At 32.0% G+C, this 72089-nt stretch overlaps 4 protein-coding genes across 6 annotated transcripts; 2 read left to right on the forward strand and 2 right to left on the reverse strand.

Moving 5' to 3' along the window:
* Positions 1–7866: 7866 nt before the first annotated feature.
* Positions 7867–28042, forward strand: LOC110670282 (uncharacterized). Its single transcript, XM_021832261.2, has 6 exons — positions 7867–8269; positions 9083–9213; positions 22459–22584; positions 22796–22923; positions 27293–27608; positions 27695–28042. Exons 1-5 carry the CDS (start codon positions 8035–8037, stop codon positions 27606–27608), a joined length of 936 nt encoding a protein of 311 aa, XP_021687953.2. The 5' UTR covers positions 7867–8034; the 3' UTR covers positions 27695–28042.
* An 890-nt stretch (positions 28043–28932) lies between these two features.
* On the reverse strand, positions 28933–38717 carry LOC110670273 (protein CYCLOPS). Of its 2 annotated transcripts, none has more exons than XM_058141096.1 (11): positions 38169–38717; positions 37481–37536; positions 37071–37202; positions 36923–36953; positions 36795–36847; positions 36046–36716; positions 35434–35477; positions 35283–35328; positions 34909–34957; positions 29677–29805; positions 28933–29367 (listed from the first exon to the last, which is right to left on the reverse strand). In XM_058141096.1, exons 1-11 carry the CDS (start codon positions 38370–38372, stop codon positions 29244–29246), a joined length of 1539 nt encoding a protein of 512 aa, XP_057997079.1. In that variant the 5' UTR covers positions 38373–38717; the 3' UTR covers positions 28933–29243. The 2 variants fall into 2 exon arrangements, with proteins under 2 accessions (XP_057997079.1, XP_021687939.2); XM_021832247.2 differs by having other exon boundaries at positions 36923–36956.
* Positions 38718–42767: 4050 nt separating this feature from the next.
* Positions 42768–51184, reverse strand: LOC110670275 (ATP-dependent Clp protease proteolytic subunit 4, chloroplastic). Its single transcript, XM_021832253.2, has 3 exons — positions 50639–51184; positions 43395–43898; positions 42768–43186 (listed from the first exon to the last, which is right to left on the reverse strand). The coding sequence occupies exons 1-2, from the start codon at positions 51025–51027 to the stop codon at positions 43415–43417; spliced, it is 873 nt and encodes a 290-aa protein (XP_021687945.2). The 5' UTR covers positions 51028–51184; the 3' UTR covers positions 42768–43186; positions 43395–43414.
* Positions 51185–63128: 11944 nt separating this feature from the next.
* LOC110645666 (SAGA-associated factor 11) lies at positions 63129–65670 on the forward strand. 2 transcript variants are annotated; one of them, XM_058140946.1, is made up of 4 exons: positions 63129–63363; positions 63756–64005; positions 64705–65016; positions 65292–65670. In XM_058140946.1, the coding sequence occupies exons 2-4, from the start codon at positions 63964–63966 to the stop codon at positions 65472–65474; spliced, it is 537 nt and encodes a 178-aa protein (XP_057996929.1). In that variant the 5' UTR covers positions 63129–63363; positions 63756–63963; the 3' UTR covers positions 65475–65670. The 2 variants fall into 2 exon arrangements, with proteins under 2 accessions (XP_057996929.1, XP_057996928.1); XM_058140945.1 differs by having other exon boundaries at positions 63768–64005.
* Positions 65671–72089: the final 6419 nt, after the last annotated feature.

Here is a 72089-nt window from a genome sequence, read left to right on the forward strand (position 1 = left end):
GTACATTTATAAAACTAGTTCATAACAGCTGGTTACTTATTCAAGGTCTAAGCTAGTTTTTAACAAGATCCAAGTTAATTTTTAATTTTCAGCATTTACCTTTCAGTCATTAACCTCTGGATTCAAAATCCAAGTTGATTTTAATTTCCAACATTTACTTTTCTTTCATCAACCTCTAGATTCAAGATCCAAGTTGATTTCAAATTTTCTATTATCAACCTTTGAATTCAAGATCTAAGTTGATTTCAAATTTTTTGTCATCAACTTCTGGATTCAAGATCCAAGTTGATTTCAAATTTTCTGTCATCAACCTCTAGATTCAAAATCTAAGTTGATTTCAAATTTTCTATCATCAACCTCTGGATTAAAGATCCAAGTTGATTTTTAATTTTCAGCATTTACCTTTCAGTTATCAACCTCTGGATTCAAGATCCAAGTTGATTTCAAATTTTCTATCATCAACCTCTGGATTCAAGATCCAAGTTGATTTTAAATTTTTCGTGATTTAAATTTTCTGTCATCAACCTCTGGATTCAAGATCCAAGTTGATTTTAATTTCCAGCATTTACTTTTTACTCATCTACCTCTAGATTCAAGATCCAAGTTGATTTTAATTTTTAGCATGTACGTTTTAGTTATCAACCTCTAGATTTAAGATCCAAGTTACTTTTAAATTTTTCACAATTTAAATTTTCTGTGATCAACCTCTGAATTTTAAGATCCAAGTTGATTCTTAATTTTTAGCATTCACTTTTCAGTTATCAACCTCTGGATTTAAGATCCAAGTTGATTTCAAATTTTCTGTCATCAACCTCTGGATTCAAGATCTAAGTTGATTTTAATTTTCAGCATTTAATTTTTAGTCATCAACCTCTGGATTCAAGATCCAAGTTGATTTTAATTTCTAGCATGTATGTTTTAGTTATCAACCTCTGGATTCAAGATCTTAGTTGCTTTTAAATTTTTTGCAATTTAAATTTTCGGTCATCAACCTTTGGATTCAAGATATAAGTTAATTTTTAATTTATAGCATTCACTTTTCAGTTATCAACCTCTAGATTCAAGATCCATGTTGATTTTAAATTTTCTACCATTAACCTCTGGATTCAATATCCAAGTTGATTTTAAATTTTTTGCGATTTAAATTTTCTGTCATCAACCTCTGGATTCAAGATCCAAGTTGATTTTAATTTTTAGCATTTACTTTTCAGTCATCAACCTATGGATTCAAGATTCAAGTTGATTTTAATTTTCAGCATGTACATTTCAGTTATCAACCTCTGGATTCAAGATCCAAGTTGATTTTAAATTTTTCGCAATTTAAATTTTCTGTTATCAATCTCTGGATTCAAGATCTATGTTGATTTTTAATTTCCAGCATTCACTTTTCTGTTATCAACCTCTGAATTCAAGATCCAAGTTGATTTCAAATTTTCTGTCATTGACATCTGGATCTAAGATCCAAGTTAATTTTTAATTTCCAGCATTTACCTTTCAGTCATCAACCTCTGGATTCAAGATCCAAGTTGATTTTAATTTCCAGCATTCACTTTTAGTTATCAACCTCTGGATTCAAGATCCAAGTTGGTTTTAATTTTCCTGTCATCAACCTCTGGAGTCAAGATCTAAGTTGATTTTAATTCCAGCTGCCCAAAATATGGTTCTAAATCTTTATATGATTCCTATACAAGAGAATTTTATTATCTTTAATAGAAAACATGTAAAGAGGGACAACTGTAGACACCATATTTGGCCGATATTCAGAAGCATAACTCGTGTAATTAAACATATACTTTTAATAAAGATTTCAATCAAGTCGACCTTCCTCGTGGGTGTTTATCAGATCTCAACCAGTTACCTGGCCTCAAGTTGTTTTCTTTGAACTAGTAACCTCCCAGATTAATAATAAATTCCAAGTTTATTCAATCTCATGTATTTCTAACCTCTCCGTCTAATCGACCTATTTGGATTAATCTTCAGACCATTTGATTTTATATTTTATTTTTCAATCTCTTCATGTTCAAATAATGGGATGTTTAGTGATTAGGTATCTCGCTTGAATTGTTCCAAGTATTTAACCAAGTCAATGTTTTAATTGATCTCTAAATAAGTGATCCCAAACTTAACAAATTCAAACCAGGACCCGTTCTCAAATCATTTTTATGTTTTCAAGTTTTAATCGATTTTCGATCATAAGGTTTTTCGATCTCATATCCGTGATCTCTTTAAGCAGTCATATCTTATGATCGTTCAAGCTTATCCGATCAACTGGGAGTGGATTCAGTACTCATCCATACCTAGTTTGATGTTTTCCGATCTCATCAAGAATTGATCACCAAAAAAAAAAAAAAACCTTTAAAGTTCATTTTAAGAAATATACAAGTCATTCAGCAGGAGGGTCTTCCCTAGCCTGCTCTTCAGTTACATTTTCAATGTTCTCTCCCTCCTCTCTCTCTTGCTCTTCTTTGCTCTCGACCTCAACACCTGGGGTGAGCTTTTCCAACCAGGTGAAGTCTTCTTTGGGGTAGCGCTTCAATAGCTCAGCAAGGAGATCGCTATAGGCATTCACGTAAGCACTAGCTTCCTGCGCCATAGCTTCATCCTCCTTGGCCCTCATCTCTCGAGAGAATTGAGCCAGATCGGCAGCTCGGCAGGTACGCGCTTCTTCAAGTTCCCTCTTTAGCTGAGCCGTCTCTTCCTTATAAGACCTTACTTGCCCCTCTAAGTCGACAATTCGATCATTGGCAGCCAAAAGTTGGGTCTTCGCAGCCTCTGCATCCTGAATTGCCTTAAGGAACTCTCTCTTTAAGAAGTGAGCCTTTTCCCTGATCATCTACTGGTTCGCCACCGCCTCCAATCCCAAACTCATTGTCTGGGTCAGTAGATTATCGATGCTCTCCGGGCCCATCCGAGTTTGATCTTCAGAGAGGCAGATCGAAGCACCCAAGACCTTCACTAGGTTGGTATTCCCTCGTACCAAGTGGTTCCTCTTTAATGACAAAAGTAGAACTTGAGCACCTCGAGAGAGTGGTCGGATGGTCGGAGTAGTAGATCCAGAAGTACCACCCTCTGTACCCGAAGAGACCGAAGGTGGAGGAGGGAGCTCTGTTGTTTGAGTGGGAGGCTCCGAAAACTCTAAATATTACTGTAGCTTTATTGCTTTAAAAACTCTTTAAGTTTTCAAGAGACTTTTGGAACAAGTTTCCTAAAGGATCTTATCACCAGAGCTACCAATATAGCGATCCCATATACCCAACACTCGCATGCTATCTCAAGGGTCCATTTTTAGTTCATCGTCAAGGCCTGGTTTTCGCAATCTCTCATAGCTCAAGCTGTCTTGTCACTCTAGTTTTAATAGCTCCAGCTTTGCGAGATATCTGTATTGGCTCTCCTATCACTCCAGTTCTGCACAGGTAAGCGTTTTAGCCTATCATTCTCCAAATATGAATAACCTACGTTAGTGATGTAAGAATTTTTAAAATACCATGTCATGTTAAACTTTTGGGGTTGAATAGTATCGGTTTGTCTAATCCCACAAATATTGTTTTAAGTTTTGCTGCGATGTCCACATCACCTTAAAAGAATTTTATCATTATTTATTTTTAATTTTATTTAGCATAAGAATAAAAGTTCAAGTGATATAAGAGTTACTAGAATTGAGAGCTCTAATCTGGCTAAAGGGGGAAAATAATTAGGGTAAATAAGCATAGCTCAGATAGGTGTAGAAAGGTTTTGGGTGATTAACAGGAGATCGAAAATCAAAACAAGCTCGTACAAATAAGCTATGAGATGGAAAATCGAGCTCAGGCCATATAAGTTATGAGATTAGAAACTGAGACAAGCTCGAACCATAAGTTATGAGATCAGAAATCAAGAGAGCTCGGATAATAAAGAGATCGAGAAATTATGCGTGCAGAGCACTACTTCGACTCTCTAGAAGGGGATCGACTAAGAGTTCAGCTCAACATCTGTGACTTTTTTAAACTCACTTTTCAAAATAGAGGGATCGGGAGAGAGTCCTTTCTTGGATTCCTATAGTTATACATCTTATAAAATCGTCCTGTATAAAATAGGGGAGATCGGGAGAGAGTCCTTTTCTGAAACTCCCACACCTTTCAAAATTCTTCGGTATTAAATTAGAGGGATCGGGAGAGAGTCCTTTCTTGGATTCCCATAGTTATACATTTTGTAAACTTGTTCAGCATCAAATTGTGGAGATCGGGAGAGAGTCTTTTCCTTGATAACCCCGACATTTTTTATTGTTACAAACAAAATTTATCACACATTCTGGTAATTGATTTGTGGGAGAGTCCTTCCAAGAATTCTGAATTTTACATTGGGGCCCGGTGGAGAGTCATTCTCAAGGTTCTCCAATTGATATTATAAAGGGAGAGTCCTCCCTTCAGTTCTGCTTCATCAAACTATTACCATAGTTTCGAAACATTAAATCGTTTAAGATGAAACGATATGGGTAAAGGTTTTACCAGTAATTATGAGAATGATGAGACCTTGCTTCGTTAACTGAGAATTCTCATTAATGAAGAAAACTCTCTAGGTTCTAATTAACACATCCCTTTTGAATTAGAGTCCTAATTGAAAGGAATGAAAATTTACACTCACATTGGTTCTTATATATTCACTACACACACCGCACCCTCAGTTATTTGAATGCCAATGATGAGGTACATAATGTGTTAGCTGAGAGTCCTCCTCACTCGTTATTAATCTTTAGGGACCAAATAACACCTTTTCAGAATTAGAGTCCTAATTCAAGGAAAGAGGAATCTAACAAATACATAACAAATTAAATAAACATAACATTAATTTACTGCAGGGTCATCCCATATACTCGTATTCTTAGGTAACCCAAAATGGTGAAATATTAAACGTTCTTTTTATCAATAACAGGGACCAACATCACAATTCTAACCCCAAAATTATCTATCATTAAACTATAAAGAGCACATCATTAAATCTACTTGCCCTTATTGAGGGACGAGGTAAGGTGTCTAACACCTTCCCCATACGTATACGGATCCCGAGCCTAGAATCTCTATTTTAGAAGTGGTTTTATAAATTTTTATTTTTACTAATTGTTTTCTTTAATTTTCCTAGAGATTAAAGTGGCAACTCCTCACTTTTTCTACTTTAGTGAGAATCGTTCAGCGACCGTAAAACCCTTACGACAAGGAGGAAGAGAGGAGGAACATAGAACTCATTTACTTTATCGGCCGATTATGGCCGTTTCTGCCAGCCATCCTACCAGCTTTGGGTGGTGACGGCTTCCTTGCACAACCAACTTCCATTTTTTATCAACAGCACCTAGAACTAACGTCAAAGGAATGAGATCTGACGAGAGAGAGAGAGAGGACAAAGACAATGGGTGGCAATAGCTTTCTGGTCATTTTTTCAGCAATCTGAGACCACTGTTGAACTCAGAGCGATGAAACATTCGAGATGGGACCAACCACACTCCAATTGAACACCATTTAGAAAAGGCGATCATCGAATAGTTTAGATCACTCGGTGAGATTTTTAAGTTTTTCAATGCTCATAAATTAAATATAATTATATGATGATTATTAATAATTTGTGGGCTTTGTTTAGATGCGATTGGATTGGCAATAGCTCAATAGCACTCTGGACTGAGTTTTTTGGCTGGTCCGAGCCATCAGCGGGCTATCCTAGAAGATGGTTGTGTTTACAGTCATTTTTAGCATTTTCAAACATTCTAGATGCATTCCAGGTAGCAAAATTTGTAAAGGTAGTCCCAAACTTAAATTATGTAATTTTTACTTTGATTAAACTAACTAATTGACCTGTAAAATATTCTTGACTTAGAAAAATTAAGTAAAATAAATTTCATTAATACAAGGATAATATAAAGGATCTCTAGGAATATTCTTATAATTTTTTAAAGTGCTGAAAATAATTATTTGAGCTGTAGAGAAGTTAGGAACTCGAGTTGGAGTTTGGACAATTAGACGGTTTCTTATAGGCCCCAGATGGGCATTATAATTTTTGTTATGGGTCTAAGACCCTATGTTGTTACTTTTGGTTGAGTTTTCTTACAAGATGTTAGGTCTAGTTATAGGGTAGACTCTATCAAAATTTTGACAAGACCTTAAAAATTATTCTTACTTCTTTAATTAAATTAATTGGTTAATTCTATCAGTAAATTAATAGAGGTCATTATGTCTGTATAGGTCATTGGTGTCGGCTAGCCTTTTTTCTCTCCTGCTAGACTAGCAGTAATCGAGTTAACCAATCTGTTAGTTAGATGTTGATTATATATATATATATATATATATATATATATATATATATATATATATATATATATATATATAATAATCAACATCTATATATATATATATATGCTTCATACTAATGCATTTTATAAATATTTAATTGTGCACATAAATAGTTAATATATTAGGAGCATTTTGATTATTACATATTTAATTATTGTTACTTGTTTGTAATTGCTGCCCTGAGAAAAATTTGGAGCTAGGTATGTTATTTATATATGATATATATGGATGTTGATTGGATGGATAGTCGAGGCTCGAGCTAGTCTCGCTGGAACTCGGTCCTTATGGATATGAAAAGTCGGGGTGAGGTATAGCTTTGAGTTGATCTTGCTGGCCCCAACACTTAGATTTAAGCAAAAGTTCAGCTTGAGTTGAGTTCGTTGGCAGGATTTGGATTGACATAGCTGTATAGGAGATCAACTCTTATATTTATACATTGATATAACACACTGGGTGCGTGAGTAGCTCTAAATTAGCTTCCCATGCAAATATTGAGTGAATTATTTGTTATATACATTGGATGTGCACTTCATGGTAGGATTGCACTAGTTATAGATAGTTATATAAATTGTAGTTATAATTAATATATAAACTCTTTGAGTGGAATGCTCATTTCTATTTAAATATTTTTCCTAGGTTACAGGAGGAACAAATTTATTTTCGGGCCTAATCTATATTTTTATCCGTAGGTTGTGGTGTGTCTTAGTTAGTAATTTTTATAGTTTTTATTTATTTATCTATTTATTTAACCATTAGAACTCCATTGTGACACCAATATATTTATGTATTATATTAATTAATGGAGATTAAGTGGTTTGTGTATAATGGATATCAGGATTGAACTGACTCTCCTAGTTTTGGTTTTTTTTATAATCATCAGGTTAGATTGGTCTAAATAAATAGATTGGTCTAAATAAATTTATAATATTTTATTTTATTTTGTCTATTTATTGGCCATTGATTTTGATTCTGGTTATGGACTTAGGAATAGTGAAACTTACTACAGATTTTAAGGGTTTTATGCCGGCTTAGATCTCAGTATCAATCCGATCCATAGAATAGAATCGTGACAATAACAATAACAAAATTATATTTTATAATAGATTAAGAATATTTTTAAATAATTTTAATGATTATAGTAATATATAAATCACCTCGGTGCATAATTTCTAGAGTGAGCGTGGAAATTAAAAATATTATATAATAACCTTATGCAGGATTAATACATTTTATAATAAATCAATTAAAAATTGACACGTAATTATAATAAATAATTATTATTTACAAGCAAAAATTTTGAACATATAGAAAAAAAAATGATATGAAAAAATTAATTATTATGAGATTTACTTATTTATATAATTTTAAATAACTTATTATCTCATATATATTATCCTGTATGAAATTATTACTATATGACACAAGTTTTCGTGGAAGGTGAGAGTTATTACATTGATGTGTGAACTGCCATGGACGATTGGCCCTTGGTGTCACGCGCGGGGCCCACAAGGTCTGGTTTGTAATCTCTGCCCTTTCAAAAATATATTTACCTACTTGCAGAAAAAATTAATAAAAAAAACAGTCTTCACGCGCATACAGGCACAATCACAGTGCCCATTCCGATCACCGGATAAATGGTTCCGGTGGCCGGGCGTTGACTCTAGAAGCCTTTAAAAAATTGGAAGTGGGAATTGTTTTGAGTTTTGATCCTTAGTTAATAATGGATTCTGAGAAAGAAAGAGAAATGGGGATGGAGATGGAGAAAGAAGAAACCCTAGACGATAGGAAGAAGGGTTTTGATTATGTCGTGTTACGATTGATTTTAGCGATTATTTTCGCAATCTTTGCTTTCTTTTCCTTATCCTTATTTATAGGATTCATAGCAGTTTTGGCCGCCCACTTCTCCATTGCCACTCCCATCTCTGTTCCCACTCAGTGCAGGATAGTCTCCAGCAGTAAGTCTCTTTTCTCTCTCTTCTGATTTATTCTTTGTTTAATCGCATTGTTAGGAAGGAAAAATTATTCAAATTTGTGACTTTTTGAATATCATGTTATTGATGCTTTTAATTTAATATGCTGTGCAAATTTCAAGCAATTGATGCGTTTTAGGGAGTTTAGGGTTTGGTAATTGAATTAGTTCTGATTAGCATGACACAAGATACGAAATTTGTGGCCCTTTTTGAAGCTATGAACTGTTACAGCAGTCAGCAGAGGGAAACGAGGAGGAGGAGAGAGAGAGGGAAGCATAGTAAAACTAGGCTCATAGACATCGCACTTTATATAGATACTCTTAATTTCATTAGCCAAAGCCTAAGAAGCTAATTAGGTTACATAGATGCTTTACAACTATTTTCCTTGTTGACAGGAATTACTACTTCTAATAGGAAACTACTTGATAATCGCAAAACTGAATCGAACAACCTTCAAAATGACAATTTCTTATGAGAATAAGAATTTTTCGTAGCGTGTAACCCTAACTTTCTAAATAGAAGAATTAACTAGAAAGTTACATTATATTCCTAAATAGAAAAATTTGCAAGAAAATTTTGAACTTTTTATAGTTAAGAATTATTTCTAAATGAGCCCTAAATCTATTTCCTTCATTCATCACAATAATTAGGAAACAGAAAGTTACTGTAACCATTGTTTCATTGATCTGCAGGTTAATGTATCTGTAGGAATTTTTAAATGATAGGTTTCAGTTGTCTTATTATTGTTATTTTATTTTGAAATTCCAAGCGTAAAGTTATCTGTTTCATTCTTTTTAGGTGTGGATCTCAAATCATCCAAGGTCTGCGAACTTGGATTTTTGAATTATAAAGCCAAATATGTCTTTTATCCTTTTGAAAGAAGTAAATTTCGGTGTCGTTATGATTATTATTGGGCTTCAGTGTTTGAGGTGATATGCTTTATTCTTAAGATCGTGTATTCATTTTCATATTTGTTCTTTCCTTGCACAAATACAGAAAATGCTAGTTCTTTCTGAATTTTTTGATCATTTGAATGAATAGCCCTCTGATATGTGGTCCTTATTTTTTGGATATGAATTTTGAAATGCTGATATTGGGATGATGAAAAATAAGGGTCATTGAAACTAAGGGAAATAATTTTGGTCAATTTGATCTCATATAAATCTATTGGGTGGGAATATAATAACTCGAATGTCTTTATCTTGAAAACTTTATTTTGGTTATACATGAAGTGTGGCTGGTTAGTTTATCAACTTCTTGATCATTGCTATTCTTGCTCATGTTAAAGACACAAATTTCATGGGGAATAGTTGAAGGATATCATCAATTCATCATCCTACCTTCAGCTTATGAATAATAGAAGTATTTGTATTCTAGAGAAATAGCAAAGATTTGCTGGATTCTTTTTCATAGCAATACTTTCTTAATTGGTTTGGACTTCCAACCATGGATTTAAATCGCAGTTGCCATCAGTATTGGAAACAAGCCTGTAACAATGGTAATGTAATGGTAATGGCCTATCGCTACGCAAAGTTTTTTGAAGAAACTATAAAATTTATGAAATGAATATATATATTTAAAGATATAATTAAAACAAATATACACAACTAAATAATAAGCATAAATACATCAAATAAATATGTTAAATCTATCATTCATAGACACCATTAGCATTAATCAATTTAAAACAAAAATAACTAGGTAGATGGTGAAGAATGGACTTTATTACCACTGAAAAGATATCGTTCAATTACTTATATATTTTACTAAAAATAATTTCAAAAATAAATAAAAATTAGAAAAAAAGGTAACCTATAAATCTGGCAAACTAGTGTTTTATACTATAAAATTCATCAACAGCCTAGCATAAACCATAATTTTATTCACTAAATGAGCAAAAACAGCAACAATAAAGACAAATCTCTCTCTCTCTCTCTCTCTCTCTCTCTCTCTCTCTTTCTCTCTCTCTTTATACATCTCAACTCAACTCAACTCAACTAAATTAAGCTTTTATCCAAAAAATTTATTGGGGTCGGTTATATGGATTATCTTTCTCCACTCTAAACGATTTTGGGTTAAATCCTCGGAAACGTGTAATACTTTTAGGTCATGTTGTACTGTTCTCCTCCAAGTCAGTTTAGGTCTACCCATTCTTTTTTTTCTATCCTCTAACCTAATATGCTCTACTTGTCTAACTTGAGCCTTTGTATGTCTACGTTTCACATGACCAAACCAACTCAATCTCCCTTCTCTCACATTCTCCTCAATTGGCACCACTCATACCTTTTCTCTAATGCTCTCATTACGGACTTTATCTAGTTTAGTATAGCCACTCATCCACTTTAACATTTTCATCTCCGCAACTCTTATCTTAGACACATACGACTCATTCATTGCCCAACACTCACTACCATATAATATGGTCGGTCGTATGGCTGTACGATAAAATTTTCCTTTCAACATGCGATCACATAAAACTCCTGTGGCACGTCTCCACTTCAACCATCCGACTTTAATCCTATGACTAATATCCTCCTCACATCCCCCATCTACTTGAAGGATAGAGCCAAGATATTTAAAGTGATTACTTTGGGTAATATCACTCCATCTAAACTAACTCCTTCTCCATCATTAGTTCGACCTTTACTGAACTTGCAATGCATGTATTCTGTCTTCGTTCTACTTAACTTAAAGTCTTTTGACTCTAGAGTATTTTTTTTAAGCTCTAGTTTTCTATTGACTCCTTCTCGCGTCTCATCTATTAGCACTATATCATCCGCAAACATCATACATCAAGGGATACTCTCTTGTATATGTTTCGTCAATTCATCTAGAACTAATGTAAAAAGGTAAGGGCTTACAGCTGAACCTTGGTGTAATCCAACTGAGATAGAAAAATCTCTTATATCCCCTCCCACTATGCTCACAATAATAGTTGCTCCTTCATACATATATTTTAACACTTGTATGTACATAATAGATACTCTCTTTTATTCTAACACTCTCCATAAGACATCTCTTGGAATACCATCATAAGCCTTATCCAAATCAATAAAAATCATATGTAGATCTTTCTTCACATCTCTATATTTCTCCATCAAGCTTTTAATGAGAAAGATCGTTTTCATAGTTGAACGATCGAGCATGAAGCCAAATTGATTGGGAGAGATAGAAGTGTCATGACGTAGTCGATGTTCCACAATTCTCTCCCACAACTTTATAGTATTGCTCATGAGTTTAATTCCTCTATAGTTTGAGTAACTCTGTATGTCTCCCTTATTTTTAAAAATAGATACTAAAATACTCATCCTCTATTCATCAGGCATTTTCTATGAGTTTAGAATATTATTAAACAATTTAGTTAACCATGCCTCTCTTATATCTCCCAAACACTTCCACATTTCAATTGGTATTCCATCGGGTCCATAGGCTTTACCCACTTTCATTCTCTTAAGTACTTCCTTTACTTCTGAAAATCTAATCCTTCTAATATAATTCACATTCTTTTCTATTGCTCTGTAGTCTATATTTACGCTATTACTACTTTGACTATTATTAAAGAGATCATCAAAATAATTTCTTCATCTTTCTTTAATGTTCTTATCTTTCACTAACACTTTTCCTCCTTTATCCTTAATGCACCTAACTTGATTGAGATCTTGACATTTTTTTTCTCTCATCCTTGCTAATCTATAAATATTTTTCTCTCCTTCTTTAGTTTCAAGTTTCTCATATAACTTTTCAAAGGCCTGTGCTCTTGCTTGACTAACTGTTTTTTTTGCCCCTTTCTTTGCTATCTTGTACTGTTTATACGCCTCATTATTATCACATTTAGGTAATTTCTTATACCATTCTTTCTTCCTCTTCACTGCCTTTTGTACTTCTTCATTCCATCACCATCTCTCTTTTGAGGGTGGTCCATATCCTCTAGACTCTCCAAGTACTTTTCTAGCTACTGCTCTAATTTTTGATGCCATCTGTATCCGCATACCATTTGCCTCTATATCCAGCTTTCATGATTCGGACTCGAGAAGCTTATTTTTGAATTTCACTTGCTTTACTCATTTGAACTCCCATCACTTTGTTTGAGTTGTAATATTTCTTCTAGCCTTACTTGAATTGTTCATAAACTTGACATCTAAGACCACTAATGGATGTTGACTTGTTAAAGCCTCTCCCGGAATGACCTTGCAATCCTTGCATAGAGCTCTATTTGTTTTTTTGGTTAAGAGGAAGTCAATCTGGCTTCTATGTTGCCCACTTTTGAAAGTCACTAAATGTTACTCACTTTTTATAAAGTAGATATTTGCTAGTATTAGGTCGTACGCTATAGCAAAATTCATGATGCTTTTCCCCTCCTAATTTCAGCTACTAAAACCAAAACCTCCATGAATATTCTCATAACCTTACCTATCACTTCCTAATTGTCCATTCAAATCTCCACTAATGAAATCATTCTCTTCATTCGGTATGCTTTGCATTAGATTATCTATATCTTCCCAAAATTTTTGTTTACTCTCACTATCTAGTGCTATTTGTGAAGCATAAGTACTAACTACATTTATTGTTTCTCCTTCTAGTACTAGTTTTACTAGTATAATTCTATCTCCTATTCTTTTCACAGCTATTTCGGTATCTTTTAATGTCCTGTCTATGATTATGCCCACTCCGTTCTTGTTCCTCTTCTTTCCGGTAAACCACAGATTGTATCCTGAATTACTCACTTCCTTGCTTTTCTCTCCTACCCATTTAGTCTCCTGAATGCAAGCAATATTCACCATTCTCCTTTTCAAGGTATCCACAAGCTCCATTAATTTTTCTGTAACCTAAACTTACTTGGAGAAGACTAGTACAATATGACCTAGAAGTATTACACATTTCCGAGAATTTAATCCAAAATCGTTTAGAGTGGAAAAAGAGAATCCATATAACCGACTCCAATAAATTTTTGGGATAAAGTCTTAGTTGAGTTGATCCAACATTCCAAGTACCAGCCCTGATTCTCTTTCTATCCTGTTCCTTTCTAATTGATCTTCTTCTATGATACCTTCTATTGTTCTCTATGCCTATATTGTGTTCTATTTCACTATCTGTCTTATGGACTAACTTCTTTACCTACACTCGTCCATGATGTGGGAACCCTTACTCATATAACACCACACTCGGGTGCCGGCATGGCGTGTCGTTTTCGGTGAACGCCCTACACCCTTGCATATTTCTTAGTACACCTGGGCTCCGATGTAGCGCGTCGTAAGTAGAGGACGCCCCAACGTTTATATCATAAGAATTCATATCATGAAGTATGATAAAATTTTATGCTAGTTGTCACTTACCGCAACCCTCCTCCTTTATCTGGGCTTGGGACCGGCTAAGCAGAAACTACTTAGGTGGAGTTTCGCTCTCTCTTTATATATATATATATATATATATATATATTGTTAACCAACAGGTGTTTTTTTGCTTTAAGTTTTTATGAGTATTTTATGACTATTGATAGTACTATCTATTCTGATAAATTAAGTTCAGTTGCATGATGGATTAATTTTTAAAAGATGAAGTTCACAATACAATTGGTGCACTAATTCAAGTTGAAGCTGCCTCTCTCTATCTTAAAGGGAATTGATTGAGTAGAGCTATAGAGACTTAGGTTAAGACTTTTTTGTGATCATATATTTGCGTAATCATGGTGAAGATGACCTTTGAATTTTCTAGATTAGCTTGAGGTTAGAATTAGCGTGTGGTTCATCTTGTGTGTTTGTGATGAAGTATGCTTATTGATGATTGCTTTTTTGTTTGCACACATTTGTGCAAGTGAATTGTGAACTTGTATCCATAGTTATATTCTTTGTGCTTTTAATTTTTTATTTTAATAAAACTATGGACTTTTTGCATTCAATTAGTTGTATTACAAATTGAAAATATTATATAATTATTTGATACACAAGTTTCTTATGTGCCTTGCACCTTAGAGGTTTGCAGCTTTGCATTATACCTAGCTAGCCTCAATCGCTTAAGTCTTCGGTGCCCATAAATGTCGAAGGTGTGCCTCAGGCCCAAGGCACACCAAGCCCAAAGGTTAGTGCCTCTGAACCTCAGAGGCGGGCAATGTTACTAAGGTGTGTGCCTACCAGCAGAGGCATAGGGGGCACAAGGCCTGAAAAAGGCAAGCCTCATAAACATCCACTTCCTGTGAGCCTCCTCATACTTAAAGAGTGGCACCAGTATACTTGCAATCCCAATCTATCAGAATCCAATATCAATGAGCTGGAAAGTCACCGGAATTTTCATCTTCATCACCGGGATCTTGTCGAAATGCCACTTCTGAGGTTGTCTGTTGCTGATATTTCCATTTTCAGGGTTCACACATCATTTTTTCTCTCTCCTCTACCCTTAGCTGTTGTTGCCTTCTGCTATATTTTTCTTTTTTACTGCCTTCTTTTTTTTTTTAATAATTTATTTATTTAATTATTTTACTTAACACTATATTTGGAAGAAGTTTTTGGGGGTAAAGTATGGATTTTTAAACTAATAGGAACATGGGTATCTTGTTTGGGAGCTTTTTTTTTTTATCTTTTTATAAAGGTTAATATTTTTGGAGGTTTCAAAGCCTCCAAACTCCTACTTTTGAACCTCCCAAATTGGTGGGTTGGGTAGATTTTGACACCTTACTTACAATTACTTTACATTATCTTACTTTAAAAAACATTCATACAATGCATCCAAACATACTGTAAGATGTGTGTTATGGAAATTGTTAATTATTATATATGTATTTTTTTTCAAGTTGTTTAGAAAGAAATTACTTCTGAATTTTTTTTCCAAAGACTAAAGGTGAGTATTATTTTCTTAAATATGTTATGAAATTAAGTAATATATATATATATTTTTATAAATTTTTTTTTGCACCTATGCTTCAGGACCCCTTGGTGCCTTGTTGCACCTTTAATAACTATGGTGCCTTAACAAAGCATTGAACTTGTCCTAACCATATCACCATAATATTTTATTCCTTCCATTTTTAGTAGCAAATGGGAAAAAGTTATCCAACTAGCCATTGCGTGGTGCACTTGAGCATACCATTACCTCATTAAGAACATAAAAGTAGCTTAAGCAGTTGCTCAAAAGTTTAAACTGCATGTTGTTGGCAATTAGTTATGTAGAAAGAGATGATTCTCTTAGATTTCAATTAATCTATACATAGGTATATATATACAATTGATTCCTATAATTGTGTTCTACTAATTAGGAAGAAATCCTAAATAATAAATCCTAAATAGGACTAAAGAATACAGAATATACAGAGAAATAATATAGTGATTGACTTTCCATAACACTCCCCCTCAAGTTAGAGCATAGATGTTAATCATGCCCAACTTGTTACAAATGTAGTCAATCCTAGCTCCATTCAGAGCTTTTGTGAAAATATCTCCTAATTGCTCTCCAGTTTTGATGTGTCTTGTTGAGATGATCTGTTGTTGAATCTTTTCACGAATAAAGTGACAATCAATCTCAATATGTTTGGTCCGCTCATGAAACACCGGATTAGAAACAATATGGAGAGCAGCTTGATTATCACACCACAATTTCGCAGGCAGGGAGGTCTTAAAACCTGTCTCATCTAGTAATTGAAGTATCCACATTACCTCACATACTGATTGTGCCATGGCTCTGTATTCGGATTCAGCACTAGATCGAGAAACTACACTCTGCTTCTTGCTTCTCCAAGACACCAAATTTCCTCCAACAAAAACGCAATATCCAGTAGTTGACCTCCTATCAACCTTAGATCCAGCCCAGTCGGCATCTGAAAAACATTCAACATTCAAATGACCATGATTACCATATAGCAAACCTCTCCCTGGAGCGCCCTTCAGATAACACAAGATTTGTTCCAAGGCTTCCCAATGAGCAACAGTTGGGGAAGACATAAACTGACTTACCACACTAACGGCATAAGCAATGTCAAGACGGGTGACTGTAAGGTAGTTCAATTTTCCTACCAATCTCCTGTATCTCTCTGGATCTTCAAACAACTCACTATCCCCTGCTAACAGTTGTAAAGTTGGAGTCATTGGTGCGCTACAAGGCTTAGCACCTAATTTTCCTGTCTCTGTCAATAGATCGAGGACATTTTTTCTTTGAGACAAGAAAATACCCTTCTTACTTCTCATAACTTCGATACCCAAGAAATACTTTAACAATCCCATGTCTTTGGTCTGAAACTGGGTTTGGAGGAAGGTTTTAAGAGATGAAATACTTGCAGAGTCACTCCCAGTGATGACAATGTCATCCACATAGACTATCAGGAGAATTAGACCAGCCTCAGATTGCCTATAAAATATTGAGTGATTACACTTACTCTTTTGCATACCAAATTCCTGTATTGCTTCACTGAATCTCCCAAACCATGTCCTAGGACTTTGTTTCAAGCCATAAAGAGACTTCCGAAGCCTACAAACTTTACCCAACTCCCCCTGAGCAACAAACCCAGGTGGTTGCTCCATATACACCTCCTCCTGAAGATCACCATGAAGGAAAGCATTCTTGATATCCAATTGATGCAGGGGCTAATCATATGTAGCTGCTAAAGAGATAAACAAGCGAATAGAAGTAAGTTTAGCTACAGGAGAAAAAGTGTCAGAGTAATCAACCCCATATGTCTGAGCATATACTTTTGCTACAAGACGTGCTTTTAACCTAGCCACAGAACCATCAGGATTTACCTTTACTGTACTTATCCATTTGCAACCAATAGCTTTCTTACCAGTGGGCAAAGGCAACAGTTCTCATGTACCATTAGCATCTAAAGCCTCCATTTCCTCTTTCATAGCATCACACCAGCCAGGATGAGACAGTGCCTCACCAACAGTATTAGGGATAGGACCAGAGTCTAAAGAAGTAACAAAACACCGAGAAAAAGAAGACAATTGATTATAAGAAACAAAAGAAGAGATAGGGTAAATACATGAACGTTTACCTTTACAAAGAGCAATGGGTAAGTCTAAATCAGAATCATGATCAGTATGAGGTACAGGATCTCCCAACGAAGTAGCTGGTGGAGGATTTGAGTCAGGAATCTCCAATCTCCTGGAATAAACATGAACAACGGGAGGTCGAGTAGGTCTAGAGACAGAAGGAACAGGCTGTGGGAGAGGACTAGACATTGGTTGGACAGTATATATTAAGAGATCATCCTCCTCCCCCTGACTCTCATACACAGATGATTGAGGAAAAAATGGAGTAGACTCAAAAAATGTGACATCTGCAGAAACAAGATAACGATTAAGAGCAGGAGAGAAACAACGGTACCCTTTTTGGGGCCGGGAGTACCCAAGGAAGACACATTTGAGAGGTTTTGGATCCAATTTAGTAACCTGTGGACGAATATCACGCACAACACAGGTACAACAAAAAATACGGGGTTCAATAGGGCACAAAGATTTTGTAGGAAACAAAATAGTATGAGGAATATCTCCATTAAGGACAGAAGACGGCATACGATTGATCAAAAAATATGCCGTAGAAACTGCATCCGCCCAAAAGTGTTTAGGAACTTTTATCTGAAAAAGAAGAGCACGAGTTACCTCAAGAAGATGCCGATTTTTTCTTTCGGCCATGCCATTTTGGGATGGGTATCCACACAGGAAGACTGATGAAGAATGCCATTTTGTGTCATATAAGACTGAAATTGTGCTGAAAAGTATTCTTTGGCATTATCACTTTTTAATATGCGCACAAAAATGTTAAATTGAGTTTTGATTTCATTACAAAAGGCATAAAAGATAGAAAACAATTCAGAACGATTCTTCATTAAATATAACTAGGTAACACGAGAGTAATTATCAACAAAAGTAACAAAATAACGAAATTCAATTTTAGAAGTAACAGAACAAGGATCCCAAACATCAGAATGAACTAACTCAAAAGGGGATGAAGCCCGTTTATTGACTCTAGACGCAAAAGTCAGACGATGATGTTTTGCAAACTGACACGACTCACATTCTAGTACTGATAAAGACTGAAATTGAGGACACAGCTTCTTCATGATAGACAAAGAAGGATGACCCAATCAACAATGAGCTTCAAGAGGTGTTAAGGTATTGGAGCAAATAAGCGATCGCGGTACATGATTTTCTAGAATATAGAAACCACCTGACTCACGTCCTCTACCAATAATCTGCTTCGTCGTAAGATCCTGAAACAAACACTGGTCAAGAAAAAAGGAAACAGAACAATTTAAGGTACGAGTAAGTTTACTAACAGAAAGTAGATTAAAAGAGAATTTTGGTAGACACAAAACAAAAGACAAAGAAATTGACGAAGTCGGGTTCGCAGTTCCAGAACCCATGACACAAGAAGTAGAACCATCTAAAGTAATGAGAGGAAGTGAGATTAGAAGCGGATAGAAGACTAGAATTACTGTCATGTGATGCGTCGCACTGGAATCAATAACCCATTTGGATGAGGAAGACACAAGGCATGTAGTGGATTTACGACTCGATGATCGCGATGTGGGTAGGCTTTAGAGATGCACGACTTTGGAAAAATTGTGCAAAATTCTTTGCAGATACCAAAATAGTTTTCTCGAGAGGAAGATCAGAATTCTCTCATATTTCCATCTGTGATCTGATTTTTCCTCTGAAGTTGCGGACAATTATATTTTGTATGGCGGGCTCATGGCAATAATAACAAATGACTCCTCTTAAGTCTGATTAGAACTAGCCTCTCCATTCTGATTACTTACATTTGCTGTAATTATTCCTCTACTTCCTCTTCATTACCTGTTGTCCATTTGGATTACGCTAATAAGAGCACTCTGTGAAGATTGAGTACTCTAAGGACTCGTGTGAACATTTCATGCAAAGAGGAATTTGTATGGAGAGAATCTGAGATTTAGCAGTCTCATACTCTGAAGGAAAGCCTGCAAGAAAACTCATAACAGCTAGTTGCTCCCGCTGAACTTTCACATCAGAACTAAAAAGCAACAATACATTAAGTTCCTCATATACCCGTTTAAAATCCATAAAATAAGCTGTGAGAGACTTATCCTCTTTCTCAGCACGGTAGAATGCCTTACAAACATCATAAATACGGGACATATTCCCTTTACCAGAATACAGAAAATCTAAGTAATCCATCAATTCCTTAACAAATTCACAGTGATTAATTAAACTAATTACCTCACTATGAATCGAGTTCCAAAGCTGCAAAAACAACCAAGCATCATCTCTTAGCCAAATTTGTCGTGTATCATCAGTGGGTGAATCTTTAGTAAGGTGATCATCCTTATCAATGTTACGCAAATAGACCCTAACAGTCTTATTCCACTCCAGGTAATTCGAACCATTAAGTTTGTGTTCCGTGATCTTAGTCATCACCGGAATCACATCAGAAATAACATTCTTATTGTCTGCCATTTGTTGAGACAAAGAAAACTAACCAAAACGTTAATCCAAAGTGCTTATAGCAGCAAAATAATCCAAAATCACAAATCAAGCAAATACCGAAATAGGATCTGAGAGCCAAACCTCAGAAGTCCTTTAATGGTGTAATTGGATCGAACAAAGACACGGTGGTGGAATGAGAGGGTTGAGGCAACGCCGGCGATGTTGATCGGGGTCGAAACGGCTTGTCGGCGGCCAAGGTCTCTCCTGAGCTGGGTAGTGAGAACAAATAGTCACCCTAGATTGATGACCTGCTCTGATACCATGTAGAAAGAGATGATTCTCCTAGATTTCAATTAATCTGTACATGGGTATATATATACAATTGATTCCTATAATTGTGTTCTACTAATTAGGAAGAAATCCTAAATAAGAAATCCTAAATAGGAATACAGAATACAGAATATACAGAGAAATAATATAGTGATTGACTTTCCATAACAAGATACATGGGTTCCTATGTTCAAGGCTCCAATTATACATTGATATTTTGACCATGTGGTTATTTAGGTTCTTTGAGGCTAGGGATGACAATATTAAAACGCTTGAACATTATTCTAGATTAGATGGTTTGTGCTTTATCATTTCCTTATGTAAGTTTGGTAGATTTTCTACATGCAAAAAATGTTTCCTCTCCGTCTTTCATTTTGGTTAAGTTGCTATTTAGTTTGATTGATATTGTTGATGCTTGATGATAAATTATTGACAATTAGTTCTCACATGTCCTCTCTCTCTCTCTCTCTCTCTCTCTCTCCACAAACATACATACGCATGTCATACTATCATTTTGGTCATTTTAGATCTTTGCTAGATTAGAGGCCCTGTTTAACATTTTTGTTGAATCTGAAACCTTGGTAAGTCTTTGAGAATTCTTGGAGTTGTCCACTTCTATCTATTAAAAATGTGGAAGGCTAATATTTGTTCTTTCACTCTATCATTATTGTTTGCTTTGAGCCTTTTCATTTGCATGGTCAAGAAACATTGGAGTGTCAATAGGTATCTATCTTTTCCTCTTTTTGAATCATAAGAGAAAAGAATAAATTGATATAAAAGTATCGTATGGAGAATAATGTCCATATGTTAGTTTGTGTTTGTATGGATTGGAGGAAAAATGCTGGTATAGCTCACCAAACTAGTTTGGGATCAAGGCTTAATTAAAAGGAGTTTTTGTTTGTTTTTATTTGATTTTGTTACTTCACATTTATTTAGTGATATAGAATGTTAGCTTTTCATATTAGTTGTACAATGTATATTGGCCAGTAGAATGGTATAATTATTGAGGATGTAAATATAAAAGAAAAAGGATATGTAGTTTAATTGGAAAACATTCTCAAGGTGTAAGCATCTATTAAAGGAAAGTTGAAGAAGGGAGATTGAATTGGTTTGTACACATCTATTGTAGACTAGTAAATCCACCCAGGCATGGAAAGTTTAGCACATTGAAGTCATAAGAGATAAGAAAGGAAAGGGCAGACCAAAGGCGATGTAGATAGAAGTAGTGAGAAAGTACTTATTAAACCTATAACTTTGTAAACATGTAGCCCTAAACTAGGAAAAAAGGGTCCATTTAGTTAATTCCAACTGGTTTGGGATTAAAGCTTAGTTAAGTTGACTATACCTTGAAAGCATGTGAATGTGATTGGATACTTCCATTGATATCATGTACCCTTTGTAGCTGATCATTTTCCCAGCCTGAGTTCATGCCCTCAAGGTAGCCTATGAAGTGCAGAAATGTGACTCAAGCAAGGTTTTTGCATTTCCAAAATGTTTAGGGAAATGGATTTGAAATTTTTTGGCCCATTTCTATAATTTGGGGAAAATAGAAATCAATTTCTGTTTGGAAAACACATTTCTTTTATTAAAAAAAAAAAAACGAAAGTTAAAAACAAAAGCACATCAGTCTCTCGCTTCTCTTTCTCCATTCATGCTTTTCCTTCTCCTTTCTTTTATGACGAGCTTTTCTTGCTATTGATCTTACAATTTCCTTGAATGAAAGGGATCTCTATAGTGAAAACTAGAGACATAAGAGAAAAGAAAATAAGGGATTAGAGATTATTGAGAGGAGGGAGACTTGGGCGGAATTAGAGAGAAGAAAGAACTGGCTATGGGGTCCAATGATACCTTTAGAGTGAATTATATGGGAGGGAAACTGGGGAAGCATGTGAGAGATACACTTGGCTAAGATGCATATTTGAAGATTGGTACCCAAAATCATAAACCTAGAAACACATTTTCTTCCTTAGTAATGTTACTTGTGTCCCCTATAAAAACATTACTTGTGTGTGTGTATAAGCGTTTCTCCTACGTTTCTGTTTCCTATATTTTTGGAAAATATTGTTTCCCTGTGTTTGTTTCCACGTTTTTGTTCCTGTAATACATAGGGGCTTGGTTTGAATAAAATCCAGCTACTAAAGCATTATATGAAATTGATGCCTTAGACTAGTATTTTAAAATAGCACTTGGTCATGTTCGTTGTTCCTTTAGCATAAGACTGACCACAATATGTAAGTATTTTCAAAATAATACTACTTCTAGGCATTATTAGCTTGTGCTTTTAAAGTGCTTTGATTTATATGGCACTTTGTATTATTTTGTTTGTTTAATGTAATAATATTCTAATCACAGTGCAGTTGCATAAGTGTGCTAAATGTGTTAATCATACAACTTTATCAGTTATGCAATGGGGCCAACAATATATTATGTTAATATATATTTGATTTTTGACGACAGGTGGAATACAAAGACCCTTCTTTGGGTCACACACAACTTGCATTTGCTGAGGCTCCAAATGAAGCGCTTCCTCTAAATTGCAGGCCTAGTTTTGGCACTGCATGGTTGACCAAAGATAGATTTAAGGTAGGGGTTGCAAAGCTTCTAGTCTTACTTGGGTTAAGAAACAGGATTTGATTTTCATGGTTAATTTTTTTCCGACTTTATACATAAAGCTAAGTTGGCATGCATTTTAGTAGGCTGGTAAACACATGTATAAGGCCAATCCTATTTGGTAGAAATTTACTTTAGTTGGTGACCATTATCTTACTGTTTTATACCTTTGTCTCCTTTTCAGGTTAATAAAACTTATGAGTGCTGGTATACAATTGGCATTTCCAAAGTAAGCATATATCGTGATGGCTTCTTCCCTTGTCAAGCCAAAGATCCATCTGCTTTTGAAATGATTAGACGCTATATAATCCTGTACGCAGAGCACTTTTTCTCTTCTAGAACATTATTCCTTTTATATGTTGTGTTTTATGTATATTCATGGCTTCAACTGATCTATTTAGTGCCATCATGTTTTTTATTGGTTTCAATTTAGTGCCAGCTTCTTATTTTTGTTGATGCTTACCAAACTATTGAAAAAATAAGTGAAAAATGATATATGTTGTTAATGCCTTCACTTGTGCCACATCCTGTGGGTACATCAGGGAAAACTTCCTACAAAATCATTTTGAGAAACAATGATTTGTTATCTTTCATGCCTGATGTCTATGGGTCTTGGTCAATGATCACTAGAATGGTTTGTTAATCCATCTGATTGTATTAGAAATGGTCTTAGTACTTGAACCTTTCCATAGATAATTGCTTCAGTTGGTTTATTTTCTAACAGAAATATTTTAGGCGAAAGTACAATTTAGTACTATGTGGTTTCACGCTTGTTGCGAGTAGGGGTTGTGGTTCACCTTGGTACTATGTGAATAACACCATTAGATAATTCTGTGCCAAATCTTGTTAAAATGTTAATTTAGCCTATGTGGCAAGGGGATTTGGTATTTTTTATTTGTTTTATTCCAAAAATAAAAAATGGATACCACTTGTCTAGATTAATTTTTTAAAATTTTAATTAAAAAAAATCAAATTTAACCCTAAATCACAGGATACCCACCTCCTCTTTTTCTTCAGTTTTTTTCCCTTGTAGAGAGAAAGTATGTAAAGGAATAATCACAGTTTAGGCTCTGATGAACTTTATTTGGCTGGAAAATCAGGAAATCAAAACTCAACTTCGTTATTGTGCTTGATATATGGATGTGACCATGTGGGTGAATTCAAAAAGAGTATTGCAGCAACAGAGTGAAAAGAAAGTATTGCTTCGAACAAAATCAAATTGAGGTTCAATGATGAGTGATGGTAGGAATTGGAATCTTAGAATTAACGTAATCCTACAACTGGGATTGTTCTTGTTCTTATCCTATTGCTAAAGGTGGATTTGTGTTGATCTCATGCAGTGAATCTCCTGGTTTTTGTTTGGCTTTTGATTTGTTTTGCTTTTACCTAAAGGAAAAAGGTGTTTGTGTTGTTGTGCAACCTGAATTTACTAGTAATTTTCTTCAAGAGAAATAATTAATTTTCGCCTCAATTTTCCTTTATCACCATGATATGCACTTGCATTTGAGAAAATTCAGTAATCAGGACGCAGAGAATCTGTGTGTTTGAGAGAATTTTGGGGGTTTAGGGATTGAGATTTTGGGTAATATGGGCTTTTTTTGGGGGGTTAAATTTTATTTTTTAATTAAAAGTAGTCTTGATATGCAGTGCCTAATTCTGATATTTGAAATAAAAAATAATTGAAAACACCATTTTAGCCTGCTACATAGGCTAAATTAATGCTGTTATGGGATTTGACATATAATTGTCTGATGTGTTATTCACATGGCATCAAAGTGTGCCAAAGTGAATAATGGAAAATGCGATATCATTGAATTGTCTAATGGTGTTATTCATTGGCTAAAAACATATTTCCCATTGTTTCTTTTCATTCTTTGGTGATTGGCTTGATACATAATTGTCTCTGCATTAAGTGGGAAAAGTCTTTTGTATCCCTCACCTACCATTTAAAATTATTGCATCCTTTAGTTTTTATTTGGTCAAATGACCAAAAAAATCCAAAACTTTATATGCATTTTCAATTTTAGCCAAAACTTCTAATTTTTTCAATTTGATTTTTAGATTTTGACATTAGTTTCAATTTTAGCAATTTGTTTATTTATACCCAAAATTTCTAAATGTAACTATACCTTATAAAAATATTTTTTAATGAGAAATATGGAGCTCATTAATGAAATTTAATTTTTTTTATCTACAACATGCTATGTTAGTGATTTCATGCATTTTCACCTATCAAATAACTTGATTGCTAAAAATAAATGTCAATAGGTTGAGGATTAAGTTGTTAAAATTAAAAGTTTTGGCTAAATTTGAAAATACATGAAAAGGTTTGGAGTCTTTAATCATTAGGCTGTTTTTATTTTTATAACCAATATGCATGATTTTCCTAGCTTATCAATAGATAACGGAATAATTCTTAAATTTGCATATCTTTATTTCAACTTAAACATGATAATTTATTCTTTTATTTGTTGTAATTGATAGGCATGATTTGTCTAGCTCATTGATGAATAATGGGATAAGTACATAACTTTATATCTCTGTTGTTCATAATGTTGCAAATGTGCATCCTTTGAAAAGTTTCCATGATATACTAATTTTTTGGGGGTGAATTTCACCCGTGGTACATCAACTTTGACGTTGCTAATATTAAGGTACATAAATTTTAATTAGAAAAAAGATCAAATAAGCCTTTGTACTTTCAGTTGAGGGCCAAATATCCAAAATTAAGTTTTGGGTCAAATAAGCTCATAAACTTTCTAATTAATGTCAAATAGACCTATTTTTTGACAAAAATATTAACATATTATTTTTATAATTTTTTATAATAAAAAATTAAAAATAATAATTTAAATATCAAATAATTTTTATTCATCATGTTCTTCAGTTTCTTTTTTTTTTTAATTTTGTTTTAATTAAAAATAATAAATATTTTTAATATTTAAAAATTAGGAAGAAATAATATTTTATTATTAAAAAAACTTTTAGGTGAGGACTTATATGGTCTTAATTAGAAAGTACAGGGGGTTTATTTAGCTCAAAAATTAATTTTGGGCTTATTTGACGCTCGAATGAAAGTACAACTACTTTTTTTTTCCCCAAATTTTAATTTGCAACTTAAACCTCCCAAACAATAGCTAAAGTAATGATAAGCCCCAAATTACCTACAATAGCCGGTTTAAAAGTTTCTTGCTGACGTGGCATGTCTAACTTGAGTATTTACAATCTCTTTTGTCTCCCTTTTCCTCCACTGTGTATTCCTCCCTCTCTCATCTTGTTTTCTATCTCTCTCTTGAATGGTTACTCCAAATCTCTCTCAATTTCTATCTCTAAAAAAGACCCTCCACAGTCGATCAATGTGGGCTTTGAAGTAACAGATCATGGGGAACAAGCAAGGGAAAGGTGTGAACTCTGCAAAGGAGAGGTTGAATCAGGCTCTGATTTAGTGCCTCCTTTGCTTTGGATTAGATAGTGGTCAACTTTGCTGGGAGTTTCAGATAAACCAGATCTATACAAATTTTAAAGTATCATTATTACATTATCAGATAAAAATTCGTTGAAGGTAAAAATACCATGTATTAGAAACACAATGCAAGAAATCCAAAGACTAATCTTCAAATTAACAATGAATTTATGCCAGAGATGGGAACTTTGCCTTTGCATCAATAATTTTCTTAGTTCATAAAAAAATCAAATTCACCTAAATATCATATATGTACAATTCTAAAAATCAAATTTATATTTCCTGATAAAACTATGCATAAATAGATTCAATTATGAAACATAAATATCACAAGAAATTAAGAAATTCATGTATGGATGATGAAAGGCAAAAATGGAGTAAAACCCAAATAAAACAGCATAATTGAGAAATGTGTGTATACAGTGAAGAACTGAAGTGACATTGAAAAGAGAGAGGGGAGGGAGAGAAAGAGAGACCCTTTGAATTCAATAGAGGAGTTTAGAGGGGGAAAAACCATTAATGAAGATAGATCCACACTGATTAGAAAATTAGGAAGAAAATTCCACTACTATAATAAAATTTCAAAATTTACAAGACCCATAAAAACAGCAAATACTTTGTCTTGGAAGACATGTTGGTTATTGATGATGATGATGATGATGATGATATAGAAGTGAAATGGAAAATGGAAAGGAGTGGAAAATTGTGAGTTTAAGCAAATGAGGATTTTATGAAGAGAATTTTCATGAGAAAGAAACGATGTGCATCAGAGGAAAAAAAAAATTAGAGAGGGAGGAATACGCATGGTGGAAAGAGGAAAAAAAGAAAATAGTCAACTGGACTTGCCACATCAGCAATAAACCTTTAAACTGGTAGTTGTAGGTAATTTGGGGTTTATTGTTACTTCAACTGTTGTTTAGGGGATTTTAAGTTACAAATTAAAGTTCAACACTGTGTTTTGATGGGTTCAGTTTCTATCATGTTCAAATTGATGGTCAAGTCAGGCCAAGGTAGCATGTTATTTGTTGAGTTGAATACAATTGTTGCTTTATCTAAATGATTGCTTGAAAGTTAAACGCGACTTTGATTAAATTAAAGAAATTTGCTGTGTTCTTCAAAATGGAAAAGTTGCAAAATCATATAAAAGATGCATATCTGTCTGCACTTTTTTTTTTTTTTGTGGCTTTTTTATAGTTTAATCATTGCTTATATGTTCAGGTTCATGAAGATATTACGCTCCTGGTTTGTCCAAAAAAGGGGGAAATCAAGTTATTGGAGATGGGAAACAATAGCTGGCATTGTTACTGGTTTTTCAACTTCTTTGATCTCCTTAAGCTTCTTAAAATTCCTACAACAAATGAAATCATGGTTGCCCCAAACCTATGTAGCACGGATGGTTGCGCCAAACACAAAACTGGTCTTCTTCAAGCGTGCTTGTTTTCTTGTGGCATACTTCTCTGTTGTGGGTTGGCTGGTAATCCAGTATGGTAAAAGGCTTGGACTCTCTGAAATTTACGGAATATACAATCACTAGGTTGGTACTTGGCACTCCTTTTTGCAAGTGTTAATTGTCACTCAGTTCCAATTTGCTCATGGACTCATCAAATTTAAAACTTGCAGTATATGGTCACAATGCAAAGATGTAGAATTCAGTGGTTGCTTGATGTATTATATATACGTCGCGGATTGGTAAGATTTCTCCGTTACTACTAGAAATTCACAGGTTCAAACTTGGTTAAAATTGTGTACATCTGATTCTGTTCAAAGCTTGCAGTACCCATTTACATACGTGGAGCAAATAATGTATGTGGTTGAGAAAGTAGTCTTCAGTGTAGTTCAGAAAGTAGTCTTCATGTATAGGACATCTTGTGATATGATAACAACTCTTATGTACAAGGTACTTTCATTATTATTTTGAAGGTTCAGGAATTGATTAAAATAAAAAGAAGAAAGTAACTATTCTCTATCCATCTCTCTGCTTTTCTCTTTATTAGTTTTAGAAAAGATGGTAATTGCATGTTTCATTGTAATTTGAGTATGTATCAAGTCTAATTAATGAGTATGTAACTTGACAATGTATTTGAAATAATTTGAGTTCTATAAATATGACAGGTACAATGGTGTAATAGATAAATATATTATTTTATGTCTTATTTCATAATATCGTTAGATAATTCTTTTTAATATAAAACTAACATAACAAACCTTTAAAATGTAGCATTTATGCCATAAGATGCTGGTATTAATGTGAACTATATATATATATATATATATATATATATATAGGGTTCTCATCCTTTTCATTGTATTTTAGTTTCTTTTATTGAGATTTTATGATTTAAACACAGTTTGTTTTTACGAAAATTAATTTTTACATGAAAAATATTTTTCATGAAAATTGTTTTCTAAGAAAATGTTTTCTATAAAAATATTTTTATTATTTAATCGTAATATTAAATTAAGGGTGTGTGTGTATATTATATATATGTTTAAGTGTTTCATGTTTTAATAAGATTGTTAAAATCACTCTATTTTTTGATAAAAGAAAGTTATTTTCTTTAAAAATGGTTTAGTTTTCCATTTAACTGAAAAATTATTTTCTGTTGACTCATTCTCCATAGTGTTTCAAAATATTTTCTGTAAAATAAATGAAACTTTAATCTATAAATTTTAATTTTGAAAGTTAAGCACTATTCAATTATTTTTAAGTGGCAAGGATACAATTACTTTATGTAATTTACCCGTAAAAATGCACTCAATGCTTAATGAGCAAGGATTTTTTTTGTTTGAGTATTTATCTTCAAGAGGGAATTTTCTCTAGTGTTACAAAAATTGACATAATTATAACATGTTGGATATGCAAAAATGAGATCAAATTTGCCTTATCAGAATAGCTTCCAAGTTTGAAATTTACAGTTTTACACTCATGGTTCATATGGAAATTTGTTATCCCATTCTTTCCGGAATTAAAAAATTCATACACATTTGATTAGCAAACAAGTCACCCCAGTCCACCTGCATTGGAATGTATGAAAGCTATGCTTTAAGTTTTTCTTGTTTTTGATGCCTAAGGTGAAGATCACTGAAAATTTCTGAAAATTTATGCCTGAGAGCTTCTGCTTCACAGTAAGTATGAGGACGACAATATTAGTCGGATGGTGAAAAAGTTTCACATTTTCCCTGTTTCTGAGAGGATCCTTTCAATCTCTTCAACAAGTCTTTCCTTTTCATCAGCCAAGTCATCATTCTTTTTCTGAAGCTCTTCTATCTGCTTAGTCTGTTCAGAATCCTTCCTGAAATTGGTAAGTAAACAAACAAATTCCGGATTACGCCATATACAAACCATCTGCAATCAAAACCAACATGATCTTGCATAATCTAAAGTAATATGGATTTACATCTTCAACTTTTCTTGATGTAATCCCTACAATCAAGCATTTTTAGAACTTGAAAATTCAGGTCAACTTTTTACCTTTCCATCAAGGTATCTAATGCAAATTTAATTGCAAAGGCACAAAATTTTCAAGTTTTTGGGACTATATTGTGAAAATTGAAAAAAGCTGAGTACAAGTGCATATTTAATCCCTGGTTATTGTCATTACCTATTCATGAAAGACAAATTAAGTTTCAGTGACCGAACTTCCTTCTCAAGATTTTCACACCTCTTCAAGACAGATTGCATATCAGATGGAATTGCTGGCGTTAAATTCCTTTCCTTTGCCTCTGCCATTCTGCATCACAAAGAAATTCAGCTTAGAGTAAAGCTTACTCTCAACATTATACATATTAAAAAAAAAAAAATTTCCTTTTACAATGTTCAACTTAAATTTGTTTTAGCCATTGGACTAGTAGCACAACTTGTGTTCTAAGAGGTCCCCCACCCCCTTCCAATGAATAGAATAACTTGAATTTGTTTTAACCATATAATTATATACCACTTCATGCTAAACAAAAGGGTCTACTTGGGAGAAATGAATTGATGGCACTCCTAAAAGGAAGGCTTATTACTCATTCATAATCCTACTGAGTCTGATTCTACCTTGTAATATTTTTGCACTGGAAGTGGGGCTGCAAGCAGGGGCGGAGCTAGGAATTTGAGTCAGTGGGATCAATAAAATTTTATTTTACTTAATTCAAATGAAAAAAAAAAATACTATTTAGAATAATAACTAACAAAAAAAAAAAAAAACTTTCACGTTTCTTACTTTAGTGGTTATTTTGTTTGGTTCTAGTGTTTATCTTCTACTAGTTTTTTCCTAGTTTTATTTCATTAGTAAAATTTAATTTTTTTATGATAAAAAAAATAATGCATGCCAATTTTTCATACATAACCAAAATAGAGTAAAAATTAAAGAAAAATAATTTCATAAAATAACAAATGAAAACACGTCATTTAGATTTAAGCATATTACATAAAGAAGCACTTTAGCATTTATCTTATTAAATGACTGGGAAGCTCTTAAAGTTGTAAATTTATGATAGCCTTGGTGACTTGATGAATTTTTTTATCCTTTATTTGAAACATTCATCTATATTCAAAACAATTATATTATGTTTTTCACAAAAATATAAAAGAAAAAAAAATGCAAAGTCAATTGATAAGGAATGGAAAAAGAATAAAACAGAGAGATAAAAGAGGGGAAAAGTCGTAATTCTTGTGAATATGAGATTGGGAATAAGACCAAAAATAGCACTAGAATAATTAAGGCTTTCTTAAAATATAACATTAATTAAGAAGATTTTTCATTTTTTTTTTATTTTAAAACTCAACTCAACTCAACTCAACTAAGCCTTTATCCCAAAAATTTGGGGTCGGCTATATAGATTCGCTTTCTCCACTCTAAACGATTTTGGGTTAAATCCTCAAAAATGTGTAATGCTTCTAGGTCATGTTGTACTACTCTCTTCCAAGTCAATTTAGATCTACCCATTTTTTTCTTTCTATCCTCTAACCTAATATGCTCTACTTGTCTAACTGGAGCCTCCGTATGTCTATGTTTCACATGACCAAACCACCTCTATTTCCTTTTTCTCAACTTATCTGCAATTGGCACCACTCCTACCTTTTCTCTAATACTTTCATTACGGACTTTATCTAGTCTAGTATGGCCACTTATCCACCTTAACATTCTCATCTCTGCAGCTCTTATCTTAGACGCATACGACTCTTTCAGTGCCCAACACTCACTACCATATAACATAGCCGGTCGTATGGCTGTACGGTAAAATTTTCCTTTCAACTTATTGCGAATCTTACGATCACATAAAACTCCCGTGGCACATCTCCACTTCAACCATTCGGCTTTAATCCTATGACTTACATCCTCCTCACATCCCCCATCTCCTTGAAAGACTGAGTTTAGATATTTAAAGTGATTACTTTGGGACAGTACCACTCCATTCAAACTAACTCTTTCCCTATCACCAGTTTGGCCTTCACTGAACTTGCAATGCATGTATTCTGTCTTCGTTCTACTTAACTTAAAACCCTTTGACTCTAGAGTACTTCTCCAAAGCTCTAGCTTTCTATTGACTCATTCTCGTGTCTCATCTATCAGAACAATATTATCCGCAAACATCAGGCACCAAGGAATACTCTCTTATATATGTTTCGTCAATTCATCTAAAACTAATGTAAAAAGGTAAGGACTTATGGCTGATCCTTGGTGTAATCCAATTGAGATCGGAAAATCTCTTGTGTCTCCTCCCACTGTGCGCACAATAGTAGTTGCTCCTTCATACATATCTTTCAACACTTGTATGTACCTAATAGATACCCTCTTTTGTTCTAACACATTCCATAAGACATCTCTTAGAACACTATCATAAGCCTTCTCCAAATCAATAAAAACAATTGTAGATCTTTCTTCACATCTCTATATTTCTCCATCAAGCTTCTAATGAGAAAGATCGCTTCCATAGTTGAACGACCGGGCATGAAACCAAATTGATTGAGAGAGATAAAATTATCATGACGGAGTCGATGCTCCACAACTCTCTCCCACAACTTCATAGTATGACTCATGAGTTTGATTTCCCTATAGTTTGAGCAACTCTATATGTCTCCCTTATTTTTAAAAATAGGTACTAAGATACTCCTACTCCATTCATCAGGCATTTTCTTTGAGTTTAGAATCTTATTAAATAATTTAGTTAACCATGCCACTCCCATATCTCCCAAATACCTCTACACTTCAATTGGTATTTCATCGGGTCCACAGGCTTTACCCACTTTCATTCTCTTAAGTGTTTCCTTTACTTCTAAAGATCTAATCTTTCTAGTATAATTCACTTTCTTTTCTATTGTTCTATAATCTATATTCACGCTATTACCATTTTGACTATTATTAAAGAGATCATTAAAATAATTTTTCCATCTTTCTTTAATGTCCTCATCTTTTACCAACACTTTTCCTTCTTTATCCTTAATGTGCCTAACTTGATTGAGATCTTGACATTTCCTTTCTCTCCTCCTTGCTAATCTATAATTATCTTTCTCCCCTTCTTTAGTTCCAAGTTTCTCATATAACTTTTCAAATGCCTGTGCTCTTGCTTGACTAACTGCATTTTTTGCCTCTTTCTTTGCTATCTTGTACTGTTCATATGCCTCATTACTATCATATTTAGGTAATTTCTTATACCATTCCCTTTTTCTCTTCACTGCCTTTTGTACTTCCTCATTCCACCACCATCTCTCTTTTGAGGGTGGTTCATGTCCTTTAGACTCTCCAAGTACTTTTCTAGCTACTTCTCTAATCTTTGATGCCATCTGTATCCACATATCATTGGCGTCCATATCCAACTTCTATACTTCGGACTCGAGAAGCTCATTTTTGAACTTCACTTGCTTTACTCCTTTGAACTCCCACCACTTTGTTCGAACTACACTATTTCTTCTGACCTTACTTAAATTGTTCCTAAACTTGACATTTAAGACCACCAACCGATGTTGACTTGTTAAAGCCTCTCCTGGAATGACCTTGCAATCATTGCATAGAGCTCTATTTGTCTTCCTGGTTAAGAGGAAGTTGATTTGGCTTCTATGTTACCCAATTTTGAAAGTCATTAAATATGACTCTCTTTTTATAAAGTAGGTATTTGCTAGTATTAGGTTGTATGCCATAGCAAAATCCAGGATGCTTTTTCCCTCCTCGTTTCGACTTCCAAAACTAAAACCTCCATGAACATTCTCATAACCTTGTCTATCACTTCCTACATGTCCATTCAAATCTCCACCAATGAAAATATTCTCTTCATTCGGTATGCTTTGTCTTAAATCATTCATATCTTCCCAAAACCTTTGTTTACTCTCACTGTCTAGTCCTATTTGTGGGGCATAAGCACTAACTATATTTATTGTTTCTCCTTCTAGTACTAGCTTTACTAGTATAATTCTATCTCCTACTCTTTTCACAGCTATTACTGCGTCTTTCAATGTCTTGTCTATGATTATGCTCACTCCGTTCTTATTTCTCTCCTTTCCGGTAAACCACAGTTTGTACCCTGAATTACCAACTTTCTTACTTTTCCCTCCTACCCATTTAGTCTCCTGAATGCAAGCAATATTCACCCTTCTTCTTTCTAAGGTATCCACAAGCTCCATTAATTTTCTTGTAAGTGATCCAACATTCCAAGTACCAACCCTGATCCTCCTCCTAACCTGCTCCTTCCTAATTGGTCTCCTTCTATAATATCTTCTATTGTTTTCTATGTCTATCTTGTATTCTGTTTCACTATCTGTTCTCCTATTTGTCCTATGGACTAACTTCTTTACCCACACCCGTCCACGATGTGGGAACCCTTGCTCACTTAACACCACACCCGGGCGCCAGCATGGCGCGTCGCTTTCGGTGAACGCCCTACACCCTTGCATATTTCTCACTACACCTGGGCTCCGATGTAGCGCGTCGTTAGTAGAGGACACCCCAACGTTTATATCATTTGAATCCATATCATAAGGTGTAACGAAATTTTTACACTGGTTGTCACCTACCACAACCCTCCTCCTTTATCTGGGCTTGGGACCGGCTAAGCGCAAACTACTTAGGCAGAGTTTTTTTTTTTTCAATTGACTTAAAATTCCACATAAATATATATAGGGAATTTTTTTTAAAATTTATCTTTATTTAATGGTACATCAAGTTTTATATAATTATTTTAAAAAAAAATTAAATGAATTATTATATTTTGTTATTAATTTCCATTGAGTCATTAATAATTTGTAATTAAAATTTTTAAAATTTATATATATATATATATATAAAATTTCTAAAAATTTTATAAATTCAGTGGGGTCAATTGACCCCGCTGTTGGCCAAGTAAATCCGCCCCTGGCTGCAGGCCTCCAGAAACTCCAGGCAGAAGGCTAGTCCTCTGTTTGGGATCAAGATATCTTATCCATGATGCATGCTAGAAGTAGCTCTCAGGCATCTAGTTTCTAGTGTTCTGATATTTAACTGGCTATTGTATTTTGAGGGATGGTTGTATTCCCAATTGACTCAAATGCTAATCACCTTGTCAGTTCCAATAGCCTGATTTGGTATAGTTTAGATTACATCCATCTTTAACGGCCTAAACCCAACACTTTTCAGGGATTGGAATATTTGCATTTCGTTTTGTTAATTGTTCTTGACCTGATTTTGCCTTCTACATACAATATTAAGTGAAAAGATTCTTGTATCCAAATGATTATTACTATTATTATTAAGACTTTTCTAATTTCAAGGGATGAGAGGAGGGAAATCAATCTGTTCCTGAAGCAGGGAACAGGAAAAATATTCTAAAAATTTATGAATAGTGAACTTGCAAAACAAAAGGATGACAGTTTAGCTTACTTTCGCGAGCGCTCCACCCTGCGCTTTTTAGTTGTGTCGACCTTGTCCACTGCATAACTTCTATCCATCAGAAAGAATCATATGATTGTATAACAACTAACACTAACTTCATCTGCACAATTGATAGTTTTTGTACAGTACTCAGTTACTGTAGTAACCATTCTATACAGAATGAACAAGAAGTTTCCAAGTGCAAGATTAACATGGTTTCAAAATAACAGCTTTCAGACACCCAAAATAAAAATAAAGCCTCTAATTGTAAGTCATTATTGGTTTAAGAAACTGTTTTCCATGTTCATATAGACTGACAAGGTTGCCAATGTGGAATAGCAAAATATCGTGCTATTGAAGTTATATAAAGGCATACAGATTACCTGAGCCTCCTGATGTCACAGATCCATATCGAACTAGCCCTCCCCTCTAAGACAGATTACCGGGTAAGCAGTAAACAAAATAAAAGGAAATGGGCAAACAATTCAAGATTTATTCAAAATTCTTGATTCACCATCTGAGAAAGTAGAATACCTTTCCGTCATCCTTCAAATTTTTAATTATCCGTTCTCGAAAATCTGCAGTTCAAATGTAAGATGCTTGAATTACATAGCAACTAAAATGTCGAATTCAACAGGATAAAAAAGAAAAAAAAAATTATGTTTTTCAGATGCCAGGAAGAAAGAGTTAGTCATCAGTCTATTCTATGAATTTTCTTTTATTTGCATATAATCATTTCTGGTGAAGGCTTAAAGTTTATATTTTATCTGCTTATGATCCAAATTCAGAACTATTACATGGCATAGACACAGTCCTCTTCTTATAAAATTAAGTATGCTTGTGCCTCGAGGCTTTGGCTTAGGTGGTATACTGCTGGCTGGAGATTGAGGCGGGCTTGACATGCAAAAGTTATGGTTATTTATGATATATATAGTATGTGAATTAACCAATTCAATTGATTTTATTTATTGAACAGCAAGTTGAAAGAACACTGAGCAAAACCCTGGAATTCAGTGGCAAAAATTTGGTGCCTTTGAACACAACATACACAAGTCATTAGAGAAATGAATTGAGGTTGTTATGATAAATGAAAATAATGGATAATTCAATTGATTATATGCATTCATCATCATATGAAGAGTTTACCTTTGGCTTTAGGTCCATTCTCTGAACTTGTATTGTTTCCAACTTGTTTCCTGGAGCTCTCAAAAATGCTTAGAGTTTGGCTGGAAATGCTGGGACCATCACATGCATCAAAACCAGAGGAAACTACTGGTGCAGCAGCAGAAGATTCACTTTGAGAAGGTTCTCTAGAAACTGTGCACAACTGAATTGGATTTGTAAAATTTACAAAACCATCCAGGTCAAGATCTATGGGTCCCTGAACTGTTTGAAATCCTCTAGTGTCCTTGACTTGGTCAGAGGATATTTCTTGGTAAGTTTGTGGAATTTCATAAATGCTGTTACCATTTACTTGATCAAAAGTAGAGTTCATAATAACTTGTTGAGCATGATAAATTGCATAAGAACTATCTTCAACAGTTTCTTTCCCAATCTTCAGGTTACTGAGCTTCTTGCGTTCCAGTGTACCCTTAAGCATGTTCACAACAGAAGAAACTTTATCTACATCTCCCATTTGTGGGGTGTTGAAAGTAGATGAGGATGAATTGGATGGAGACATGAATGCACCCAATTGATTGGCAGTGTCATGCATAGGAAGGTCACTAAAACCATTCGGATCTGCAAACTCTTGATTCAAATCATTTATGCCATTTCCTAAAGTTGTCTGAGCACTTTGCATAGCAGCATATCTCTTCCTGCAAAATAAATAGATAATTAATAAAAGTTTGCATTGGATATACTTGTAATGAGCTTGTCTATGATAATGCTGTTACCGCAGTTCAGAGGACCGACTTCTTGTCATCGGTTGAGAACTATGAAACCAGGTCTGCATTAAAGACAGGATGAGATATTCAGATATCAGAAATCATGAAGATTCGGCAGATAATGAAATAAAACTGACCTTGGCCAGATATAAATTACTAGCCTGCACACTTCTTTCAGCAGCATTCCAATGACAATTGTGACCAAAAAAAGAAAGATGAATCAGAATAAGTTTCAACTGGGAATTAACCATGTAACAGAAGACATCAGAAAGATGAAGTAGCCACCTGATGTTGAGGTCACTGGAGGTTCCATCAGTGACTGTGTTATCTTGTGTAAATAATACATCATTGCTTCTTTTCTTTTGTAGCGTACTCCCAGGTTGCTGGCTTGTCAAATTGGCTAGTTCAGTAGATATCCTGCAATATTATCAGGAGTATTTTTATGAATAATGGAGATATTTCCACAAATCTAATTAATTAGTTCACCCTTCCAATGTTAGATCTAATGTGATTCCTACAACATGCTAACATAGTTAGTGTTAGCACATTATTTGACACAGAAAATGACTCCACATAAAATCAATCATCCCATATCTAATTCCAAACAGAGAGGAAGACTACAAAATATTATGTAAAGCAGCAGACACAATTAATGAGTCGTTCTATGTCAGGATTTATCACTTCAATCTACTCACCTCCTGGATGCTTGCCGGGTTCGATGTGCTATACTTGAGGAATTATGGCCATGATTCTGAAATATGAACCCATCAGTTGCAAATGGAAAGAAGAATAATAAGAAAGAAGTATATTGGAATTACAGGAGGCAAAAGGAAAAGGGGGAAACTTTTTTATTTCTACACCGCAAATACTGCAGGAATAACAATTTATAATGGATCATAGCTTATATTTTGTCAAGGAAAACTCATAGGTTTCTGAGTAACACTGACATAATAAAAAAAAAAGAATAAGATTTCTAAATGTTTGTGATTCATATGCTTTCAATAACAAAAAAACATTTGTTGAATTGAGATTAGCACAACTGGTACACCTGCAGGTGAAGAACTAAAAATAAAGCTGAAGAATTCTTTGGGTCTAGTGCATACAAAAAACAACAAATGAAACAAGTATTAGACTAATAATAGACTCATTTTCCTATACAAACCACAATGTTTTTCTTGATTCTATCATAGTTTTAAGCCAAAGAATCCAGTTCTTTGTTTTATTTTCTCTCCTCCAAAACCCAAACAAAAAAAAAAAAAGAAAGAAAAAAAGAAAAAAAGGAAGTATGCGGATGCCTAGCTTGTTGAAGAACAACCAATGAGTGGATCTGAAATTAAATTTAGAAAAAGAAGAAGATTTTTTTTTTTTTTTTTTTTTGCTTGCCTCTCCATTAGTAAGCCAGCTTTTGAAGAGCTCTTCACTATCAGTGCGAAAGTTGTGATGATGAGGAGAAGAAATATTCTTAAAACCTAACATCTCCATGGTTGGCACAGGCATCCCAATTGAGCTCTCCATCAAAGATTTCAGAAACAACTCTTCACTTGTGTTTCTATGCATTTCTGATGCAAACCCTTTTCCCTCTCCCATCTCTACTCCTTCAAAATCACCACCACCACTTCTCTTTTGCAAATTACTCTCTTAAGCTTTACAAATGAATCATCATCAATTCATCATCATCAAAGCTGTCCTTAATGTTGTGTCCACCATTGACCATATTATAGCTTTTATCTATTCAGATTTTCCCATCAAATCACCACCTTTTTTGTCATAATCACTTGTATAAACACAGGAATCAAAGATTTAATCATCAACAACTATACCCACTTGGTGCTACAATCTTTGACTTGTTAAAGAGATTCTTTTTCTTGAAAGGAAATTTCACTTGATGAAATTTAAGAATAGGACAATGTCTCTTTTTTTTATTAACTCTCCTTTGACCCCTTTTAAATCAATTTTCATATTCTCTCTGTCTCACTCCCCCCCCCCCCCCCCCCCTCAACTCAAAGTAAAATTCAAGCTATGTTATGTGGAAGTTAATAGGATAATCACAAGGTTAATATAATTCTTCTCTATCAATGATTTTTACTTTAATAGTATTAAAAATTTTTTATAAACTTGCGAAATTTCAAATTTAAGTATTAATAAAATCAGATTAATTACAATTTTATTTTAAAATTAAATAATAAAAGAGATATTTTTTTTTATAAATTTACTAAAATGATTAAATGGAATTAAAAAGATAAATTTAATATTATACACAAAAAATAACTCATATATTATCTAAATGAAAAGAACAAAATTATGATAATTTGACATAAAATAAATAAAAATATGCATTTTTTTTACTAATTAAGTTGAAACTCAATAACAATAGAATATAAAGTATGAATAAAACAAAGCTTAGTTCAATTTTAAAATGGGTTCTTGAAATTCATCTTTCTTTGTCTAACTTAATAATTTAATTTTTATATATTTTTATTTATTCTTTTGCACTTAAACCAAGTTTGATAAATGACCTACCTTCAACATTTTGGATTTTTTTTTTTTTGATAAATTACAGAGAATATTATTAGAAATTCCCTCTGATTTACCAAAACAAGCTAGGAATTAGGATTTGAAGCAAGAGATGAAAATTTTATATATAAATCAATTGTTGTAAATTTTTTTTAGTATTTTTTTTTTATCGAATATAGATAGGCATATACACGAGTTTAGGAATTCAGGAAAGGGACACACTTCTTAAAAAAATCATGACAATTTTAAATTTATCAAAGTATGATAAACCTTATAAACTCACACACACCCATTTATAATCGATGTAGGATTTTGAAATATTAATCTATTGACAAATAGGCAGCTCTAAATTTTTTTAATATTGAGAAAAGGAGATTGTAGTCATGAGATGCGAATTTAATATGTGTTATAAGTTAATTTAATTTTATTATTATTAGAGTAAATTATTTTTTTAATCTTCGAATTAATGGTTTAATCTATATATTTTAATTTTTTGAAATTGAAATTCCTTCCATTTAACAAAGCATTTTATTTTTAATTTAAAAAAATCAAAATACAGATACTAAACTATTAATTTTTAAAAATTGATAGATATATGTGTTGATTTTTACATAATCTAAGGATGAAAAATTAATTTATTTTTAAGGGTATTTTCATCATTCACTAATAATTAATGGAAATTTAACAGAAAATTTAAAAAAAAAATCTTCAATTTAATGGAGTTAAAATGCAGGATTAAACCATTAATTTTGACGTAATGCAGAGGTAAAAAAGATAATTTACCCTTTTTATTATATTATTTACAATTCAATAAATTTTTTATAAACTAATATGTTTAATTAAACTTTAGAAACTAAGTAGTAAAACATCCTAATATTAATATATGGTATCTATGGGCAATTGGGCATAAGATTCCAATGTATTATCTACTTGTCTTCTTCTTTTACTATGACTTTAACGGTTGAAAAATTTTTAAAATTAATAATTTAATAATTAATTACTAATTAATTAACTAATTAATCAATTAAAAAGTTAGACTAGTTGAGATAGCGCTTTCATGCTTAGGGAATGTCTTGCGTATGCATGTTATGTTCCTAAATAGCCATCCGTCTCCCACGGTAGCCCATAATTAATTCATATTTTTATAATTTTTTTTAAATTGAATTAATATAATAAATACTGATTTTTTAAAAAAAATAAAAAGGATAAGAAATTTCAAAATAACAAACAATAATATATTTTTCAGTGAAATATCATTTTCCCAAATAACAATTAAATTTTTATCAAATTATTTTAGAATATCCAATCTATACTTTATATTAAGTAAAAAAAAATTGAATTATTTAAATAAATTAAAGAACAATGATTTAAAACATATCATAAACGAATTTTATTTAAATCAATAAATAATGATATAAAATTCATTATATATATATATATGCTTAATAATAAAACTAAAGGTGAATTATTATAGAAATATCGAAGCCTTGATTTTAGAAAAAGATATTAACATTTAGGCTCTATTTATTTTATAGAAAATATTTTTTAAAAAATATTTTTATATCTTTAATATTTGAGTATTTAAAAAAATAAATAAGTAGAAAATATTTTATTAATTAAAGAAAAAATTAAATTATTTTTTAAAAAAATAATTTTCTTTTTAAAAACAGAATGTCATTTTTAAAACTTTAATAATTTTATTAAAATATGAAGACATTTATGCATGATATAAATATATATTATTAATTTAATATTATAATTAAATAATAAAAAATATTTTTTAAAAAAAAATTTATAAAAAATATTTTTTATATATAAGTTATTTTTTTTAATAAAATAAACAGAATTTTAGGCTAATTTTTCTCCTTTCATTTTTTAATTATGTTCTAGTGAATGAAAACTTAAACCCAAAAATCCACACTCTTTGCATCCATAAAATAAAAGAATCAAAAGATTAATTAGAGTGTGAGTTAATATAAGTATATATTGAATTCTTTATGCCTCATTTTTTTAATATTTTTTAGGAATGAGAGGAAAAAAGAGTAGAGTAATGATCACTCAAGTCCCAAGCAAGACAAAAGCTATTTGAAAATATTTGTGGGATGGTCCATGTATGAAAGAAGAATGTCATTTGGAAACAAATGGCATATCACCCTTTCATTCACTTCAACATCACAACAACAAAGAAAATGCCTAACATCAATATAATTTTTTTCTTTATTTTGCTTCCACTAACTTCAAGTCTTGATTTAAAAAAAGAAAAAAAAATCAAATCTTGACAATAATTCTAACGCCCATTGAACTAATTGACATAGAAATTAAAATTTTATTAAAATTTAATTTAATTAATTTTTTTTATTAATTTTTATATTTAAAATAAAATAATTTATTCATTTTTAATTTGAAAAAATTTATTTTTAGATAAATAGAAATAAATATAATTGTTTGAGAATTGAATTCTTTTATTTCAAAAGAAGCCAATAAAAAACATGATCTACATACATATTTAGATGGAAACTCTTTATTTGTTTATATATATATATATATATATATATATATATATATATATATATATATAAAATTAGTTTAATATTAGAGTCAAACAAATAATGAAAAATATTTTTATATTTTTTAAAATAATTTTTATAAAAAAATTATATATAAATTATTTTTTATGAAATAAATAGAAATTTAACTATTTTAATTTTCCTATGGACTATGAGGACATTTATTTTCTTGTCTAACAAGATTCAAACTAGGTATTAATCCTAGTAAGTATTTTATTTTCTTGATTGTCATTTCTCATCTTAATTTTTAGCATTTGTCTTAATATCCTATTTAAAACTAGCAAATTCAAACTGAGTAATGTATTTATTTATATCTTATGATTATTTTTAATATTAAGAAAAGAGGAATTGCAGTAAATGAAATGTGAACTCTTAAAGAATAAGAAATAAATAATAAGGAATTAATATGATAATAAATAAAATAGTAAAATGGGGTTTGACCATCGAGTTTAGTGGTTAGAAAGTTTGAAATTGCAACGAAAAGAAGTGCTTGACAATCGTAATTCGGTGGAATATTTAATTTAATAAATTATTACCGAGAGAAGCCGGCAATTCTTTTATTTTATTTTATTTTTATAAGAAATATAACTTTTAGATGATGACATGCTCAACAGTGCATATTTTTGTAATTTTATAATAGAATTGAAAATTAATAATAAATTTTAATTTTTTACAAAAAAAATTTTGAGTTAAACTGAATAGAGTAAAAGAATAAATAAAATAAAAATATAGAGATTAACTAATATATTTTTTATGAAAAAAATAATTTTATTAAAATTATTATAATTTTAATAATTATTTATTCTTGTTACTAATCCGTGTGTCTTCTATCTTTGATAAAAAAAATAATAATAATATATTTTGCAAAATAAAATAATCAATTTTGTTAAAATAGTAAGACTAAAAAGTAATTTTTTCTTTTTTATTTCAACCGCAAATGTTGGAAATACAGGACTCAAAGAGCAGCACAATACAAAAAGGATACTACAAATTATGTAGGAAAGCACCACGTTAAATCTAATTCTCAATCAACTATGAGAAGAAAGAAATTGCACACTGCTTGGAGGTGAAATTTTATCCTAATAAACCCACATTGTCTTTCAAGATCAATTCAACGGTCAAGTTTCCAATAACTTAAAAAGTGTACAACGAAGCTTACAAGGGCCCCATTCAAGTTCTGCAATCTAGCTATCCTGCTGGCCTGTCCAGTAGCTTCTTTGAAAGCAATCTTATCTGCAAAAATCTCTCAAATGCATTTGGTAGGAGGTTTCTCACTAACCTTCCAGCTCTTTTTATGAACAAAATACAATGAGGGCCTGTCTGCAGAAACACCACAATGTAAATTTCAATATACAAGGAGAAACAGACAAATAATTGCTTGTAAAATGCAAAATGAGTTTGAAAATCAGTTTAATATTATTCTCACTCCTCCAAAGAATCCTGGTTTGGGAAGAAGTATATGGCCCCCAAGTTATTGCATCTAATAGTCAAAGTTCAACAGCTAACTTTTCATGGAACAATAAGGTACCTTGTCTCAAATGGCACAAGCTAGTATATCTCATCGTCAGGGACATCCGGCGTCAGGAATTTCATTGGATCTTTACGCATTTCCTCATAATTTAGCGTTGGTTTTACCCTTTCTGGTACAGGAGCCAAAGGAATGATGCTATCTCTGTCAATAACCCCATCAATTATTCCATATTCAACAGCTTCTATTGGAGACATATAACGATCTCTATCAATGTCCTTTTGAACTTGTTCAGTTGTGCGACCAGTGAAACCTGAAATAATTCTGATGATATTATTTTTGTTATGCATAATTTCTCGCGCTTGAATCTCCACATCTATTGCTTGCCCACTAGCGCCTCCAAGAGGCTGATGAATCATGATCCTTGCGTTTGGCATTGCAAAGCGTTTGCCTTTTGTGCCACCACCAAGGATTATAGAAGCTGTTGATGCTGAGATGCCAAGGGCAACTGTGGAAACATCAGCTCTCACAAGTTGCAACACGTCATAGATTGCCATTGTAGCACTGATGCAATAATGTTAAATGCAAATAAGCAGAAGAACTAAACCAAAGTATTGCAACAAAATAAATTGTCAGTGCCATAGATTGACCCTAGGTTGCATTGGAAAGAAAGTGAACATTAATGCAATATCACAATGTTCAATAGTCTACTTCTAACAAATGAGCATTGTATACTCTAACCTATTACTTTTGGAATAGGGTAGAGGAATAGAATATATATCTATATCTGACATGGATTTTTTTTTTTTTTAATTTTTTACTTACATTTGGAGGATATTGAACTACCCATATTTGTTCTTAACATCTGATACATGTCTGACAAGAAAAATCAGTAGAAAGTGAGGAGTGAGAGTGACATATTACTGATACATATTACCATTGTTTTTTACATGGCATTTGATAAATGTACTTAGTCTACAATAACCTTCAAACATGACTCTTCCACTTTTCTAAAGTTGAAGAACAGCAATACCACAACCAGCCCAACAATTATCACATTCATTTCTCATTCTCTTCCTGGGGGCAAGATGTTGAAATGAGAATCAGACATCGTCCTGTGGATATTATATCTATTTAGATCCATTACATCAAGAAGTATGAAGTCAAGACAGTAAAACCTCCTTGCATATACCATGGTTATAGATGCCCTAAAAGAGAAATGCAAAGTTACTGTCACCAAACTAAAGACAATAACAAATTAACAATACTGCCCTAAAAACTTGGGATAAGCATTATTTTGTTGAGGGCCATGCATAGCACAAGTAGTTTTGGATGGGATTGAGACTGTAAAATGGTGAAGACTTTTGGGCAAATTATGTCAATGTACACACAAATCATATAACATTGTTTATTTATTTTTATTTCCTTAAAAAATAATGTAATTAGAGTTTTCTATTTGATGTGCTTTATGCAAGCTCATCCTGATATTTGTCATTGTTGAGAGGTGGTTGAAAACTGGAAGTATTTAGCCACTATTACACTGAGACAAAATCAGTGTTGATGAAGCAACTGAGATTGAATCGAGTGACCGAGCAGGTAATGTTCTTAAATCTTGAAGTCAAAAATCGTAGAGCAAATATAAGTTGTTCTATGATGCATTTGGTGTAGCAGTTAGGCAAATGGCTGACAACATTGCAAAAGTCTACGCAGATGATTCTCATAAAGTGAGTTGAGAAAAAAATTTGCAAAATTTTATGAGAATGTAAATCAACAACCGGACTTTCATAGGCTTAAGATGTGCTCAAAAGTGATGGAAGAAAATGACATGCAAATTAATAATTGTACAATTGTTTGAGTCGGATTAGTATAATGTGTTATGTTTAAGTGGTACCTCTTTTGGACTTCTATCTTGTGATACTAGTTTATGTAATAGAAGGACATATGAGTAGGGACTCATTTTTCTTTGACATGTAAGCACATAACTTCTAATGGGGCTATGATGAGTGGAAATATAAATATATTTACATATCTTTAATTATATGTTATTCTTTGTATTTACTTATTTTTCTATTCTTTCATTTACAATTCTAAAGGATTGTCCAAAGTTCATGGTTATAATGTCAACCCGAACTGGAATTGCTATTCCAATTCAGCTATCCAAACAAAGCCTTAAGGAAATTTGTGAACTTCCAAGGAAAAAGTATATATATCAAACAGAAGAATGCAACTTGCTAGTTAAAAATTTATTTTAAAGTGTCATTTCTCAAAATGAAATTTCCCATAAAAAGGGCTTATGAAAACCAAATGAGACCTACATTAAAAAAAAAAAAAAAGAGAAAGTTCTCCATTTTGTTTTTGCAAATAAGCCGATCCTCGTATTTACTAGCAGATCCTTATCTAACCATGTAACCATCTATGATCTTACTTCACTATCCTAATAACCAAAATATTACTCTAACCTAGTATCGCACTTGATAAGACCAAAATGGCTGTTACATTGAAACCCATAAACTGGCAAAAACCATTGATGAATGATGTCAAGTTATTATCTTGCAAACAACAAAATACTATCTAGTCTCAAAAGGATAATAAAAACAAATAACTAGAGCACTCCAATATATCATTGCTTAATTCTTTGACAAGAGGTATTCCGATCTGTATGGGTGATGAAGGCATAGTCATTTTGTATTAAACACTGTCATTTTTGTTATTTATCTAGTTAGCTGATTGTTTTGGATATACTGTTTCTTATCTATTAGAAGAGAGTAAATAGCTGAGAATGAGCAGTTTGTTCTGTGTAAAAAGAATAATAGAATCATTAGCCCTCTTTCTTGATTCTTCTAGAATTTTTTTTTCCCTTCTCTCCATTTCTTCCTTCATTCCTTCCCCTTCTCTCTACTTTCTCAGCTGCAAAACAAGAGTTAGGCCTGAAAATATCAGGTCCTAAAAATAATGCTTTTAATAGGAAACATTCTAATATTTAACATCTCCCTGTAAGCACTGAAATTGTATTAAAAAAGAGGTAAATCTCCATTGAAAACCATCACTTTTGTTGAATGAATGTAATTACGCCTTTCTTCTCTAACTGAGCTTATGCCCTTTAGGCCATTCAGAAAATTCACTTTCAGAAAATTCACTTTAGAAGAATATCCTTTACCTCTATCACCCTTAACTGAGCCATAAGCCATAAGAGGCCAACTTTGTTTATCTTGTTTTTGTAAGCTTGAAAAAGAACTACTGTTGTTGAGGGCACCTAAAGTGTCCACTGGGCCTTTTAGCATCTCATATTGATGTAGAACAAAGGGAAAGAATCAAGAAGAAGAGAAATCAAGGATCAATCCTTGGAAAAAGAACTAATTTTCAACAATTTTATTTAATATCAATAATAATCATAGTCAAATACTGAGTAATAGAAAATTAGCTCTATTTATAGAGCTTATAACCCTAATCAAATTAAGAATAGAAATCCTAATTCAACTCTAACTAGGAATACTAAATAAGATAAATTAGGAAATAATAGACCTAATAACAATAGAATTCCTAAACAATAAAAACTCTTCAAATTTCCTAATTCTATAATAATTAAAATTCCTAAATAAAATTCTAAACCTCCTATTTTGCATTATTCTCCCCTGGATGAAAAAAATTCGTCCTTGAATCTTTAAGTACAGGACAAGTAGAAACTGTATTAAGAGAACAATCAACTCTTCATTCTTGTATGGTAGCAACTAGCTTGAAATCAAGCACTTCATGCTTTCCTTTGCATCTCTAAAAGGATCTAGAGAAATAAAATCAATCTTGTTAACAGTTGAGAGGCTCTTCAAATCATTAGGAATAACTTGATTTTCTTCAATCTCCATTGAAGTTTCCATGGCTTGAGTAGCCTCATCAGTTTTTTGCTCTATAATAGGCTCTTCAACAGGTGTATGTTCAATATTCAAATCTTAGATTCTTCAAGTTGTTCCTTTTTCACTTTCACCTTCAACTTCAAGTTGCTTTTCAATTTCAAGCTTCTTATTGTTGCTCTTCTTATTGTTGCCTTGCTTTTTCAAGACTTTTTGTCTTTATATTTTCAATATTTTTTATTGTATCCAACTGTTATCTCAATTGAAACAATTATGCTTCTTACCAAGCTTCAAAACATTCAACTTCTTTATCCTTAACTTGTGATGAGCCTGTTGACCATGATAGTCATTCTTACATTCTTCAAGTGCTCTCTCCCTATATTGTAAGATTATTTGTATGTCTTGATACTCATCAAATAAACTGTAAGAAGCATAATTAGGACCACCAATAAATCCATCAAATAAGATATTTCATCAACCTTTGTATTCTTTGAATTGTATCCCATAATTCATCTGATTGTACCTTAGAATCAGTGATCTCATTATGTAGTCCTTCATTATCGGTCCAACACATGATATTCAAATTAAAGAAGCATACCTCATTCAAGAAAACTCAAATATCTCCTTTTAGATGTAGCACAATCTACTATTGGAGAGTGATGTGGGAGGCTAAGGAGAGCAACAGAGAATAGAATCAGTGCAACAGAGAATAGAATCAGTGCAACACAACTCAGAGCAAGCTATGTGAAATCTACTTCAAGCTGTGGTGGGTTCAGGAGTTGGTCTGAGTTGACCCATCGGGTTTTAAAGCTGAGGTGTCGGAATGGGTTTCCAACCGCGAGAATGGGTAGATTGGTGACTGGAGAGCTGTTAGAATTGATCAGGTGCTAGAAAAGTCTGAAAAATTTGCAGGTCCAAATTCAGGTCAAATTTGACCTGGTCAAATCTTCTTTTTCGAGAAGCTGCAGGTGATCAGAACAGTGTCCAAAGGGTCGCTTGGTGCCAGCGAGTGCTGTGCCAATGGTGGCTAGGCTGCCTGGTAGCCAGACGGTGGTCGATATGTGAGAAGGGTGCTCTCAGTGATGGGTTTCTATTTCTCACGACTCGATTTCTTTCTTTCTTTCTTTTTGTTAAATAGTAAACTAAAGGAAGAAAATTTTTGATGAAAAGTAGAGGGAAATTTTCAGGAAACAATGCAAGGTTTGAAGTTCGAGGAAGCTTATGGAAATTTGGATTAAATTTAGGCTCTGGTACCAAAATTGATGTAGAACAAAGGGAAAGAATCAAGAAAAAGAGAAATCAAGGACCCATAATTGGAAAGAAAACTAATTCTCTACAATTTTATTTAATCTCAATAATAATCACAGTCAAAGCCACCAAATAATAGAAAATTAGCTCTATTTATAAAGTTTACAACCCTAATCAAATTAGAAATAGAAATCCTAATTCAACTTTAATTAAGAATACTAAATAAGATAAATTAGGAAATAATAGACCCAATAATAATAGAATTCCTAAACAATAAAAACTCTTCAAATTTCTCAATTCTATAGTAATTAAAATTCCTCAATAAAATTCTAAGCTTCTTATTCTGCATTACATATGTACGCAAAACTATGAAAATTGAAAGAAAACAGCATTGTTGATGATGTAATTGGGTATATTCAAAGGCACAAGATAATAACAAAGATGCTATCTTCTAATTGTATGTGATTTGATAATTCACTTGCTTAATTTCTTTCCATATCATTTAGATACTGATAGACATTTAAAAAATTTTAAATAGCTTATGTAGGATCTGGACCTATGACTTTTGTGCAATATCCAAAGCTCTCTCATTTGAATCAATAGGTTAAATTTGTCATGATGAGTGATGTAGGGCATAAAAGAAAAAGGTTTGACTTTGATTGTTTTGACATTAGAGTTAAAGAGTTTGGTACAATTAATGAAGGTAAAAAACAAAGAATCGGTTGGATCTGATTTACAATGGAATTTTTTTGTAGAGAGTTGCGTAAATCAAATAAAATTACTACCCTCAGACCAACAGAGTTTAGAGCACAATCCCATCATGAACCAACATACTTCATAGAATTAGATTACATCACACAACTAAAAGCACAATTGATAAAATTTATCCATTCAAAAACCAAGTCCCTAATTTGAGCATAATTCAAAAACCTCCTCTTTTATTTGAATAGTAGACTAATTAGGACTTCGTTTAAATTCATACCATAGACTGAGTTTAAGTTCGTAAAACATACAACTCAGCTCATCCTTGCAGATATGAAAAATTACTAAAAAAAATCTATTACTGAACTGTCAAAGCAACCTGCAGAAATAACTAACCTAATTCCCTTACAGAAATCTCCACGCCACTATCTCACCAAATCAAAGCTAGAGGTTAATATGTCAGTCCTTACATGTTTCTTTTGTAAAATTTGAATTGTTTCGTATCAGTGAGATTTTTCAATTTTCTTCCTGTTCTTTTCACGTAAGTTACTGCACATTTTGGCTCAACAAGCCTTGCATTTTACAAGCATGCAACACTTTGGACCTAGCTCCTACAACCCAAGTCACCTAAGTTCACCAGGAGTTACCAACTGCTTGCATAGGACAAATCTGAAGTAATATGCTGTTAAGATTTTGTGGAAGTTTAGTGCTTGAATAACCTAAATTCTAGCAATTATTCACGACAACCACACAAACTGTCCTACATCACAACTGCTAGCAGTAGCTCAATGCTAAAAATTACCCTATTAGAAACAGAGATGGAGAGTCCTGAATTAAATAACAGTGCATGTTTTACATTTGATTGTGAAATAAACTTTTTAGAAGAGTAATTGAACGTCCATAAGCAGTCTATTCCAAGAAAGCTTTCTACAGCCACAGATGCCATTGTTCCTAGCTCTAGTTTAAAAAGTAAAACAAATAAAATAGTTCCCTGCGTAGAAAAGGGATAGTATCCAACACCACAACCAACAGCAAAGAAAGGGCTCAGAATATGATCCATCAAATCAACACCTTATTCAATGAAAAAAACCAGCTAAAATAAATTTATTCCTTCCATCAAATGTTTAAATGACTTAAAATATGTTACTACTCACATGGGGAAAAAATAAAAATACTTGTAGCAACCCCATGAATTCCACACTACTTTCAAAAGAAATGCCAGTTCCTCAGAACTAAAATGTCAGATGTTTACTTCAAAAAAATTTTCCAGATTAAGTTACCAATATAACATAATAAAAAAAAAAATGATCCCAAATCCCAAATACTAATGTAGCATACACAGGCCATACACCATTATCTACGAAGCACTCTTGTACTCACGATGCAGTCACTACTTATCTTTGGAAGACAGAATAGAACAAATCCCACTAATTTGGTTTGACTAAGGCCTCTAAAGCAAACATCTTTAATTATAATTAGAAGAAAAAAAAAAATAGCACAGGCATTTACCTGAGAGAGCCTCCAGGACAATTGATAAAGAGGCGGATATCTTTAGTTGGGTCTTGAGCATCCAAAAGCAACAATTGACTGAGAATAGCATCAGCCACGAAGTCATCAATATTGTTACCCAAGAACACAATCCTCTCCCTCAGCAGAAGCCCCATGGCATCGGCCTCCGCTCCCCTCATGGCGGTGGCGGGTGTCTGGGGAGCCGAGAATTGGGGAGTTAGGGTTTTGGAAGATTGGAGGGAGGTTTTGCGAGATGGGAAATTTTTGAGGGGAGAAGAGATTGGATTGAAAGTGAAAGGAAGAGGATGGGATTTAGAAGAACGGAGAGAGGGTCTAAGAGAGGAAGCTAAACGTGGGGTTGCTGGTGAAGAAAGCGAGAGCACGTCCATGGCTTACACTCTTAGCAACTATCTATCAGTTTGCGAACAAGAGAAGAAGAGAAATACACGCAATCTAGTTTCTGCTGGGGTGATACAGAATCTAGGCCGGGGTTTGCGTTAGAGGAATTACCACCCGATCCAAACGATAGAATTTGATTATTTTGATAAAAGTAAATTTGATTTGAATCAATCTTCAATTAATAATTATAAAAGCTTTTTATTTTTTATTATTGATTAGATTATTATTGATTTATAATTAAATTAATTAAAATAATTAAATTTTTATTAATTAGTATATTAGTTATAATTTTTATTAATAATATATTATTTATAATTTTAATTTTTATTATTTTATAATAATATTTAATTTATAATTATTTTTTATTAATATTAAATTATATTTAAATATTTATACAAATAAAAAATTATTAATATATTTTAATTAATTAATTAATAATATAAAATATCTATCTTGTTTATCTTGTTTTTATTAGTTAATTCTATTATAACTGATAATTGATAGATATTTTTTATTTTATTTAAATTTAATTTTTTTTAATTTTTATTTAATTTAATTAATATTTTTAAAAGTGATTAATAATTTAGTTAGTTTAAAATTTAATTTAGTTATTCAAATGCTCACTCTTGATTGAAACTAGAAGTAAATTCTTGTAATTACATGCGACATACTCCATATCAGTTGGATTGTGAGTTGAATTTGATTTTTTTTTTTTTTTCCTTCTTTCTCTTAAGAGAAATTTTTGAGATAAATTGTATTAATCATTCCTTATTTATAGGGGTTATTTTACTTTGATCATTGAATTTTTATTTATTAAAATAATATTATTTAACTACTCAATTGCTCACATGCCACTTCCACTTAATTTTTTTTAAATAAAATTACACTCACTCATGTTCTATCGGATTAATTAACACTCTCCTCCCTCAATAATTCTCAATTTTTCTTTGATTTACAAAATATTTTTTACTTCAACAGGGAAACAAACCATCCATGCAATTTCAAATTTACTTCTTCATCATCATTTCTTCTCTATGGAGGTCCAAACATTCAAATGAAGCAACTTTCAATGGTCAAGAGATTTTATTCATCAAAGCAAAAAGGGTAACCTAACATGTTTGTCAATATAACAAGCACAACTATCTAGATTATATAAACATAATTAAAAAATTCAAAAAATATTATGAAAAGCATATGACATATCACAATTTGGATGACCTAATCCACTATACCAAACTACCAAGACAATTTGGAAGCACTAAATGCAACTAGAGAGGAGATAGAGGAGTGATAACATGAAAGATTTTCTTATTGTGGTTGTCTTTCACAGAAAAATCAACAAAATCAAAATTAATAGTATAATCATTATTATGAGAAAAAGAAGATTAAATTTTTAGTTTAATGAGGAACAACTAAAACATCATACAATTGAAAAGATGAATTTTGACAAAAAAAAAAAAGCAACATGGGTAATTGATAATCAAGTACGATTACCCACTTAAATGGTACCACTAATATTATAAACAAAATGTAGACCCCTAATTTTTATTTCCTGAAATATATATATATATATATATATATATATATATATATATATATATATATGAGGCAATGAGAAACTCAATGATGAAAGCTTCAAAGTATTAGAAATATTAAAAATGTATAAAAAATGAAATATCATATTCTACATTATTAAAATAAAAAAAAAGAATAATAATAATTAAATAGGTTTGTAGAAGAAAAATAGAAAATAATAAAATATGTTAGAAAGAGTCGTAGGACTTGTAAGTAAATAAATAAACCTCCAATTCTTTAGTTGGACCCAACTCAGTGCTGTACTAAACCAAAACAAACTCAAGGAGTGCTAACTAGAGCAAGGCCCATTACTCCAAACCTATTTTCGGCTAAGGTGGTGGGTGAAAAGAGAGTCTAGTCTTCCTTTTACACTTAAAAGAAAATTATACCAAAAAAGGAAGAACTTAAGGGATGATATTTGGGAAAAAAAAAAGTATAGAATAGGCAACTAATATCTCCTCTTGGTTGAAAATCATAGAGAAACTAGAAAGGTATCTGTTATTTTTAGCTAAATGAGAGGCTGATCTGCTCTCTTCATCTAAATAGGAAGAAATCTGTAACAAAATTAGATCTTTTTCTATATAAACTTAGGTCGATTCTTCTTATATAGTGATATGCGTATAAATACACCTCTTATATTCTCATAAAGAATCACTCATTAACAATCATTGGCAACCACTTTCTCTTAAACCTAACAGCCACTATCTTGCTCTCACATGCCAACCTTACTTCTCTTCTTCTACCTTTTTTTTTTTTTAATTTCTCAAAGGTAAGACATAGTATAGAATATAATTTAATCATGTAAAACATATATACATCTCTTTCATGCACGTGTAAATATTCTTGAGTTTCTTTTCATGTTTGGAATGAAACTATTTTGAAGACATATCATAAACTCTGTTTGTGTTCTTTAGGATGAACTGCTACTGCATTACTTATAAGTCATAGCTAGGAAGCATTTCTAGTCCTAAAAGTAATTTCCTAGATTCTACATTTAAAATATATATATATATTTATTTAATCATGTAGAATATATATACAACATCTCTTTCATGCACGTGTAAATATTCTTGAGTTTCTTTTCATATTTGGAATGAAACTATTTTGAAGACATATCATAAACTCTGTTTGTATTCTTTAGGATGAACTGCTATTACCTTACTTATAACTCATAGCTAGGAAGCATTTCTAGTCCTAAAAGTACTTTCCTAGATTTTACATTTAAAATTGTGCACAATATATATATATATATATATTATTTGTAGATTTTAAGATATGATTTTTTAAAATTTTGTACTTGATTCTATGTGTTTTTGCATGAATTAGAACTTTCAAAGGGCATAACTAGATGATGCTTTCACCTTTTTAGGTTATTCTTGAGCCTAAATTATAGGTCAAAATGTTCTTTAAACTTTCATGCTTTGAGTTTCTTCTAATGTCTTACATATTTGTATGCAAAAATGTTTTAAAATATTATGACAGAATCTAGGTACATGTAAATAGCAATGTTTTAAAAATTAGAATTTAATTTTTCTAGTAACTTTTTAGTTGTTTCTTTTTTCTGTATTCTTTATTGATATCTAAGAAACATTACTAAAAAATTTCATTCATTTATGCATGTTTACTATTTTTATGTATTTTACATTACTACCGGTACAAAGTAGAAAAGGTAAAAGTTTTTATTTTAATTCTAGCAATTTGATTTCTTTTTGTGTTTAACCTTTACTAACCAATTTTGCTTGTTTATTTTTTATTCTTGGGACTTTGAAAACACCATTTTAGACCAAAGAAGTAGGTGGTTAAGGTTGGTGCACAACCTTAGCTGAATGGAAAGATGAACCAATAAAGTAAGGTTCTTTATTTTTTATTATTTTCCCTGTTTAGTTGTTTATTTCCTTATTTAAAATAAATTATGCATAATAGAAATATGGAACACATGCTTAGGGGTTGTTTATATTCATGTTTGTTTTCAATATGTGTAAATCAATCCCAAGGCTTAAAATAAATTAGAAACGTGCTTAATAGGACAACAAGGTAAAATGGTAACAAGCGTAGCATATGGCCTCTTTGGCATTGCTATTAAAACTGGTGTTGAGAAAATCATTTTTTTAAAGATACTAGTTAGAGAGTATTAAAAAATAATTTAAAATTAAATTTAATAAGTTTTAGTCATAAGAAGACTAAAGTAGCAAAACAGATTTTTCCAAACTACTGATAGTTTTATTCAGAAAAGAAGTTTCAACCCTCCAAATTCAATACCAAATAGGCATGATATAGGACTACTTATGTGCGCACATAATGGGTGCAATATGTTAATTGAACAAATTGTGAATGTTTAACTTAGAAAGCATTGTGATTGAATAAGAACTTTTTAATAAAGAAACATTAAGATTGGCTATAAGAAACACAAGTAGGGGGTTGGCTCTTTTTCTAAAATAAGTCTAAGAGGAGAGGGTGCCTAACACCTTCGCTCTTCCATACCCACTTTCCTAAACATAGGTCATTAGGCTAATGGAAAAAGAAGGGTGGTGAACCTCTGCAAGGAGTAGAGTAATTGGCCACATCCCTTCTGATGTTTTATCTTAGTTATCTTTTGAGTGGTAACTCTAGTCAATCCTCCACCTCGTATGGCATTAATATCTAAACTCTATGGTAGTGTTATGAGAAAATTGAGCTAAACTAGTTATAGAAAAGAAACAATGCTGCCCGCACAAAAGCTAAATACAAATTATTTGATGCATTAGTTTTGACCTCTATGATAATCATATGACTTGCATCCATGCTCATGTACTTGAAGGTGTATGCTGTCATAAAGAGGTATCAAAACCATTGATTGAGTAATTAAACTTTTGGGACAAATTTTAGTTGTGTGATATTAATCATCACACAATTGACATTAAGTAGGAGATTCACTAATAAAAAGAGTTATGGGTTGAGAAGTGTAGGATGACTAGGTTGTATTTGGCAAGCAAGGAATGAAGTATGATTAACTATTGCAGTTGGGAGGACAAGAGTGATGGGATTTTGTTTGATTTCCACGATCAACATTGTAGGTGCAACTATGGCCTCTATGTCCTCGTCGGCCACCACAAACTCCACATCTTCAATTAGCAAAATAACCTTGTGAGTGGCATAAATTGGAATGAGTGAATTATCCAAAAGCCTTGTTTTATGTGCTAATAGAAAGAAACATAATTCTAAAAAGCTAAGTAATTGTTTTATGTGTAGTCATGAATTTGACAAATCAAAATAAGAATTGGATAAACTAGTTAAAATTTGAATTATACAATCAAATTTAGTTATAGAGTGGCTAATGGAGTGAAGAGAATCAGGAAGATTTTTGACATATTGGAGATAGCAGGTCATGATGGTAATGGTCTTTATTCCTTGAGTGACTTGGATAAAACTCATTTTGAAATGTATGCATATGGCATTAAAATAGTCTTTAAACAATATTTTAATAGCAAGCTAGGTTTGAAGAGTATAGGCAAAAAACAACAATACAATCAATTTGTTTTCAAATAGAATAAAAAATTTAGGATTTGGCACTTTAGTCACACTCAACAGCAGAGTATCCATATCAACACATCATTCAACTACTGAAGCATAAGTTCAACACTTCTTCTTGCATCAATTGATGCAAATGCCAAGCTTTTTGTGCCATATTTCTACATTAGTTGTAGAACTTGGAAAAACTACTTGCTTCTCCTTCATTAAGTCTAATAAGAAACATTTGCCTCTTGTTTTGATTATGAACCTCTTTCCTTTAAGCATCCTTGATCAAGCATTTATTATCTTCAAAAATCTCTTTGAAACCCTTCTCAATCAACAATCCAATAATTAGCAAATTTTGATACATATAAAACATCTAAGATAAACTTTACACTTCTGAGATTTGCAATAGCAACTATTCTTCTAACCTTGATATTAATATGTTTATTATTACCAATTCAGGCTTTGCAAAATGGTTGTTTTATGAAGCTCTCTAAAAAGCTCTTCATCATTTTTCTTATAGTTTATGCAATTATTGTCTATGAACCAATCACTTTTGGAAGTGCTTATGTCAAAACATGATGCTTTAAATGGCTATTCCTCCTCCTGTTATTGATTCCTAATAACCTTGGCTTTTTGTTGTTAAGTTTTGTACAACCTCTCCATGTGACCCATTTAGCACATCTATTACATTTAACACTCGGTCTTCACCAACACTTAATAGTATGGATAATTTGTCTCCTTACAGTGAGTGACAGGTGGATGATTTTCACCTTTGTTGTCGCTTTTATTACTATTGATTTTTCCTTTTGTGCAATGGCTTTGCTTGAAAATGTTGGAATATGCCTATGTGCTTCTGAAAATATGCAAGTTCTTGCAAAAAGAATGGGTAAAAAATAATAGAATATTTCAAATTCAAAAAGTTAGGTGATTTGTTAAGATAAAGCTATTATTGACATCATAGTTGGTTATTTGAATATTTGGATTTTAGTATATTTTTATGGATTAGTTGTTCAAACTCTTGTATAAATAATGCATTTTATCAATGAAATATATGCAGACATTTGAGTTTCATTATTTGCCTTAATACCCTTCATTCAAAAAATCAACAATGGTATCAGACCAATTTATTAAGGGCTTGTGAATTTGAAAGATTCAAGATGTCATGCTTGAAGCCCAATTTGAAGATATTATGATCAAAGCTATGCCAAATATGCAAGATGAAGATATTATGACCAAATTCATGCCCAAATCCAGATTTGAAGTTTTGAAAAATAAACTTAGAGTTAACAACAAAAGATGCAAGGAGAGTATTGGAATATGTCTTTATGCTATTAAAAAAATGCAAGTTGTTGCAAAAAGTGTGGGTTAAGATTAGTAGAATATTTCAAATTCAATAAGTTAGGTGATTTGTTAAGATAAAGTTGTTATTGACATCATAATTAGTTATTTGAATATTTGACTTTAATATATTTTTATAGATTTAATTGCTCAAACTCTTGTATAAATGATGCATTCTATCAATGAAATATATGCAGACCATTGAATTTCATTATTTGCATTTATCTCATTCCTTTAAAAAAACTAATAGAAAAACACATTCCACAAATCTTATTCCATTTTATAAGTTTTCTTTATTCAAATGCTAGCAATGCATGAAAAAGTTCTGCTAGTTTAATACTTGATAAATCTTTATAGTTCTTCAAGGAGGAGATTTTGGTTTCATATCATTCATGCAATGTAACAAAAATTTTTTAAATAATCATTTCATTAGAAAATTCCTTATTAAGTAGTCTTTCCTTATCCACTATGCTAAGCAACTTTTTAACATAGCCTTAGATTAATTTTACTCTTTTCTTTTTTTGCATTTCAAATTCACGTATCAAATTTATCACTTACATGCTCTTTACCTTTCACTGCCTTAGTAGTCATTTATGAGATACTCTCAATTTCAATAGTGGACTCCAATTACAAGTTCTTGGTGAGATTTGAGTATGAGAGTAGAGAATAGGTAAGCTTTGGGTTTAACTTTTCTTGTCTTTTTCTCCTTACAGATTTTGATATGATCCATTGTTAAATTCACTCTTAGTGGAGGAATCCCATAGTCTTCTTTTGTTGCCTCCCAAAGGTCTAATGTTTTGAGATGGATTGTGATTTGGACTGCTTAAGCTTCATAATTTCCTCCATCAAACTTTGGTGATGCCATTGAAATGAAGTTTGATAATCTTTCAATCTTTATAGGTTTTGTTTTCATTTTGATTGTTGTGCGATTTCTTTTGTGTATGTGTTGTAGTTTTTTTTTTTTTATGGATTATTCTCTCCCACGCATATCCCTCAAGGACTAGGCTCTAATACCACTTTATTAGTTTTTGATAGAAAGAATACAAAGGCAAAGGATTTACAGAAAAAAAGAGGTTTATTAATATTGAATGATCTATCTTTTTATTTTCAAAGCTTACTTATATATAGAATTTATAATAAAAATTAACAAAACTAAATGCAAATAAATATGAATCTTAACAACTTATAATCTTAACAGCTACTATCTAACATATTTATTTTCTTATTTCTAATAACTAGTAGATTCTTAAAGACCTTTCTCTAAGATTTTCTTTTTTTAAAATCTTCAACTCTTCCCTTCTGCACTAGTCACACTCAGCAACATAGCATCCACATCAGCAAGTATCGCTATTAACTAGTAGATTCTTGAAGAGCTTTCTCTAAGATTTTTTTTTTTCTAAAATCTTCAACTCTTCCCTTCTGCACTAGTCACACTCAGCAACATAACATCCACATCAGCAAGTCTTGCTGTTGTTTAGGCACAAGTTTAAATGAAAGATATTTGAAAACAAAGTTTTCCAAATCAAATAGTTTGAAATATCAATAATAGTAAGACTAATCAACATTATTAACATTAAAAATAAAAGATGACATATTTGGCAAAGTAAGAATAAATAAGTAAAAAGGGAAAGTAATCAAAGAAGAAGAAAAAGAAGGAATAGTCAAAGAAGAGGAAGACTGGAGGCTAAAATTTTGAGAGGATTAAGTTTATTTGTAGGAAACAAGTTCAACATATGTATCTGTGAATGCATAGAGTTATTAGTTTAAGATACAATCGGAGTTCATTTGGGGTTCAATTAGAATTCAATAAAATAAATATGATATATTATTTTGAATCAAAATTATGATTTTACATTAAAATATATGGACATTATTAACTATTATAAGTTATTTAAATAATAGTAGAAATTTAAATAAAATATATTTATTTTCATAAACTATTTAAAAACTTTATTAAAATTAGTAGTGTTGTATAATATAAAATACAATTATTTAATTTTTGTTATCAAAGAAATAAAAAATAATATATTATGTATATCATAATTTAATTAACAAAAAATAATTTTATTAGAAAATTATGTAATTAAATTTTATAACAAGGATATATGTTTTTTGAAATCAGAATGCATAAGTGCTGAATTGGCATTGCCTTGTGGCTTTATCAATGAAGTCACAAGTTCAAGTCTTCAAGCCAATAATTACAACTTTGTTTTATGAGGATGATGTCATAATGATTTTTTTTTTGAATATGATTGGATTGATTAATTGTTGATTATCTTATCATTTCACTAAAATCAATCAAAATGACTATTAGTTTGATTCTCAATTAAATTGGTTTGACTGGCCGAGTCAATCCAATTTTGAAAACAATGCTACAAAATACTAGCATAAGACACATTGCCAATTAGCTAGAAATGTTTGGCCTTTTTTTTTTTTTTTTAATTCAGTATGCCTTATAAATATTAACGTGCATAAGGACATTACAATGAAGTGTTTCAGATGAATACAAACACAATGATAAAAGCTTAGTTATGCTAGTGATTCAACTTAAGCCCCTCAACTTTTCCTATCAACTTTGTTTTTCTCTATACTAGGGTTCCTTCCCCTTCTTCTGCAGGATCATAGCCTTCTCTGTCAGTCAAGGGCAAGGGGGCCTCCCTTCCCTTTGTCCAATAGTGGCTTTCATCCCTCTCTCTTGGGTGGTTGTAAGTAGCTTTTTTAGGTTTTTTCGGGTCTAGAGCTTCCTTAGTGAGGGATATTGATTTGACTTGAATAGCCTTGGTTTTGGCTATGCATGTATGGTGAATATGGGAGCCTTCTGTGTTGGCATGGGCTTTTCTACTTTTACATGTTCTAGGAATAGGTTCGATTGGTAAGGTGCTTGTACGGTGCACCATGGAGGGTTGGTCTGGAAGGTGCGATTAGGATGCCAAAGAGGCCTTGCTCATTTTTGGCACTGGTTTGACGCTTCTATAAGTTCTTCCATTGTGATAGGTTCTCGTATTGCTGCTCTACTATCATGGGTTTGAGAGGTCTCTTACCAAATCAAGGGCATGAAAGTATGAGGCTGTTGTCCAAGGGTTACATTTGAGTGTAGAGCGCGAGTGGGTTGTTGACAACAAAGTTCATCATTGCCCAATTTCCTTTGCTGGGTTTAGTTGTTGGTTGGACCCAACTTTGCTAGGATTTTTTTGTTATAGATTTGGGCCATTGTTGTAACAGGTTGGATTCTTTTTAAGTTTTTTTTTTTTTTTTTTTTTTTTTTTTTTTTTTTTTTTGTGCCATGAGCTTTCTCTCATTTGGCTCTGAAAGTTTTTTTTGTTTTGGGTTAATTGCCAAAAAAGAAAAAAACTTGAAGTTTATCATTTTAGTAACTAAAGCCTAAACTTTACAAAATTACTAATTAAACCCTCACGTTTAATTGATATCTCAAATTGACTCGACTGTTAATAAACTGTTAGTATACTTATTGAGAATTTCATATTAGCTACCATATCATTATTGGAAAAACCATATAAAAAAAAAAAACGTAAATTAGGGTTAATTGCCGAAAAACTCTAAAGTTTGCTATTTTTTACAAATAAACTCTAAAGTTTATATAATTATCAATTAAACCTCATTTTTTTATTAATGTCTCAAATTAATTCGATCATCAATAAACTATTAATATATTGAGTTGTATCCATTTCTCAGTAATTTTGTTACTAATCTCCTCTAACTTTATAACTTTCTCCTTAAGAGCATTTCTATCAGTCATTGTAGAGTGGATCAAATCACTGGGAGAAAAAAAAGATGTTTCTTTAAATTAATTGTCCATTAATATCAACCATCAATGAATTTATAAAGTGCAGCTCCCAACCAAAATAATCAAAGTAAAAGCCATTACAATTACCTCTCAAGTATTATATACTAACGATTTATTGACGATCAGGTCAATTTGAGATATCAATCAAACGTAAGAGTTTAATTAGTAATTATGTAAGTTTCAAGATTTAATTGAAAAAATTTGTAAAGTTTATGATTTTTTAGTAATTAACTCTCATTTGGGATTTCTACTGTAGCTTTATTAGTGATGATATACTAGCGATGATATACTAGCTGACATATAACTTTTATTAAGTATATTAATAATTTTTTAGCACTTGAATCAATTTAAAACACCAATAAAATATGAAAATTTGATTAGTAATTATATAAATTTTAAAATTTAATTAAAAAATAATCAAATTTTAAGATTTTTTTAGTTATCTAAAAAAAAAAAAAAACTCAGAGCCGGACACAAGAACAAAGCGACATCCTAAAGACCAAAACCACATGACCTTGGATATGAGCCTAATCTGAACCACGTGACTCAAACCCGCGGGAGCCAACCCGACCACCAAATCCAATATCCATCTTTTATCCTTTTTTCCTTGTTTCTTTCATCACCGGCGATCAGTCACCTCACCATCCTTTTTGTTTACTTTCGCCGACTGTATAGTTGAGCATTCTCTGATTCTTCTTCTCTTCTTGAGATCTCTAAGTAGGGGTAGCCATGATTCAGGAACCGCCGGTTACGATTCCTGAACCACCGGTTTAGGTTCAATAAAATCATGAACCTGAACCAAATCGCCAGGGGACGGTTTGGAAGATGGTTCATGAACCGCCGGTTCTGGTTTGAGCCCCGATTTAAAACGTTTGAAAGGCGGTTCGAAAAGAACGGTTCAAAACAGTTTGGAAGACGGTTTGGATGCGATTTAGGGATGGTTTAAGGGTAGTTTAGAGAAAAAAATTAGAGAAAAATTTTATTGATTCAAAATTTAAGTTATATTTATAAAAATATTTTTTTTTTTTTTAGAAATCTTTCAATCAAAATAAAGTAAAAAAAAAGAAAGAAAATAATTTATCTTTAAGAAAAATTTAATAAATAAAGACTTGACCCTGATTAAAAAACTAGAGATGAAATTAATTTTTTTAAAAGAAATTAGCAAAAAGTGTATGAATTTAATTTTGCCTATATATCCCTTTAGGATTTAGAGGAATAAAAATTTATAGTTCTATTACTTGACTTTTTAAAAAAATTATATAATAATTGATAATTAAAAATTATAAAAGAGAAAAAAAAAATTAAAATAGAGGGTATTAGAAATTTTATTGTGGATTTAAAGTAATAACAAAGTAATTGAGATAGTATTAAAAATTTCAGTAAGTATATAAAATAATAAAGTATGAAAATTGAGAGAGTATTGAAAATTAAAATAAATGTATAAAATAATTATTTAGAAAATTTGAGAAAAATTGAAAAAATATTAAGAATTGAAGAAAATGCAGAGAATAATTGTGTAGAGAATTAATGATATATATAAATGAATTAGGAGTGACGTAACATATTTATTAAATTTTTTTATATTTAAATCACCGATTTAATTCGATTCGAAATCGTCGGTTCAATTCGATTTGAAATCATCGGTTCAATCCGGTTCGGACCATTGGTTCAAGGTTCTTAAAAAATATGAACCTGAACCAAATCACAGAAGGACAGTTTCAGTCCGATTTGAAGCCAATTCCAATTTTGATCAATTTTAATCCGATTTTAACCAAACCGATTCCGGTTCAATTTCTGTTCAAAACCAGACCGTTGCCACCCCTATCTTTAAGCTCTCATTCTCATCAGGCTATTGCTTCTTTCCCAGATAACAGCTTCGATGTTGCACAATAAAGCTGAGTTCCGGGTTTAACAAGTTCTCAATGGTCTACAAACTTCGATCGGTCGAGTACTTTTTTCAGTCTAATTAAGAAATTTCGGCCGCATCCCATTGTTTGATTCTACTATTTCTATGTTATAATTTGGGTTTTTTTCCCCTTCTATAGCAGGATCAGTGGATGGGAATAAGAAGGAACAATTTTGGCTCAACAGAATCTTTGTTTGTCATCCTTAGGTAAATGATCCAGTGATTCAACTCGAAATCTGTAAATGACCCAGATTTCCTTAGAACTAATGCCTATTCCATTTAATGAATGCAAACAATTCTACTATGACACAAAATCTGGTTATCTTTCATTGATTTTAGTCTTTGACAAATGAGCTTTGTTTACTCCATTACTATTTGAATTTGCTGAAATATTGTTTACTCGGTTTGCTTTTCTGTTGATTTTAAAATTTTTTTGCCCCATGATTGTGAATTGTTGTGAGTTTTAGAATAAGGCAGAAACCTTTTCTCTCATAACTTCTCTTCTGATAAATTTTTATTAATTGATATGTAAGGCAAGAACTTATTCAAGTGCTGATTGGCAAAGCCATGATCTGTCCTTTATATTTACATTAAACTAGTGTGTCACGCAGGTTCCTTGCACTTTCCCTTATCCCGTGGGAATCACAGCTTCACTGTATCTTTGGCAAAATCATCTCTTGATAAAATTAGAGTGGTCTTGATCTGCAGGTCACAATAATTAGAATCCAAGTTTTATACTTGGCTTTGGCTATTGAATGATTTGATCGGTTTCTCTGGAGTATCTGTCTCTCAAAACTCAAAAGAGTCATGTCAGGCCCAAACGACGATAACATGTCTCCTCATACTCAGGTATTCTTAATTTCTTTTAGTCTTTAATTGGGGCTATCTGTCTGATTTTATCTAATCTAAAATTTTCAAGTTCTGATGAAATATACACGTGTTGGTTAGTGGGTGTCTGCTATTATCAATTGGTTCCTTCCATTTTTATGTATATTTTGTTAAGAATGCGAAGAAAACAACAACAATAACAACTATGCCTTAATCCCAAACTAATTGGGTCAGCTAAATGCAGAAGAAGACCTACATCCTGTTGTTCAAAAGTAAGTTGTGATCAAATGAAGATGCATACATGGGATTGTGACTTAGTCAAGTTGAATTGAGTTCAAGAATTTTCTTAATTTTTTTTTATCTAAAGAGGAAGGATGTTATCTGCTTGTGAGAAGCACCATTTGCTGCCTATTTTTATCTGTTTTCTGCTTTATTAATATTATTTAAAAAAAATATCTGCCTAAGGAACGATTTAGAGAAACAGATAGGAAGAACGAGAACACAACAATCTTGTAGCCTACTTAAAGAGGCAGACATTGTTGCCTTTGAGTTGCTGTTTGTTCCTTGACCTGGTATTAATTCTTCTTATGTAAATGAGACTTACCTAACTAATAATAATAATAATAATTCTAGCCCTTCTCAAATATTTGTTTTTAAATGCATGTTCATTTGTATGGTTTATATTTGTAATTTATCTTAGATGCAAAGTTGTTTATCCAGCTTTCATCACATTTTTTTGGGGATCTCCTCGATTCCATTATTGTTGATGTTGCCTCTGAGTGTCACCGGATAGCAAAGTTGGGACTCGATCGCAACCTGGAGGAAGAGGAAGAAGAATTGAGATTATCAACACAAGCCCGTGTTAGGGCAGCTGATCCTAGTAATAGTGGTGAAGCAAATAGCAAGTATGTGGTTGACATTTTTGGACAAACTCATCCACCTGTTGCAAATGAAATATTTGAGTGCATGAATTGTGGGCGATCAATCATGGCTGGAAGGTTTGCTCCTCATTTGGAAAAGTGCATGGGAAAGGTGATCCTCTGTATTATTAATATGCTAAGATGCCTTAACATTTCCTCATCATAATATATATATATATATATATATATATATAATTTTTTTTTTCTTGTCAAGGGCCATGATGTGAGGTGGTATAATTTCTGTAATTATTTTCATTGATATTATAGTCAGCAGAATTCTTCAAATTCCATTTTGTGTAGAAACTCTTTACTTTTGTTTTATGGTTGTTGATTTCATTCTGACATTTCTTTGTTCCGTCATTAATGAGCTTTTGGACTCTGCTGCAGGGTAGGAAGGCTCGACTCAAGGCAACCAGAAGTAGCACAGCAGCACAGAACCGGTATTCACGAGGCAGCCCTGTTTCCACATACTCTCCTTACTCAAATTCATCCAGCACGAACAGGTTATCAAATGGAACACCTGGTGTTGCAGGTGAAGAGTATTCAAATGGCACATTGGAGGAGCCATGAAGCACTGTTTATGTTAGGTTGGCTAACAAGTCATAGAAAAGCAACACACCTGGGGATTCTTTTTCTTTTTATAAATCATGAGCTTAATTATGGATTTTTAAAGCATAATCTATCAGTAAATATGGTTAGTGAATGGGATGCTTGTTATCACTTTAACTCAAAATATATATGGATGACCAATCCTTCGACGCTAGAATTTGTCTTATTTCACAGCTGTGCATCTCTTCCGTGCTAGCAGCTTTGATGCCCACAAGAGTTGATTTGAAAGCTTTGTAGAAAATAGTCGGCGTAGATTACTTGTTATTGATACGAATTCTGAGTAATGACGTCAGTGTTCTCCATGATGATAATTATTGCAGTGATTGTAGCTGCTTTGGGCACGGTTGGTTCCGATATGTAACCTACGAGTGCTCTGTTTTACAGCAATAAGGATGCTCTGTTAGGGTGCTGTTGAACTGCATTCAATTACCAGAGTCCGCTGAAGTTGTGCCTCAACCTTGATAGTCAAGAAATTGATGCCCCTGATGTAGAGGAAGATGGGGGAAATGTCTGAGTGATAACGCAGGAAGCAACTTTTGAGCTGCAGGGAGAGTTAAAAACTAGAGGGAAGCTTCATAGCTATAACTAGAATGACTGACAGTATTTAGAACTGAATATGAGAACAGAGAAGCTAAGAAAGCAGGAGCGCAATGAAAATGGTAAAAGTTGATGAAAATCCCAATCGTCAGCTTGTTTTTGTGATGCTATCGTTGCTGGTGTCAAACAGAGAATTCAGAATCATTTAATTGGTAGAAAATAGTAAGCTGAGGCTTTATTTGTTTTACAAAAAATATCTAAAAAATATTTTTTACATTTGCAAAATTAAATTGTTTTTAAGGAAAATAATTTTTGAAAAAAGAGTAAGTTATTTTTTATTTTTTAAATTTTAATAATTTTATTAAAATATGAAAAATACTTATACATGCATGGAATAAACACATATATTAATTTAACATTATGATCAAATAATGGAATATATTTTTACGAAAAATATTTCTTTAGAAAAAATATTTTTGTGAAAAATATTTCTTTAGAAAAAATAATTTTTATAGAAAATATTTTTCATATATAAGTTATTTTCTGTGTCATTTTTAAGGAAAACGATTTTCTTTTCTTCAAAAAAGAAAGTTATTTTTTATTTTCTAAATTTTACTAATTTTATTAAAATGTGAAAAATACTTATACATATATAAAATAAACACATATCATTAATTTAATATTACAACTAAACAACAAAAAATATTTTCACGAAAAATATTTTTTTCATGAAAATATTTTTCATGTACAAGTTATTTTTTGTGGAACAAATAGAGTCTAAATCTATCATTTTGCATGCTTTTACTCCTAAAAACAAAAACCCTATGCTCGAATCGGATTTTCACTCTTTGGTGCTAAAAAGAGTTAAGGAGCAAGCAAAGTGTGCAGTGAGAGATTGCAAAAGAGCAAGAGAACGCTGATGATTGTTAGATTGAGGAGGAAAATAAACAAGAATTTGCATGCAAAGAGTCAAAGAAAAGATCATCCATACCCATGAAGGTGATTCAACAAGTAATTGCATATGGCACCTAATGTTATGTGAAATGCACATTATATTCATCTTAACGCATACACGCATGATTGCATCTAAGCTTTTAAGTTCATTTCAAAATCATTTAGCCTTCATTGTTCTCAAATCTAAATATTTCAAGCCTTCTTTCTCACTTCATTGGTTTTACTTGTTTGTATCATTAAGGTTTGTAACACAAAAAATGCATGCCATAAAATCTGTCATTCAAGCTAAAGTTATGTACTACTAACCAGCTGGGTTGAAATCTACTAATGGCCTGTTTGAAAATAAATAAATAACAGTTTGGAAAAGTTGTTTAATTATTTTAGACTTCTAATAACTACAACATAGCAAATTTAATTTGAAATTAATTTTTAATAACTTTTAACAATTTATTTAAAAAAGTATTTTCTCAATAGTAGTGTCAAGCATACTCTAAATAAACTTCTCAAACTAATAAATATGATTTGCGTTGTGCAATGCTTTAACTCAACTCAACTCAATTTAACTCAAATAAATTTTTATCCCAAAAATTTGGAGTCGGCTATATGGATTCTCTTTCTTCACTCTAAACGATTTTGAGTTAAATCCTCATAAATATGCAATACTTCTAGGTCATATTGTACTACTCTCCTCAAAGTCAGTTTAGGTCTTTTTCTTTTCTTTCCATCATCTAACCCAATGTGCTCTACTTATCTAACTAGAGCCTCTGTATGTCTACGCTTCACATGACCAAATCATCTCAATCTTTCTTCTCTCAACTTATCTTCAATTAGCACTACTCTTACCTTTTCTCTAATACTCTCATTCTGGACTTTATCTAGTCTAGTATGACCACTTATCCACCTTAACATTCTTATCTCCGCAACTCTTATCTTAGATACATATGACTCCTTCATTGCCCAATACTCACTACCATATTGCATGGCCGGTCGTATGGCTATATGGTAAAATTTTCATTTCAATTTATTGGGAATCTTGTGATCACATAAAACTCTAGTGGCATATCTCCACTGCAACCATCCAGCTTTAATCCTATGACTAACATCCTCTATCTACTTGAAGGATTGAGCCAAGATATCTAAAGTGATTGTTTTGGGGCAATACCACTCTATCCAAACTAACTCCTTCCCTATCACTAGTTAGGCCTTTACTAAACTTGTAATGCATGTATTCTGTCTTCGTTCAACTTAACTTAAAACGCTTTGACTCTAGAGTACTTCTCCAAAGCTCTAGCTTTCCATTGACTCTTTCTCGCATCTCATCTACGAGAACTATATCATTCGCAAACATCATGCACTAAGGGATATTCTCTTGTATATGTTTCGTCAATTCATCTATAACTAATGTAAAAAGGTAAGGGCTTATAGCTGAACCTTGGTGTAATCCAACTAAGATAGGAAAATCTCTTGTATCCCCTCCCACTGTGAGCATAATAGTAGTTGCTCTTCATACATATCTTTCAACATTTGTATGTACCTAATAGATACTCTCTTTTGTTCTAACACTCTCCATGAGACATCTCTTGGAATACTATCATAAGCCTTCTCCAAATCGATAAAAACCATATGTAAATCTTTCTTCACATCTCTATATTTCTCTATCAAGCATCTAATGAGAAAGATCACTTCCATAGTTGAACGACTGGGCGTAAAGCCAAATTGATTGGGAGAGATAGAAGTGTCATAACGTAGTCGATGTTCTATAACTCTCTCCCACAACTTCATAATATGGCTCATGAATTTAATTCCCCTATAGTTTGAGCAACTCTGTATGTCTTCCTTATTTTTAAAAGTAGGTACTAAAATATTCCTCTTCCATTTATCAGGTATTTTCTTTGAGTTTTGAATCTTATTAAACAATTTAGTTAACCATGCCACTCCCATATCTTCCAAACACTTCCATAATTCAATTGGTATTCCATCGGGTCCACAGGCTTTACCTACTTTCATTCTCTTAAGTGCTTCCTTTACTTCTAAAGATCTAATCATTCTAGTATAATTCACATTCTTTTCTATTGCTATGTAGTCTATATTCACGCTATTACCACTTTGACTATTATTAAAGAGATCATCAAAATAATTTCTCCATCTTTCTTTAATGTCCTCATCTTTCACCAATACTTTTCCTCCTTTATCCTTAATGCACCTAACTTGATTGAGATCTTGACATTTCTTTTCTCTCCTCTTTGCTAATCTATAAATATCTTTCTCCTCTTTTTTAGTTTCAAATTTCTCATATAACTTTTCAAAGCCCTGTGCTCTTGCTTGACTAACTACTTTTTTTGCCTCATTCTTTGCTATCTTGTACTGTTTATATGCCTCATTATTATTATACTTAGGTAATTTCTCATACCATTCTCTCTTTCTCTTCACTGCCTTTTGTACTTTCTCATTCCACCACCATCTTTCTTTTAAGGGTGGTTCATGTCCTCTAGACTCTCCAAGTACTTTTTTAGTTACTTCTCTAATCTTTGATGCCATCTGTACCCATATACCATTAGCCTCTACTTTCAGCTTCCATGCTTCAAACTCGAGACGCTCATTTTTTAACTTCACTTGCTTTACTCCTTTGAACTCCCATCACTTTATTCGAGTTATAATATTTTTTCTAGACTCCTTTGAACTCCCACAACTTTATTCGAGCTATAATATCTTTTCTAGCCTTACTTGAATTGTTCCTAAACTTGACATCCAAGACCACTAATCGATGTTAACTTGTTAAAACCTCTCCCAGAATTACCTTGCAATCCTTGTATAGAGCTCTATTTGTCTTCTTGGTTAAGAGGAAGTCAATTTGGCTTCTATGTTACTCACTTTTGAAAGTCACTAAATGTGACTCCCTTTTTATAAAGTAGGTATTTGCTAGTATTAAGTCGTATGCCATAAAAAAAATCTAGGATGCTTTTTCCTCCTCATTTCAGCTACCAAAGCCAAAACCTCCATGAATATTCTCATAACCTTGCCTATCACTTCCTACATGTCCATTCAAATCTCCATCGATGAAAATATTCTCTTCATTCGGTATGCTTTGTATTAGATCATTCATATCTTCCTAAAATCTTTGTTTACTCTCACTATCTAGTTCTATTTGTGAAGTATAAGTACTAACTATATTTATTATTTCTCATTCTAGTACTAGCTTTACTAGTATAATTCTATCTCTTACTCTTTTCATAGCTATGATGGCATCTTTCAATGTCCTGTCTATGATTATGCCTACTTCATTCTTGTTTCTCTCCTTTTCGGTAAACCATAGTTTGTATCGTAAATTACCCATTTTCTCACTTTTCTCTCCTACCCATTTAGTCTCTTGAATGCAAGTAATATTCTCCCTTCTCCTTTCTAAGGTATCTACAAGCTCCATTAATTTTTTTGTAAGTGATCCAACATTCTAAGTACAAATCCTGATTCTCCTCCTATCTTGTTCCTTCCTAATTGATCTCCTTCTAGGATACCTTCTATTATTCTCTATGCCTATCTTGTGTTCTGTTTCACTATCTATTCTACTATCTATCATATGGACTAACTTCTTTACTCACATCCGTCCGTGATGTAAGAACCCTTGCTCATTTAACACCACACCCTGGCGTCGACATGGCCCGTCGCTTTCGATGAACGCCCTACACTCTTGCATATTTCTCACTACACCCGGGCTCTGATGTAGCGCGTTGTAAGTAGAGGACGCCCCAACGTTTATATCATAAGAATCCATATCATAAGGTGTAATGAAATTTTACGCTGGTTGTCACCTATCGCAACCCTCTTCCTTTATTTGGACTTGGGATCGACTGAGCACAAGCTACTTAGGAGGAGTTGTGCAATGCTCCACTAGAAAAAAAAATATATGTTACCTTAATTTGTAATTTTAAGTGGCTTCTCTTAAAATAAAAATAACATTTGTCTATGAAATTCAATCACTTGGCTGATCCTGCATATATGTAGACAATGCAATCATTTCTTGCCTTTTATGGTAACTTGGTTACATACAAATTAAAATTATTTTGTTGCCAAAAAAATAAAATAAAATGATTTAACATAAATATATAACTATATGAGATTTTTATAAAATAATTCTTTTTTTTTTGTAAAGTAGTCAATTACAAAAAATTTATTAACTTAAAAAAAAAACTTTTCTCACATAAAAAACACATTTAGTATTTTTTTTATTTAAAAATCCAATAGATAATATTTAATAAACTTCCAAACCTATTACTATAATTTTTTTAATAAGTTTTTTTACATATAATCTATCTATTAGATTTATAGTATTTATACTCTATAGTATTATTACTAACTAAAGTTTAAAAGGTAACAAAAAGTCATTAATAAATATTATAATTAAGTACTTAATGTACTAAGTTAATAGAATTATGATGAGTATTTATGCTCTTAATGAAGTTTAATATTATTACAAAGGAAATTTCACCTATATGAACATAAGAAGTGGTGCCGCTTCAATAAAAAGTTAGAATAACTTTTGTAAATGTTTATAATTATCTTTCCATAGTTATAGATTATACTAGTTTTTTTTGCAACACAAGCGTTTGTGCATGTGTTTTTATCATTTTTAATAAGTAATTATTTTTTTTATAAATTCATAAATTTTATAATATAAATAGTTTTATTTTATTTAATTTTTAATATAATTTTAAAAAGAATTATTAAAAATCTAATAATAGCTAAAATTCTATTGTTATATTAAATTTCACTAAAAAATAATTATCTTAAACTGTAAAATAACTATACTAATAATAATATAAAAAATAATTAAAAAAAATATAAGTTTTAATTTGTGTGATACATTTTTTTTTCTTTTTAAGGTTCATATGTCTTCAAATGATTATCCTTTATGATATGATATAATTTTTCTTTTGTTTAAAATTGGCCCCAGTATATTCATAATGCACTTTATTGAATATATCATTTTTTATGTGGATAAAAAACCTGAAAATTGTTTTGTAAAAACATGATAAGATTATATAAAGAAAGAAAATTTAATAAAAAATGGAATTATTTGTAAATAATAAA

The sequence above is a fragment of the Hevea brasiliensis genome, chromosome 18, assembly GCF_030052815.1.
Source record: "Hevea brasiliensis isolate MT/VB/25A 57/8 chromosome 18, ASM3005281v1, whole genome shotgun sequence".
Taxonomy (NCBI): Eukaryota; Viridiplantae; Streptophyta; class Magnoliopsida; order Malpighiales; family Euphorbiaceae; genus Hevea; species Hevea brasiliensis.

What these genes read in the sequence shown, in the direction of transcription:
- LOC110670273 (XM_021832247.2), bottom strand. Translation starts at nt 38,372, where the DNA reads ATGGGAGAGGGAAAAGGGTTTGCATCAGAAATGCATAGAAACACAAGT. An exon ending in ACCCGGCAAGCATCCAGGAG is followed by an intron (nt 37,203 to 37,480) that starts GTGAGTAGATTG and finishes ATAATATTGCAG; the next exon opens with GATATCTACTGAACTAGCCA. An exon ending in GTAATTTATATCTGGCCAAG is followed by an intron (nt 36,848 to 36,922) that starts GTCAGTTTTATT and finishes TCTTTAATGCAG; the next exon opens with ACCTGGTTTCATAGTTCTCA.
- LOC110645666 (XM_058140946.1), top strand. Translation starts at nt 63,964, where the DNA reads ATGTCAGGCCCAAACGACGATAACATGTCTCCTCATACTCAG. An exon ending in ACATGTCTCCTCATACTCAG is followed by an intron (nt 64,006 to 64,704) that starts GTATTCTTAATT and finishes TTGTTTATCCAG; the next exon opens with CTTTCATCACATTTTTTTGG. An exon ending in TGGAAAAGTGCATGGGAAAG is followed by an intron (nt 65,017 to 65,291) that starts GTGATCCTCTGT and finishes ACTCTGCTGCAG; the next exon opens with GGTAGGAAGGCTCGACTCAA.
- LOC110670282 (XM_021832261.2), top strand. Translation starts at nt 8,035, where the DNA reads ATGGATTCTGAGAAAGAAAGAGAAATGGGGATGGAGATGGAGAAAGAA. An exon ending in GTGCAGGATAGTCTCCAGCA is followed by an intron (nt 8,270 to 9,082) that starts GTAAGTCTCTTT and finishes CATTCTTTTTAG; the next exon opens with GTGTGGATCTCAAATCATCC. An exon ending in TGACCAAAGATAGATTTAAG is followed by an intron (nt 22,585 to 22,795) that starts GTAGGGGTTGCA and finishes TCTCCTTTTCAG; the next exon opens with GTTAATAAAACTTATGAGTG.
- LOC110670275 (XM_021832253.2), bottom strand. Translation starts at nt 51,027, where the DNA reads ATGGACGTGCTCTCGCTTTCTTCACCAGCAACCCCACGTTTAGCTTCC. An exon ending in TGTCCTGGAGGCTCTCTCAG is followed by an intron (nt 43,899 to 50,638) that starts GTAAATGCCTGT and finishes TTATTGCATCAG; the next exon opens with TGCTACAATGGCAATCTATG.